Here is a 54,707-nt window from a genome sequence, read left to right on the forward strand (position 1 = left end):
GAGGGCAGTGTGGCCAGCTGCTCACCAAGGGGCAAGAGGTCCTGTGCCCAAAGGCCTGGCCTACCTAGAAAAGGAAGCAGGCCTCTGCTCAGAGCCTGGTCTGTGGAATCAGTGAGTGGAGCAGCAGTCCTAGCTGTCACCCACACCATTTCTTCCTGTTTCACAGAGGGTGACATGCAGACATGAACTGACCCTGTCTGCAGTGAAGGGAGTGGGAAGTCTCGTGGATAGCTTGGAACCCCTGGCTGAAAGGCCCCAATGACCCTCCTCGCCACTCCATAGTTCATCCACTCTGGGGAGGGGGGAGTCCTGTATAGTCTTGGCATTGCCGGGGAGCCGTCTGCAGTCTTGCTGTGGCATGGGCCTGGGCCACTGTGCTGGCTGCCAATGGTGGGAGTGACCTCACAGAGCTGCTGCCACTTGCCAGCCTTGCCAGCTAGTCCTCAACAGTTACTAGATCCTAAGGAAGAGCAGAATGGGGCCTGGATGGTCCTGCCCCCCTCCTGGGGCTTCTGAACCTATCCCCACATCACACCCACTTTGGTAAGGTGGGGATAAGGCTCACACAGGACCCTGGGACCCAGAGGATGACTGCACTAGAGGGTAGTAGCTGGAGATCCCAGGCATGCATTCACAGACCAGGGGTTCAGTGTGGTGGGGTGCCACAAATGGGGCAAAGTAGGAACCTGTTAAAAGGCAAAGTTGGGGGTTTTGCCAGTGCAGGCATCCCGGGCACCAGGCTTGGTGTAAGAACTAGATGGCCTTTGGGGGTTGTGTAGGAGATCTGTGACCTCAGCTGCACTCTCCTCCCCTCCCAGGTGCCCTGTCCACACCCACTGGGTGGGCGGTGCCGCCTTAAACCAGAGATAGGGTTCAGGGATCACTTGCCCATTTGTGGGGCCAGGGAGACCAGTGGGACACAGCGGGAGCCGGCAAGGCTCTTCTCTGCCCCAGAGACAGTATCTCCAACTTTGGGGAGTGAAGGCAGCTCCGGATACCTGTACAGGCCTCTTTCTAGGGCCTTACAGATGGCCTGAGTTCTCATAGTCCAGAGACCACCTCTGCACTCACCCACGACACTGGCGAGGAAGCAGAGGCCAGGGCCCTTAGTCTTACAAGTCTCTCAAAGGAGAGCATGCAAGCAAGGTGCCAAGTGACCAATAACCTCGGCAGGTGGGACATGGGTCAGCAGGGGCCAAGCCCTGGGTGGCCAGGTCTGTCGGCAGTAGCCGTCTGTCCTGATGCATTTAATTGCTGGTGCCCAGTTTAAAGAAACTTACAACAGAATCCTGGCCACAACCACCAGCCTTTCCTAGGTGTTTGCTGTCAGGAAAGGCTAACGGGAGGGGGGGATATTGCTAGCAGGGACCAGGGAGCAAAAGGCTAAGCCCACCAAGGGCTCCCGTGGGACCCTTAGGGTGAGGACAAGAGCCTAGGGCCAGCCTAAGAAGCCTGTGTGAGGGTCTGGTTGGGTTCATCAGAGCAGCCCGTCTGCCCCTCAGACCTTGGTTGAAGGCGGGTGGGTTCCAGGTGTAGAATCCAGCAGGGATCCCTAAAGTTCCCCCACTTTTCTGGAAGTGCAGGTTGGTTCATGTGGCAGCCTTAACCTAGTTGCTTATCTATTCCCTCCCACCTATAAGATTTAAAGACCTGTACTGTATCAGCCCAGGCTAGCTGGAGACACAGCCATGAATAAAACAAAGCTTTGTAGCATATGGGCCACAAACTGGGTGCCCACATGCAGATAAGACAGTGTTGATAAACTGCTCAAGTAGTGGGCCTGGGCACATGGCCAAGGCCAGAGCAGCCGAGATTCAAATCCATACCCAACCTGCAGTCGGCACCTGACCAACACCCAGCTCCTCCGCCCTGCATTCGGCCACCCTCAGCTCCCACTGCCCTGGGGTGGCCCAAGTAAATCTCTGTGAGCATGACCTTGGGCAAGTTGGGTCAGTGGGTCTCTTGTGGGACAACAGAGCCTCTCATAGGTTCCTGAAGTCCCTACATGAGCTGCTCCATGCCCTGCCAGGTCACGGCCCTTCTGGTCCTGTGCCAGCTGCACAGGCCCCATTTTCACCCTCAGCTTGTGGAGACCAGATCCCATTCTGCAGGCTGGGAACCCAGCAGCACATGGTCTGCCCTTCACAGGCTGTTGATGCTGAGGGAACATAGGTAGGGGACCCACTGCAGAGCTGGGTAGCCAGGGACAGTCTAGGATGGGGACCTGCTCACATAGTGGCAGAGAAGGGCCAGGTCCCTGCCCGTCTCCCATAATTCCATCCCCTGCGCTGGGATCAGGGCTAGTTGTAGGCCCAGCTCTGCCTCTCGTTGGACATAGACCTGCTGAGCATTCGGGTGTCCTGAAGGGGCCACCGCAGGAACAGCAGGGTAGGAACCCCTCACTCCCATCGCATCTCTGCCCTTGACATGGGGCAGTCAGGCACCCAGAGACAGGCGTTGCTTCTGAAGTGAGCACTGCAGCTTTGTGTGACAGCTAGTCTGGGCCTGCCTTGCGGTCTGGACCCAGCATTGGAATAACCTCAGTCCAGCCACTTCCCACCACAAAAAGTTGGAGTAGGAACGACAACTCAATCTCCTCCCGCTGTCGGAAGCAGGGCCTCTTCCCCTTCACCAAGGTGAGGCGGTTGCCAACATGCACTCTGAAGGGCTAGAGCTTTATTGGCTCTGAAGTAAACTCAGGTGAAGACCACGTTCCATCTCCCCCTTCCCCTGCAAGGAGGTTCAAGGTGGTGGCATTTGCCACCCTACTGGATCTTCAGGGACAAGGGTGAGCAGGGCAAGGAAGGGGTGCGCTGCCTTAAGCCTAGTGCCCCCACCGGGCCCAGAGGCCCGTTGCTGCATGGTGATAATGGCTCTGCGTGCAGATGCCGAGGTCAGCTCCAGGACCCGAGACTAAGGCATCATCTTCCACCACTTGAAGGCAAAGGGCACCCGGCGGATGTTGGCACAGGCGCAGAAGTCTCCGATGTCAGTCAGGTAGCAGTCGAAGTCATCAATGAAAGTGCACTGCAGGCCCAGGGGCTCCAACAAGTGACAGATCTTTTCTTCTAGGCAGCAAGTACCCTTGATTTGGGGCCCAAAGGGCTTAGGGATCCCCAGATTGTTGCCCATCACAATCATCCGCAGCTGCGAGAAGGATCGGGCGTGAGGGCAGGGATCAGAGCCATGTGGAAAAATCCCCTACCCCTCCAACTGTGGTGTGCCACGGGGCTAAGTACAGGGAAAATCCAGCCGCCTCTACTAAGGCTTGGCTAGGTAACAGCCAGAACCTCTCCCCAGGCCTGTGCTCATGCAAACATCACTGATCTCAGCAAAAAGTAAATCAACTTGTGGATCCCAGTGTTTCTCAAGTAGCAAAACTAGAGTTGTGTGGCCAACATCGGCCCCGCTGACTTCCCCGTTCCTTCTAGTATATTGCAGTTATTCTGGCCTAGTCTTAGCTGTGCACAGTCCTACTGCCTCTGCTAGAATGCTCTCCCCACCTCAGCTGCATTGACTTCTTTCCTGTCTCAACTCTGCCTTGAAGTTTTGCTGCCACTATTCACACCTGTTTCCAAGGGCTCAGTGGGCCATGTGGTACCCACATGGTCATTGGCACGTGCAGGGTCTGTTTTCCTAGAGCCCAGAGGGGAGGTGTACAGTGGTTAAAGCATTGATGCAAATCCTAGGAATGTGTGTTAGACCCCAACATGACAGGTCACGACTGGTGCAGGAGGAAGGTAGATGTCAGTCACTGTTGCCATAGGTTCCGCCTAGAAGGGGTCTGCATTGGTTCCCAGCCTCCTGATTTTCACTTGTCTAGAATAGTGTTACTTTACGTGTGTGAGACTGCTGCTCCGGACCCTAGGGACAGGACTGGGGGACTCCCTTGGGAAACTTTCCCAAGGTCTCTGCCAGCAGCTGGCTCAGTAGTACAGTTCCCTGTCTGAAGGGGCCCCTCCCCATTTGAGGTCTGTACCTTCAGGTTGAGGCCAAGCTAGTTGAAGCCCTGGAAGCACTTTGGCCACTGGGAACTCCTTGAGAGTGCCCCAGCCCTCAGGCCCATCTCCCCTATTCCTGAGACAGTTTCCTGTCCTAGTAAGGAGCAGAGGAGGAACCCATCTCACTTCCTCATAGGCACTACTGCCCACACTGACCCCCACAGTGGAGCACTATGGCCAGCAAGGCACCAGCAGTGTGGGTCGAGCAGACCCCCACCCCAACCAGGGCTGCCAAGTGGCCCTCACCACATCAGGAAAATAAGGCCGTGCGAAGAGTTTTGGGGTCTTCTGGTCGGAGGGGATGTTCGTCAGCTGCTCCAGGCAGAAGAGCTGGGGAAGATCTATGATGTCCTTCTCCACCAGGCCCAGCTCCTTCTTCAGGATGGCACGGTTCAGGCAGATGCACTTCTGTGGGGTAGGCAGGAGGGAACAGGAATGAAGTGAGCACATTAGGAACAGGACACCTGCTTCCTTGCACATCAAGGCTGCACAACAGTCTACAGCACTTGTCATCTCACTCCTCACTGTATCAGAGTCCTGCAGGCCAGGACAGCATTCCCATAAAAGAGGGCCCAGTTTCCTTCTTCCAAGGAAGAGAGTCTGGGCTCTCAAGGCCAGTATCCCATGGCTAGTCAGCTACTGGTCCCGACTCTACTGTACGATGTGGCCCCTTTGTCCTTCAGCACTGTGCAGTGGAGCCAAGCAATGCAGAGGGTAAGTGGGAGCTCCCAGGCCTACTCCTCAGGAAGGAGACCGAAGCTGCTCAGAGCAGCTGAAGCCAACACCTGGTCATACCCCTGATCTTGAAATATGACTCAAACCCATGACCAGGGGCTGAGATGCTAGCTTAGCCCCACACCCTGTTGGGCCAGAAGGCCTTCCCTGCTTCTGCAGAGAGGTCAGGGCCCAGTGCACCTCACCTAGTAGCCACAAGGATCCAGTAAGCAAAACCGGTATGCTGACCATGAAGTGATCAGCAAGAAGTGATCCTTCCCTACACCTCGGCTTCCCTTCCTGGAAGCTGGAAACTCTCCTGGGACCCTGCTTCTTGCAGCTGGTGATTTGCCTTCAAGAGCTCTGGGAGCTAGAGATCCTGAGCCCCCTTTCTCAGGCTGCTGTGACAGGCCACCTCATCCAGGAGCCCTGAGAAGGCCCTGGTTTATTTCCATGTCTGATAAAAGCTCAAAGAAGTGAGTGGCTGGCCTCCGCCAGGGGGATCTGAGCTCTGGTGCTGTCCCCTGGGAGGGAAGCACACACCAGGCAGCTCGAGTAGCACAGTGAGAATGAGAACTTGGCACCTGAATTCAGACCCAGCTACATCTCATCTCAGACCTTTTGTCCAAGCCTCCCTGTCCACACATGCTAGATAGGATCCACCTTGTAGGGCCAACCCCTGGGACCTCAGTGAGGCATCTACGACATTTAGGCCACCATACGCTCTCAGGAACTGGTTCAGATTGCCAGAGCCTTTCTGGCTTAGAAAGAGCCAGGCAGGTAGTCCTGACCCTCATTCTGACATGAGTGAAACCAGCCAAGCAAAGCAGCCTGACATGCCACCTCCTGTCATCCCTGTTGGGCACATCCTATCCCTGGAGCCTGTATCCGCCTGGAGGAGAGGGGCGCTGGCTGTTGCCCCTTACCCCTATCAGGAGGGTCAGGACCCTCCTGCAGAACCCGCACTACCAGCTCCTCCATGGGAAGAGTCCCCACACCCCAGGCCCTACCTCCACATAGTCGTTCTGCTTTCTCAAGCTTTTGTCAGCTAGAAGTTGGTTGATGGTTCCGGCCTCCCGTCCTGTAGGGAGGAGGAGAGAACAGGCAGGCCTGGGGGTCAGAGCCAACACAGCCAACTGGATACGTTTTTGAGCTAGTGACTAAGGTGAGTGGCCTGGCTAGTCTCCAGGGTCTTTCCCCCACCCCAGGTGCAGTGCCATATCTGAGCAGAGTCCACATCAGAAAGCCAAGGGAGGACGTGTAGCCACTAGCACTCTCCCCGGCTTAAGGGAAGCAGCCCCGAATACAGTTGTGGGGGGCCAGTATCCAATGACTAGTCAGCTACTGGTCTCGACTTTACTGTACCCATGTGGCCCCTTTGTCCTGCAGCACTGCCCCGTGGAGCTAAGCAATGCAGAGGGCAAGCGGGAGTCCCCCATTCACCTCGGCTGGCCCCCACAGACACTACCTGATCGTATACCTGGCTACCTTCTTCCTGTAATCAACAGGTTACATTAACCTTGCTCCTCCGTTACCTGTCTTTGGAAAGGGATGCTCAACTCAGGCACAAAGTCTTTGACCTGTGGTGTGTGCTCCATTCTCAGTAAATACCACCCCCTATTGTGCTGTGGCCAGGAGGCCCCTGGGCCCACCCTGGAGGCCATTGTTTAGGATGGGGTGGATATCTACGTTTCTACCCAGCTTCCAGTGACACTGAAGCTGCTGGTCATCAGACCACACTTTGGATATTGAGGGCCTAGAGAACTTCTCAACACCCCCACCCCCTTTCTAGAAAAGTTCCTTTTTGTGTGCCCACCAGATTTAGGTCAGAACATGGCACCAGCCACATGATCTGTCCACTTCTGTGGTTCCTTCGGAGCAAATGGGAGACCCAGGAAGCCACAATGCCAGGTATTAACCCAACATTCCCTGAAAGTCAGACAATAGCATCAGCTCTTCCCCCAACCCATTTAGGGGCCTCTTGCTAATGATGTCCCCTCTGCATCCAGTCTAAGCAGCTCCTGATCCTGTGTTAACCTAGTTCTGGCAGAGCTCCCCCTGGTGCAAGGTGCCCCAACATGGCGATCCCTACTACCAAGGGTGGTCAAGGAAAGGCTGACAATCTAGAAAGGTACCAGGTGGAAGGGCTCCCTTACCATTGGAAAGGAGCTGGTCTGCTCGGACCTCTTCAAACAGAGTTGCGTCCCCATAGCCCTCCTTCTGCTTCTCTTGGAACAACTCATAGCAGGCACTAGGGCTGGCCAGGAGCAGCCGGAAGCCCTGGGAACCGAGAACCAGGGTCAGAGATTAGCACTCCCTTCAAGGAGATTCTGAGGCTCTCTGGCAGAAGATGTGGAGGACAAGGTCAGACATACTTTTTCATTCTCACTCTTGTCATCTACTGGGACGAAGCACATGAACTCGTCCACGTGGCCAGTCATTAACCAGTCCGAAAAGAGCTCCACAGGTGCCTGGACCTGCTGGGCGCAGAGGAAGTCGAGCAGGCTCTTGCTCATGGTCCGACTGTCTGCACTAGAAGGAAGATGGAATAGCTCAAGGCCTGTAATCCTACAGCTACCTGGGAGGCAGAAGTCAGGACTGGTTCAGAGCCAGCATGGATAGCGTTCTCAAGACCCCATCTCAACAGGAAGTTAGGCAGGAAGCATAAATGCAAGACCCTATCTCAAAAACAACCAAGTCAAAGAGGACTAGAAATGTGACTCAAGTGGACAGAACCTATCTAGCAAGTGCTAGGCCCTGAGGTCAAACCCCAGTACCACAAATACACAGAATGAATAGCCCTTGAGCTGGTGTGACCCAAGTGGGCTACCCGCTACCTTCAAGCAGCTCTGGCCCCTGGGTGGAGGTGGCTGGTCCCTAGGAATGGGGAGGCTTTGGAATCCCTTACTTTCATCCAACTCAGAACTAGGCCAAGTGAGCCTGTGTAGACCAAAGTCCAGGACATAGAACCAGCTGGTTTCAGATTAATGGCTACCAAGAAATCTAACCACGTTTTGTGGAAATAACACCCGCTATATCAACAGGTGCCTAGTTACATTTAGCTGTTTCTCTTTAATTCCTAGAGTCACCAAAAAGCAGTCTGCTTTTAGTTTCTCATGTAAACCAGAGATTCAAGTATCCTTAGGTTACAGTTTAAGAACTGGTCCAGAGCAGATGGGCTGAAGTTATAGGAGAGTCAGTAGAGTCCTTTCCTTTGGTTTTAAGGCATCTGCCACCTTCTGGCATCTTGACTCACCTGGGGTAAAAGCTGCTGCCAATGAGGACCCTGCCTAGGGGGTATTCTTTCTCCTGGACCTTGACAGGTGGGGACACCATCAGGTTCCCAATGGAGTCCAAGCTGGCTACCCGATGGTCCTCAGTACGTCGGGTCACATAGCCAACACCAGGGCTCTGGAAGGAGACCCAAGGGGGCAGGGAGCGTTAGGAGGGCTTAGGCCTACATAGGAGCAAGACTGGGGCTTAGCCTATCTGTACTGTCAGGTAGACTCACATCCCCTTCCCAGAGGCCATCTGAACCCCACTCCTCCCCCTTTGGCACCATTTCACTTGTGAAGGCACCGGCCCGAGAGGTTGGACTATATCCAGATCAGGCAAACCAAGCCCCACACCAGTGAGTATTTCATGGGGAAGTCTTCCAGCATGGCAGCCCGAGGGGTGTCGAGAAGCAAGGAAACCGTCTTGTGGGGGGCCTGGCTGTAGCAGAAGGCCATCTCATCCTGGAGGAGACAGCAGGTAGTCATGAGGTCTTGCTCCATCAGCTGCTTTATCTACCTCTGTCCAGCTCACCTCCCTGAACGTGGGCCACCTCCAGAAGTGGTACAAAAAGACCCTGCTTCTTCCTACCAAACTCCTACAGTTCTCAAAACCCATCTCAGGAGGTGGGGCAAGGCTCAAGTGGTAGGAGTGCTTACTGGGTTCAATCCCCAGTACCCCACACACAAAACTCCAGCTCCCTCGAGGCTTTCCCTGACCTGCTTTATTCAGGCTTAAAACCTGAGTTGTCTAGAGCCTTCTTTCTCTTCTGCACCCAACCTATTGACAAGCCTTGTCGGCTTTACCTCGTGATCTGAGTCACCTTTATCTCTGGAAGCCACCATGGTCTCTTCCCACATCATTACAATGCCTTACAGTCAGTCCTTCCCCCACCTTCCCTGTATTTGAGCCACCCATCTTGTTTTGAGTCAGTCTTGCTAGGTAAAAAGACTAGCCTTGAACTTGTAGTCCTTAGTCTGCTGAGTGCTGGGATTACAGGTATACACCACCACACCTGGCCAGGGTGGGTCTTCTAAAAACCCAAGTCAACCTTTTACTCCAGATTCATGCTTTTCAATGTCATCCCACTTTACAGTGGATTTGTTTATTCTTTACTGTGATGTGAACAGCTTCTAACATGTGGGTAGCATAGCTCTTGCTTACCTCTGACCCTTGTTCATCGTAACACAGCCACAGCAGCCCTTCTGCTCCTTAGTCCTCCATACATATCCTACATCACGACCTTCATGGTAGCTACTCCTGCCTGAGGGCTCCCACCTCCATCAGCCACCCCACTCTCAGTCTTTGCAGTCCCATTTTCTTAGGTTGCATTTGAGTACTTCCTGACTGCCTGGACTGCCCAGTTTTGTCTAAACCTTGCTGGCACAGGGGCACCTGTCCTATCCTGCCTTCTCTCTAGCCTTAGTGGCACATCAGCATGTAGCAGTCACTCGAAACTAAGCCAGACATGACCCCAGAGCCTCAACCCAGCTCTGATACCCACAGCTGAAGGCATCAGACCCTCAGAGCACTTAGAGCCTCAGGTGGTCTGTGGTCTTGAACACCTATATTCTAGAATGGGAAGGGGACTGGGCTATAAAATTTCATAATGATTGTGACCACTTCATCTGAGCCTCCAGTGAGGTCCTACATGTAAACCTGCCTCCACAAGGCCCGCCATGAAGGTCTGATGTACATGCTATGTTTCCCTGCCCCTCCCTCACAGGTGGGTTTCCCCAGGAGCAGGGTTACCTGGAGCCACCTGCCCAGGCGGTTGGGGTCCTCGTAGACAGATGCCACCTGAACGTTATTCTTTTCACTCAGCTCCATCACCGTGTTCACAAAACCCTGTAGCTGGAGCTCTCTGCCATGAGATAAAGCTGGCTCTGGCGAGGCGTTCCAGGTTCTCCCGCTACTTATGATGTCCCTGTCCCAGGGGAGTGGGCCTCCTCTGCCCAGTGGTGAGCAAAGTGAGTGTCTTCCCCCGGGGCACTGGCTGCTCGCTCAGGGTCAGTCCTGCCCAGGTCTCACCCTTGGCAGCCTATTCCTGTCGATTCTCTGGTCACCCCCTGCATGTGCCCTCTACCCTTGTCCCAGGCTCTCCTGCCTCGGTGCACCCACAGGTCTGGCTGACTGTTCCCCGAAGGGGCCGTCTTTCCCAAGAAAAGACTGCATGGCCTCTTGAGATGGCTAACAGTCATTTCTGTGGATAGGGCACTGGTAGGTCTTGAACCCTGGAATCTTAGTTCTGTCACACACAATGCCACACTCATGGATCCACAGAGCAAGCTGGGCAATAGTGTTTGAGATTAACGTCAAGACTGTCCAGTTTTACAAACAAATGGGCTCTCAGGAGTCAAACATCAGCAAGGTCACACTAACAGGAAGCGTCACAATTGGGACCCTAGTCTAGTTCCAGGCCCAAAGCTTACATTGCTGTCCTATGCAACTGTTCCAAAGAACTTTCTAGGGTCTCCACCATGGCTAAGCTGGGTCAAGCTGTGTCTGAATACCACCCCTATGGGGCTCGAGTTTCCTTGAAGACCAGAGTTCCCATGGATGTCTGAATGAGCACCCCGTCTTCAGATACAAAAGACGGCAAAAAGGTCTGGTGTCTGGGGTATCTGTTAGTAAAATCCCATGAACTCCAAGATTTTTCCCTTCCTGTCCTGAAACCTGTGGCCCTTGCTCTCCAGCAGCCTTCACACAGAAGAGCTTTTTCTGTTGCACTGGGCCTGGGGGAGGGGTGGAGATCTTCAAGCTTTCAGCCAGGGCATGAGCTGCCCATCCCCCCAACTAGTCATTCTTCTAGTCCGACTCCCATTCAGCTTCCCATACTGCTCTACCATCCTTAGTGACACCATCCAGAAGGGCCGCCCATACCACGACTCCTTATCCCTGACTTGAGGTCATCTTTTCTCCTCTACCTCATTCTCCTCTTCCAATAGCCACACCACCTCCAAAATCTTCATCTGATGTCTCTTCCCCATGACCTCTGTCCTCCCTGCATAGCCCTTCCAGTCCTTCGCCAGCTGCTGGACCTTACTGGCTTTTTATTATTATTTTATTTTAGAGATAGGGTCTTACAATGTAGCCCAGGTTGACTTGGAACTTGTGATCCTCCTGCCTCTGTCTCCCAAGTGCTGGCATTACAGGGCTGTATTACCACCCAGCTTTTCCACTCCTTTTATTCCTATGTCTCTTCACCTTCCTCCTTACCCAGTGCGGGTTCTCTGGTGCCTCATCATGGCTATATCCTTGACCTTCTCGGACTTACTGCCTGACTAGGCTCCAATCCCGGTCAGGTTCAACATTTCAGTATTCCTCCCTAAAACTCAAGCTACTGAACAGTGGGTCTCCCTGAACTACCACCAGAAGTGAGTCCTTGGTACTGAAGTTTTCGGGATGAGCAGGTAGTGTCTCAGGGAAAGGCTGATGGGATTTTGCTAACAGATACCAAAGACAACCCCACCAGCATTTCCATCCGGACAGTGGTGTGCCATCCTTATGCCATGAAGCCAGATGGACTCAGGCACTCATCCATGTATCGGGTTCCTCCACTTGTCTCTCCATTTATCCGTGTCCCTTCTCTGCAGAATCATTCTACAAGCATTGTCCTTTGTCTGCTACCTCAAACAACCTTCATGTATGGAGCTGGAGGAGCTGACGTGGGTGTGGGGCAGAGCAGGACAGGAAGGCCACATTCAGATCACTCCTGCCTCCCATTTCTGTGTTCCCCACCCCTGTCTGAGCAGACCTCCTGCCTTTCATCTGCATCCTGCTTTCCCACTGGCCAGAGACTGCAGACAAAACCCTTGGTGGGTTCCCACTGGTTGTGCCCCCTTCCAGCCTGTCACCCCCCCTTCATGTGGTCACATAGCCAGAGGCACTGGCTGGTCATCCTGCAGCCGAATGTGGCCCCAGGTCTCTGCAGGCCACTGCCACATGAGGTGGAACACTTCTGTATACCCAGCAGTGACAAACAGGCAGGTTTTTTTCCTGGAATTTGGCTCTTTCCCTTCCTAGGGCCTGGCTTCATGAAGGCAGAGATGCTACTCCCACAGCCAGCATTATAAGACTGCAAGCAGCCAAGGCACCTGGGTGATGACTGGGGAGGCAGTTACCCCCTAACCTGCAGGCACTCCCATAAAGCTGGCCTCAGGCCTCTGTATTTGGGGTTGCCTCAGACTTTATCCTCACCCATTAGGCCGTGGATACTTTGCTCCCTACCACCTGACTCTGGGCCACCTCACTGTGCCTGGAACACTTTGTTTTTACCTCTCCTTTCTTCCCGTTTGTAAATCTTGAAACTACCTGAGATCATGTTGTCTGACCCCAAATCTAAGTGGGGGACCACGTGGTTCACTGCTCTACCCCAGCCTTGGGAACACTCAGATACCTATTGCAGGATGCTTTGAAGGCACGTCCAGAGCCTGGGTGGAGGGGTCCAGTCTCCTGGCAAGCCTCTAGTCATCTTTACCCACCCACTCTGCACACATAAGGGGAGTGTCTGCCATGAAAACTGCCGGCCCATGCAGCCCGAGGGTCCCTTACCTGCACAGGTACACCTCTAGAGGCATCTGGGTGCTGGGGGTGAAGATACAAGGAGCTACCCGGAACACCACCGTGTCTTTGTATATCGGGGTCTCTGGTGTTAACTGCAACATAAGGCATTGTCTTTTATCCCCCGAGGCCTGTAGCTGTTTAGCCAGGCCCTCCCCTGGCTCTGCATTCTGCAGAAACCCTGGCTCTACTGCCCAGTTGTGCCTTCCCCAGCCTCCACCCAGCTGCGGGAGATATTTTCATACACCTGCTGCCCAGGGTACCCCGCCTCCTTGGCAACCTACCGGATCTTGAGACTCTTCCACCAGGGAGACAGAGAAAGAAATCAGGCCTGAAAAGCTGGCAGATGGGAACTCTGTAGCCTCCACATAGAAGGTCTCTTTCCTGTGGTTCTCAGCTGGAGCCAGGGTATAGGAGCGCTGGCCAGGCCCCAGCACCAGCTCAAAAGTACAAAAGGTATCTTCTAGAGAGAGAAGGGACAACCAGCTACTCAAGCAGCCTACCTCTGGCCACCACATCTGATGACTGGGATGCTGGTTCATACCTCGTGCCACAAGCTGGGCTGAGTTCCAGGCAGGCAGGAGCGGAACAAGCTTGTCTATTCCTGTGTTTAGGGCTTTGGGCTCAGGGGACAAGCAGTTATTCATAAACAAGGGCCAGTTATGTGTCACCATGCTTTGAAGGCCTGGGATGTGTCAGGAGTCAGGGATTCGAATGCCTGCATTTGAGGGGTCACTTTGGGGCAGAGATTCATAGCAGGTGATCCCATGTTTGACCCACAAATTCAACTTTAGGGAGACAATAATAAAATCCTAAAGGCTCTATGAAAGGAGTTTGGCATCCTCGTCTAGAAAAATCAGACACCAACATGAGGACAGTCATTGAGAAGCAACTAAGAGAGATACCACCTCTGGGGAGGAGTTCTGAAGAAATGCGGGGTTCTCGTGCCCACCCCTGTGAAGTCTATTCTAGTTTCTTAGGTCAGATCCATGCATAGAAAAGACCAGAGGCCACATTCCATGGTTGTCTCTGGGTAACTAGTGACATTTTCTATCTCTGGAGGTCACCTGATCCCAGGCAACCAAGTTTCCCCCACTGGGTCACTCAGACCCCCTGTGTCCTTCTCACCTATTCTTGACTGGGCAGCTGCTGTCTGACAATAGCCATTTCTGCGTAAAGCCTGTGGGTGGATTCTAGCTCTGGGTGGTCCTAGCTGGGTTTACCCCAACCACTAAGACCTGGAGAGATCTGGACACCACATCCTCGTTGGGTCTCCAGTTCCTTCAGTATGAAGATGCCCCTGGCCATCCCCAGGTCAGTCACTAGGCTGGGTTCCCCAGCCTCTTGGCTGTGGCCACAGTGACCTCCAGATTCTGGCCATCGGCTGGGCCTCAGTCCTCCTGCTGCTGGGCCAGCTGGGAAACTCCCGACTCCACACTTCTAGTCTGCCTGGAGTGTTCAATGGCCCTGTGCTAGGCCTCATGGAGGAGGAACAAGTCAGTTTTCCACCAGGTTTCCCCAGCACACTTGGCTCTCTTAACCCATCACAAAGCCAGCTGGCCTGCTGTGGGTTTCCAATGACACAGGCTGGCCACCGCTACAGGCCCAGAGCCTCAGGCTCCCATGGCCATTCCTCTCAAGGGAAATCTACTGCAAGGCAGGGAGGGTGAGGGGTCCTGGTCCACCTACCACAAGATCCTACCTGCCATCTCAGTGCCGTTTTTGACCCTTCAGGGGTCTTCTATCTGGCTTTTTAGACCATACATTAGCCGTACAAGACAATGGGTTTTATTATGAATATATAAAAATGTCATGTCACACACTTTAGCTGTATTAACCCTCCCATTACCTTCTTATTGGTAGTTTTCCCCCTTCTATGGTACTGGGATCAAACCCAGGGCTTCATGCATGCTAGGCAAACACTCAGCCACCGAGTTACATTCCCAGCCCCTTACTGGTTGCATTTAGGTACAGCTCAGTGGCAGAGCCCTTACCTAACGTGAGCCCTGGGATCCATTCCTGGCACCAAGAAAGCCAAACCAAAGGACAGGCATCATGCTGTGGACTGACCATGTACCAAGAATGGCAGAGCTTGCAGCTTACGGGCTCATTTGCATCTTTTGTCTTTTCTAGCTGGGGCTCATCTCCCCATTAGACAGACCAGGATGGGGAGCCCCAAGCCTCATAAACCAGCAGTCACCTGAACTAGACGCTTCCTGCCCTCAGTCCTCAAAGGATGGCCCTGCTGCTGCTCAGAGCTCAGCCTCACCACCCACCCTTAACCTTGACAGGCTTCCTTCTGCCCTTGTCCCACCCTTGGCTGTCTGTTCACCAGCCCGGGCAGGCTTTGAAGGCAGGATTCTCTGAGAACACTCACTGATGATTTGGGCCATTTTTTTCTGCTTGTCACAAGCCATAGGGCATAGACGGGGCAGGCGGAGTCTTCTTTATTGACACTTCCACACTCCTTTCTCAAGAGTCACCATTCCTTTGGAGTGTACACTATCAGGTAATGCCACCTGCCCCCTTCTTTGCTGCACCTGTCTCATCCCCTGTGGACTGTCTTCCTCCTGGCTTGCCTCCATCACTGTGGTCATTAGTGCTAGACACATTAGATCAGAACGTCTGGACATTTTGGTCTTTGACTTATTTCAATGACTGATTTTTGTGTCACCCTCAGCACCTTTGACAATGGTCATAGCCCAGAGGCCTTCTCCAAGACAGAGCCAACTCCTGACCCTTTCAGTTAGGGTTCATACCAGTGCTAGGTTTTTCGATTCTCACCCTCTGTCCTCACTCCCCATCCCTTTCCAGACCCCGACATCCATTGTTATCTCCACTCTTACACACACCACCAACCCCTACTTTTCTGGGAAAAAGATCTCAGCTGTATTTGAGCTAGGTCTTCAAAACTAATCCTACACACCTGAGCTGCTGCAAAAGCCACAATACTGAAAGGCCTCATTTTAGGGCGTTACCAGATCTCAGAGCAGCCCCAGCACTACTCATACAGTACCATTTCAGGCCTGTCCCTTGCCTCTTCCACTTCTGGAATTCGAGTATGACTTATTCCTAGAGTTGCTCCTCCTGTACCCATTTCTCCACCGCTACTGTATCCGCGCCACCTGCACTCAGGTGTTCCACCATCTTTATGGGTTTGTTTTAGTGGCACCGGGGTTTAAACTCGGGGTCTTATTCTTGCTAGGCAAGTGCTCTACCACTTGAACCACTGCACCAGCCCTTCTTTAGATGCCCCCGACTCTGTACTTGTCAGGCAAATCCCCTCCACATTCCTATCCCCTGTACCTGCCTGTTTCAGTTTGGTTCTGGGGATGGAACCCAGGGCCTCATGCCTGCTAGGCAAGTGCTGTACCACTGAGCTCCACCTGAGCCCCCATCATTCACCAGTGGTCCCACCATTGGTAGCACTGTCATCTGGGTCCATCGGTAGTGTTTACCATGGTTGATCATGGCCGTCCTCAAAGGCCCTTTCTTCTAGAACCTTCTGCCCTGGCTCTCTGCCTCTCTGAAAACTTCTCAGAATCTTTTGCTATGTCTTTTAGACTAGTGACTCAAGATTTAGCATGCTTCAGAGTCACCTGGAGGGCTTAACACCCTTCACATGGTTTCCCTACCCTAGACTCTGAAATAGGCATTTGCAATAATAGAAAATTGGTTGCTATGGAACGTGAGGTGAAGTGAGAGGTCTTCAGCAGGCTACACGAATTGGTGGCCTCCTGGGTCATTCCCAAAGACCACTTGTTCTAGCCCAACCTACCGCTGAGTTCTCCGTACTTGGAGACCTCCCAGGGTCATCGTCCTGTGACCTGTGCCAGCCCCCTCGACCCACAGGTCTCTAAGGCCGACTCCTAGCCCATGGGAAATGGAACCGTCCAACCTGGTTCCATGCTAGCTGGTCCCAGGTCATTTTCAAGTTCAGTGTGTGCTCTGGCCTACAAGCAGCACTGGAGGGAAGCCAAGGCTCCCAAGCACAAATGAGGACATGGTGGAAACTGCTTTCCAATGGTGGCTATAGACACGGTCCCCTCAGAGGATTGCATCCTCCCTTGCTTCTCTGAAGCTTGACTGTGGCTTCTAAAAGCAGGCGGCATGCTAATACTGCTGGAAGCAGAATTAAGCCTCAGTTGTAGAAAATCAGGAGGCATTTCACTGAGCCAGGTTAGGCAAGTCAAGACACGTTCACGGTGTCTTGCAGGGATTGGACACATCTATCTTCTAAAGCCAGCAGAGCCCCAGGCCCCGTCTGTAGGCCAGGGCACACTGCCTACCTCTTGGGAAGGTGGACATTGGCCGTGTGCCAGCTGGGATATAAGGTTCCACTCTGGTTTCTTGGCCTCTGAGTTATGCAAGTTTCACAGAATGGGGTCTTAGTCAAGAAGGTAGATGGATCCTCTGTTGGGAGTTACTGGGAGATGTTTTCTACTCAGTAAGGCAATAGCTGTTGTGTCAACTAAAATTTCTTCTCTTCCAGCCGCAAGAATCCTACAGGACAGGTACCATCACCCCAGTTAAGAGGTGGAGGAAGTGGCTTGGAGGTATCAAAGCTCACCTATACTGTGGTGAGGGTGGCAGCAGAGCACCCCAGGGACACATGTCTGGCCGCCATCGCACCTGGCCTACAGTTCTGAGTTCCCTGCAGAGTTCTACCAGGACCTCGCCGAAGAAGTGTGGTCACAGCTCACTCTGGCCTGCAGAGTTGGAACTGGGGCAAGAACACTCACCCCGGGGCCAGTAGACCCTTGCCTTCCTCGCCTCGTCCTCAGAGGTGTGGAGGATCAGCCGGTAGTTTTTCAAGATGCAGCAGGGGCCTTGGACGGTCAGAGTCAGCCGGGACAGATTCTTTATTTCTGAGCAAAAGACAAGGTAAAGGTTGAGGCCGATGCCCCAGGACTGGGAGGAAGAGCAGAAGTAGAGATGGAGACTGACCACTGAGGACCCACTGCCTCAGTGCACGAGGCCACACCCCGACTCTGTTCCCTAGAAAATATGCCTATATCCCTTTTCTGTCGTCTTTTGTCTCTCAGCAGTCTTGTGAGGCCAACTTCTTATCCCCACTTCACAGATGGCCACACAACATGGGGGACATTGGTATACACCAATTCACAGCCAGGAAGTAGCCATTTCTTACCAGACATCAAAGCCCATTCTCTTCCCACAGGACCACATGGCCTCTCCGCTCATTTACATAGCTTTAAGGCATGAAGACATCTTTTGATGTGTTGGAATCAAATCCCAGCTGTCACACATGCTAGGCAACGGCTCTACCACCAAGCTACATGACACAAGACGTGATCAGTCCAAAGGGGATTGTCAGCCAGGATCTGTGTGCTCAGGGATGGGCAGCGCGAACAAGAAAGGGCAGAGACAGCAGACTCACCTTCAGAGAAGAGCACCTTGTTGCTGTCCCCGTCAATGAGCTGGCTTGGCTCAATGGGGCTGCAATTTGCCAGCAGGATGGCTCCCCAGCCGCTGGGGCCCCACACCCATTTTTTCTGCAAACAATAGGAACATTGGCTCAGAAAAAAGCCAGCCCTTTAATTCTCAGATACCCCTGCCCATCAGGTCAGGGCCTAGCCCTCCCCCAATGCCCTGGGGAGCTGGAGGACAGTGAGAGGCACAGGACTACACCAGACAAGCTAGCTAAGAGGCAGGGGGCGGGGCGAAGGGGGGGAGGGGGGGGGAAGCCAACTAAATACAGGTTACAGGCTACCAGTCCTCTGCCTTGCTTCAGTGCCAAGGCAAGTGGGGACAGAGGCAACCGAAGAGATGTCCCACCAGGGTTGGCAGCTAACCCTCCATTTTAGTTGACCATACAACCAGACTAAGTGTGAGCCTAGTGTTGCTGGAGAGCTGTGAATAAGCCAGACATTGAGGGCTGGCAGAGTGACTTAAGTGGTAGAGCATCTGCCTAGCATGTGTGAGGCCCCAAGTTCAAACCCCAGTACCAGGAAAAAAAGATGACTTCATTCATTCTGACTTGTAGCACAATAATTGGACTCAGACACCCTGCAGGTCAGATAAAATGGTTCTGGGGGGTGGGCCTGGCTCTAGGAAACCTTACCTTAGCTTGTTTGTCACTTGGCATCGCGAGTTGACCATCACGGTAGATGTCCGCCTCCAGAGAGACCTCTGAGAGGAAAGGAAGAGGTCTCAGCCACATAGCATAGACTGGATGGAGCCCAGAGGCTGTTGTCCAAGAAGGACACGGTCACCCAGCCTTTCTGGCACACTGTCAGTTTAGACGTAGAAGGCATCCTCAAAGGTGGGCCGTTTCTTGTTAGCCAGTCTAGAGAGGCAAAGTGTTCACGCGTCCATCCTCCCTAGCTAGGAACTCACAGCTTGAGATGCTATCTCATCCCTCTTGGCTTCTACCCAGGTGATTCCTCTTTGGAAGCCTGCCTCCCTGCATTCTAGAAAGATCTTTGTACTTTAAGACCTGCAAAGGAAGGGCTCAATACACCGCAATTCCAAGCCCCATGTGAACATTAGGATCCAGGTTCAAAGGTTTGCCCTCTTCCATGGCACCCGACCTCCTAGCCCTTCCCGTAGTTGACTGCTCTGTGGCTTTACCCTGGTCTTGGTCCTAGACCTTGTCATCTGAAGTGTCATTTCCCTCAGGCATCAGGGTCGTGAGCACAGCCCTTTGCTGCCATACCCTTAACACCCAGCACAGATGCTCAGGGACCCAGTGCCCTCGTGAGCCCGGCTGCTAGGGATGTAGCAAGACACAAGCCCCGTCTTTTTGGAGCTTTGTACACTAGTAAGGGTGAAGCAGAGGCAGGAAGTAGACACACTTTATGGCAATAGCAGTAAGTGCTATGAGAAAGGGGCACTTACTGCTTAGGTAATCAGGGAAGCTTAAGTTGAAGGGTTTTTGTGGTACTGGGGATGGAACCCAGGGCCTCGGGCATACTAGGCAAGCACTCAGACCTCCAGCCTAACTGAAATTTTAGTAGACCTGGAGGCAGCAAGAAAAGGACCTTTGTTAATATCTGAGGTAAGAGGCATTAGTAGCAGCACAAGGGTCGCAGAGGCCAATGGTGCTCAGAACTGGTGAGGGGGAGGAGCGATGAATAAGGTCAGAGGTGGCATGTGCATTGATGACATTGGCTTTGATCTGCCTAACACAGAGCAGTTGGAAGACTTGAAACTGAATAGGTGCTGCCTGATGTCCTCTTACAAAAGTACCACTTTGGGTGCCAGGCCAAGACAAAACTCAGAAGGGCAAGAGAAGCCCAGAGTCTCCCACTGGAGACATGGCCACTGATCCCGGAGAGAGAACAGGGACTTGGACCAGGGCAGGAGTACGGAAGGGGCAAGTTCTTAGATTCCAGTTACACGCTTAAGGTGACACTAAGATTCACAGTTTGGCATGGGGTGAGAGACTGATGACACCACCAAGGTTACCAGCCTGAACAGTAGGAGGATGGGCACCATGTACTGCAGTGGGGGAGGCTGCTGGAGTAGGTTTTGCAGGTAGAGAAAAGTCAGATCAGGGATGTTAGATACCCAAGAAGCTGTGTTTTGCTAGGCAATATCCCATGGGGTTTATTGGGGCTGCCTGGCGGAGGCAGGGTGGTAGTGTAAACGCCATGTTGAACCACACGAGCCTGGAATACTTCTTTGGCCAACTGAGGGTGAAGGGTCCAGCAAAGAACCCTGGGAAGGACAGGTAGGAGGAGAGCAGGACCCCAAAGTTTCAGGTGGAGTGTGTCAAGAAGGGACAGCCAGCTGTATTGAATAGCACTGGCAGGCCAAGGCTGAGAAAGAGGGAGCTGGCCACTGGATTTGAGAGTAGAGTCCTTGCTCAGAGCAGTGGTGGTGGACGTCCGATTAGAATTGGTTTAAAACTCAGGGAGGAGACACTAAGGACATAGCTGGTTCCCAAGGGCAGAGAGGTAGGCGAATGACATTAAAGGTAATGGAATCCGTTTTTAGAGCCGACATTGCAGCATGGTCCTGGCCTGATGAGAACAGCCCAGAAGAGAAAGGCTGAGGGGGCGTGGCTTCTTCCATCAGTAGGAATTGCCAAAGGAAGTTCCTGGACGAGAAGGAAAGGGATCTCCCAAGACAACGTAGATTAACCTTGAACCAGACACCATGGAACGTAAGAGAGGCAAAACTCAGGTTATCAGGGATGAGGAGGGTAGATGACAGTAACTCGCGGAAGTTCTGGTGGCTCCTATTCTCAGAAAGTTAGGTCAGCCCTCAAGGAGGAGGGAGGAGAGGTGACCGAGCTTAGGGATATAAGTGGGTACATACGAATGAATCTTTTTGGGGCCCCAGAAGGCATCTGATTAAGGGGGGCCCCTGTTGGCCCTCTTGCTGAGCTTGCCTCTGGTGGGAGCCAGACTCACCAATGCCGGTGAGGTACAGCACAGCTGAGGCCGTGGGGACCTCCTCCCTGGGGCAGTAGTAAGACACCAGCACCTGTGGAGACAGCACCCAGGACCCGTGAGCGTGGGGACAGATCAGAGCTGCAGGTCAAGGCACCTGACCTTGGTCTCATGGTTCACTATCTAAGCTTCTAGCTTAGGACTAAGTAGATAAGCCCCTTAAGCACTCAGCATGCCACAACCCCTCTGAGCACTTCTACCTCTAGGCTTACAACTGCCACTCCAAGTGGGGTCTCTACCCCACAGACAGGATGGAGCCACCTGCCCTGCAGCATTCAGGAGGGAAGGAGAGGCATGGAGACCAGAGCCAGGTGCTAGGCTGTCAGCACTGGAGCCCAAGCTCTGTCACATCCTGTCCTCCACGTCCCCATCAGAGATAGCGGTCTCTGATGGCTCAACTGCTCACTGAGGGGAGAAGAGACACCTAGGATGGGGATGAGAATTGGTTCAGCATTTCACATGTCACACACTAGCCTTTCCACTTTCGGGACCCGTCCTTTAGCTCTGGCCTTGACCTTCGTCCTGAACCAGAGACCCAACCAGTAACTAGAGGCTCGATATGCTTGTGGGCTACCTCCTGTTTCTGAAAAGAAGCATCAGTCCTCTAAGGTTGGAGGGCCTCACTCTGCTGCCCCGTCCTGGTGGTGCTGGAGGCTGAGCTCTGGGTGCTTTCAGGTGGTGTGGGCCCAGCTGGGACATATCACAGCCTCACTGCTTACCCATGAGATGTTCAGTTCTCAGCAGAGTACACTGCTTGCCTCTTAGAGATTCATCTGCATGGGCACAGAGCGTGGATGGGCATGTGTACTGCCCACCTGCCACCCAGCCATGCCCCCAAGTCCTGAGGTGGCACTCGTAGGCTCCATGCTGGGACCACCTGGAGGAAACTCAAACTACAGAGGCCAGGCTGCTGCCCGTGCCATACTGAATAGGCAGGGGGTGTTACAAAGTACTGGGGGTTCTAACTTTCAGAACAAGTTTGGTGCCATTGAGGCACCAGCTGCGATGGTGGTGCAGAGGGAGCTGCCCCCTACCTCAGCCTAGGCTCACCTTGTCCTCATCCACGGCAGGGCTAGGTGAGACCATCCTCACCAGCGCGTTCATGGGATTGGACAGGGGCCGCCAGACTTCGGTGTCCCTCCCGGTGATGACCGTGCCAGAGACATCCATGCAGACCCTCGGAGAGGCTTGGATGGTGAAGGATTCACAGTTCTTGGGGGCACACCTGGTTTGCCCAACACGTTAGGAGACACGTTAGGATGCAGAACTCACCTTCTCAGCCTGGGAGGTAGCAGGAAAGTAGGGGCTGTCCCCATGTTGTCCTCCTCAGGATGGGGGCTGATTCAAAGGCCTGCTGGTCAGGTTTGGGGTCCTAACAACTTCAGCCTTACTGCTACCACAACCCCATCCAAGGACCCCTATTCTTGCTTTGACATGCTCAGTCCAGACCCTTCCCTCCCACCAAGGCCCAGAAGTCACCAGAGCGCTATCTTATTTATAGGACTCCATCTCCAAAGAGCATTTGCGGATCCATAAAGCTCTCTGAAGGGAAAACGAGCAGGACACAGGATACCCGAGGTCCACGCTGGGACCCTGGGAAAGACGTGACTGTGAGTGAGTCATCTCCACACTGAGGCTCCCTCACCTACACCTCATGGCCACCTCCAGAGCCAGCCTCAGCCTCACCTTACAGCCAAGGGGCCGGGAGAGCCAAGGCCCTCGCCTCCCTAAGGCCGCACAACAAGCACCCGGTAGAGATACTTGAGCCAGTGTCCTCTGGTGGGACCAGAGCCCCAAGCTGGACTCCTTGATACAGGGCAGGACAGGGAGTCACAGAAAAGTAGCCCCTGACTCCCAGGGCAGGTGAGCTGGTGCCACCCTGGCCCTGCCTCGCCCAGCGCAGCCCAGCCTGCCCGTCAGTAGGCCCTCTGCCTCACCCACTGAGGTCCAAGCTGATCTCCACTCCCAGGACACAGACGGCACGGGCAGGAGTGTCCAGGGACAGGCAGACGGTGGTCTGGAAGGACATGGCACGACTGTCTGAGCTCACTACCCTTAGCCCACACCACGGCTCTCACTCAGCACAGTGGCCTTGTAAGACCCTGGCGCTCGTCTGCCCTCCCCTGTTATGGAGTTAGGGCCCCCTTACCCCACCCCCTTGTTAAGGGGTGGGAGGCTTCAGCCCCCACCCAGGTGTGACTGCCTTTCGCCACGGGGCTTCCTGCTGGCTGTGGGCAGCTCAGGGCAGCAGGTGGGGCGATACCCCTTCGGCATGGTTTTATCACAGCTCGTGTCTGCGGACTCGCAAGCTGGGGAGTCTGAGGTTGGCTGCTTTGGTCCCGGCCTTCAGCTGGGAGCAAGAGGGGCTCTGGGAAGCTGGCACGTGGACCAGGCAAGGTGCCGGAGGACTCAGCTGGAAGCTGTCAGGGGCAAATATCTGCAGGAGCAGCTGGGGATCAAAGTCAGGATGGCAGCTGCCTGGGTGCTGGACCGGTGGCCCTCTAGGATGCAGTGGAAAATGACCAGGGGAGCTTGTTAACCTTGCAAATTTCTGGGCCTGGCAGGTCGTGGTGGGGACCAGGAACCTGCATCTTATCCCCAGGTAATCAGGGTGAGCTAGTTGCTCACGGCTGTGTCACCAGCAGGGAAAAGCACACATGGGTGGAATGAATGGGGGTGGGGAGAGCTGCTGTGCCCTATTTACACTGCTGTCCGTCTCGACTGAGCCTGGATTCTTATAATATATTATTTCAAGGCAAGCTTTTGTTTTGTTTTGTTTTGATGGTATTGGAGTTTGAACTCGGGTCCTTGCATTTGCTAGGCAGGCGCTCTACCACTTGAGCCACATCTGCAGCCCTTCTTTTTGTTTTTTCAAGCATAAATAAGAATGTGTATACCTAGTGTTCCTCACCTTGCTTTTTTCTCACTTCGTGGTATGGCTGGAGAAAAGCTCTCCCATCGGTATACACAAGGCACAAGTATTGGCTTTGTTTTGGTGGCGCTGGTGTTTGACTTCAGGGCTTTGGTACTTGCTAGGCAGAAGTTCTCCTTGAGCCTCCATGTTTTTTATTAGGAAATATACATACAGAGGGACGAACCTTATGGACACACATACATTGAAGCAAATAATCAAGTGAACACCCAGGGAACTGATTTCAATTTGGCTGGGATGTAGCTCGAGTAGGTGTGTGCTTTGCCTTGTGCTAAGCACCAAAAAAGAGGGAGGCTCTCTGCTTCCTCAGGGGGGACTGGGTCCTCCGCCTCCTCCTCCCCTTCCCGGATGGGCTTGTTAATTTTTCCAGTGTTGGGGATGGGGTCTCCCTAACTTTGTCCAGGCTGACCTTGAACTGGTGATCCTCCTGCCTCAGCCACCAGCGTAGCCGAAACTACAGGTGTGTACTACCACACCTGGCTCCCTAGAAGGGTTCTAGGAGAGGCTCAGACCACCTGGGGTCGTGTGAGATATTATAGACCAGATGTATGGCAGAGAGCAAAAGATACTCCCAATAACATTGGCTTTCAACACATCCTGATTCCTCTCCTGAGTCTGTACCAGTCAACTCCACCATGACAGGTGAGCAGAGAAGTGAATGACAGGACAGCTCCGTGACCTCATGTAGAAAGTGATAAAAACCTTTATTGCAGCTTCTCTGAGTACAGCTGTTTGTAATGTGAGGACCATCTTGGAATGTGCAAAGGGGCCAGGATGAAGGAAGCCACTGCTGTGAGGGTTGGCCACCCCCAGGGAGTCCAACCACCCCCAGAACTCTTGCTGTGGCCACCCGCAGGGGCCACCTCTGGCCAGTAGGGAGCCTAAGAGAGGCTGCCAGGGGAGGCAGCTCAGGGCACCATGTGCCACCACTTGAAGGTGAAGGGCTTCCTGCGCACATTGGTGCCACAGTGGACCTCCCCGTGCAGGACGTGGTAGGCATAGAAATCGTCAATGAAGGTGCAGTGCAGGCCGAGCGGCTCCAGCAGGGAACGCACCTTCTCTTCCAGGCAGCAGCGGCCATTGATGAGGGGCCCAAAGGGCTTGGGGATGCCCAGGTGCTTCCCCAGCACCAGCATGTTCACCTGCAGAGAAGGGGGGCCTGGGTCAGAGGCGCAGTGTGCAGCCCTTGTGGTCATCCAAGTGTCCCCTCCCTCCTCTGACCTTCAGACACAAGAGCCCCACTTTACAGGTGAGGCTGAGGTCTGGCAGATCAAGTGAGTCCTCCGAGGCATCCAGGGAGTGTGGAGCTTACACACTCTGCTGGACTTTAGGGTCCAAGCTCTTAACACAGAGCTGTCCTTCCCACTGGCCACCTTCTGCAAAACTCCATCACTGGCGGCCCAGCTCTGCAAATCTGACCGTGAGCCCCTGAACTCTGACACAGTCACTCCTTCTCCAGGCTCCCATAACTCCCAGAATGGTGGCCAGCACACAGTAGGCACCTGCTAGTTGTCCACTGCTGTAGCCTCCACGTGAATGACAGTGACAACTGTCTCCTCTGTTCCACCAGGAAGTGGAAGGTTAAGAATATTGACTGGGCCAGTGTGGATTTGAATACCAGCTCTGCTCCTGATAGCTGTGTGACCTTAGGTCACCTCCCCTCTCTGAGCCTCATCAGCAAAATGAACCCAAATGTCTGTGACTATGACAGGTAGAGAAGAACAGGTATGCACGGCACGGTGCTGGCACACAGTAGGTGCACAGCCACCATCTGTAGGTCGTGAGTCCTCTAAGGGGCATCTCATTCTTTGTCACAGATGTCCTCTACCTGCTCTGCATAGGCTCCTGAGAACCGGTCCTGTCTTACGCTCAGGTTCCCTTGAGGGGCCTCCAACAAGGCAGGCGAACAGCCAGGCTTCCTCAGGCGGGTCGCTCCCCTGAGCTGCCTTATCCCCAGGCATCGGCGACCACTGTATATCGTGCAAGAAGCCCTTGAGGCCAAACAGTGTTATCCAAAGTACCAGGGTGGGGTGACGCCAGCTTCCTTTAGGCCAAGGCAGGCTTCATTTAAAATAGAATTTTCTGTGGCAGCACAATGCACACAAGAGATGTTCCGAGGCACCAGATCTGAGGCACTGCCTTGGAACCTCTGGGTCCAGGGGAACCCAGTTTGAAAGCTGCTGTATAGGGCTTGCTGACACCTTCCTGGGCTGCGAACTCCAGCCCGAAGAACTGGGTGCAGTCTGCAGCTGGCCCGAGGGTGCTCTTTGAGGAGAAGGAAGCCCAGGCCAGGCCTGGTCCAGGTATAGTAGGTCACATCAGGATCGTGCTGGGGTCACAGTTGAGTCCTGGACAAAGTGAATCCAGCCCCAGCCAGTCTAAGGCATCTTCTCTTCATGGCGCCTGGTGTGACCTGAGGACACCTTGTCTGTGGCATGACCCCTGCCTGTCCCTGATCCCTGCAGGGAAGGTGGGGAACCTCAGAGCCAGTGGGGTCAGCGCTTGGGCCTGAAGCCCTGCTCTGCTCCCATCTCTCGCAGCTGTGTGTTCTGTGCACAGACCTCACCTCTGCACCTTATCTGGGACGCAGAGATGACCACAGTGACCCTGGCCTTGTTGTGGAATCTGTGCGAGGCCCAGCAAACCCTGAGGTAACAGAGCCAAGCCTCGTGCCACCTCCAGGTTGCTCCCTGGGGATCAAAGCCATTTGCAAAGGACCGGGGGCTGCCACCTCCTCACCATATTTGGGAAGAAGGCTTCGGCCTTGAGGGTCCCTTTGGAGTTCCCCATGAGCTTGAAGAGCTGCGGAATGTCCACGATGTCACCCTCAGCCAGGCCCAGCTCCCGCTTCAGCACGGCACGGTTCCAGTCGATGCAGCGCTGGGGTCAGGGGAATGGGACAGTATGGGGCCAGGGTGCAGGAAGGACTGGGGCTGGGGACAGGTAACGGTGACGGGCACAGAGGGCCACCAGCCAGCTCTCCTGGAGACCTCGTGATCCCCTCCTGCTCTCAGCCTGTGCCAAGCTAGCACACAGCTGTGAAGCTCCTGTCCTGTGGCAGGTGACAGGGCAGGTGACAGGTCTGCCCAGGATTTGACACCTACCTCCACGTAGGAGTTCTCTTCTCTCAGATTCTTGTTTGACAGAATGTCCTTTATTTTTTTCTGTTTTTTTTCTGTCATGGAGAGAAAAGAGAAAAGCATGCAAATGAATTCAGAGGTGGAGTTTGCCTTTTGCCAGGTGCAGTGAGGACTCAGTGTTCCCATCTGTAAAATGGGTGCAGTGAGGGCTCCCAACACACAGGGGTGTGCAAGCAGTGAAAATTCTCACTCAAAATGTTACCCTCATTCCCTGGAATTCTCTTATCTGCAAAGAGAGCCCATTTATAGAGGAGGAAGAAGCGGGGGCTGGGGCACAGCTCAGTGGCAGAGCACTTGTCTAGCGTGTGTGAGACCCCAGGTTCATCCCCAGCAGTGCAAAAAATGAAAAGAAAAAGGAGACAGGTTAGCAGCCGGTTCCGCACACCCTGCTACGTACCAGGTAAAAACAGCCTCTTAACCCAGCCCGCGCCTGTGGAATTTACTGAGAAAAGCATTGCACCCTGGGTCCCTGTCGCACTGAACTGGTGTTTTGGTTTGTTTAGGTTTTGATTGTTTGACGGTACTGGGTTTGAACTTAGAGCCATGCCCCAGCCTTTTTTTTTCCTCTTTTGTGTGGACTGGGGCTTGAACTCATTGCCTACACCTTGAACTATCTCACCAGCCCTTTTTTGTGTAGGGCTTTTTCAAGATAGGGTCTCCCAAACTATCATGCCTGGGCTGGCTTTGAACTGTGATCCTCCTGATTGCTGCCTCCTGAGTAGCTGGGATTACAGGTGTGAGCCACCTGCACCCAGAGTTTTAGGTTATTTTTTTAGATAAAGTCTCACTATTTTTCTGAGCCAACCTGAGACTGAGGTCCTCCAACCTGGGATTATAGCCTGCACCACTACACCTGACCTATTTGTTAAGATTGGGGTCTTGCTAAGTTTTTGCCTGAGCTGGCCTCAAACCTCAATCCTCCTGATCTCTGTCTCCTGACCGCCTGAGATTACAGGCATGAATCACAGTACCTGATCCTCCTCAGGTCCTCAATCACTCTCACTTTCTGCTGCCTCTAAGCCTTTGCATTTGTTGTTCCTTCTGTCTGCAATTTCCTTCTGTCTTTCTCCTTCCTCTTGACTCACTGCCCCATCAGCCTGACCAACTCCTGTTCATCCCTCATGGCCTCTGCCTCCTCCAGGAAGCCCCCCATCGCTCCTGTTGTAGTGGTCTTATTGCCTTTCTGGGAGCTTCTCTGCCCTGTTGGCACAGCATCCCCAGCATCTGGCACAGTGCCTGGTGCCCAATAGGTGGATACTAAACCCGGCAGTAGGAGACCACATGACCCCCATGCAGAAGGACAAGGCAGGGCACACTTACTCTTAACCCCTTCGAAGAGCACAGCCTCGCCGTGGCCCTGCTTCTGCTGCTCCTGAAACAGCCTGTAGCAGGCCCTGGGGCTGGCTAGGAGCAGCCGGAAGCCCTGGGGACAGAGAGCTGGGGTCAGAGGGCTCTGGAGGAGGCTCTGCTGGGAGTGGGGAGTGGGGACAGGATGGGCCAGACACCTTCTCCATCCCCCCCCAGGCACGTGAGGTCGGTACCCCACGCTAGAGGCTGGCCTGGGAGCCCAGGCCGCAGGCACGAGGCAACCCCGGACCATACCTTCCTGTCTGGTGCTGGCGTGAAGCTCAGGAACTCGTCTATGTGGCCCACGAACAGCCAGTCAGAGTAGAGCTTCACGGGGGCCTGCACCTGCTGGGCGTCCAGGAAATCCTGCAGAGCCTGGTGCATATCCCGACTCTCGGTGCTGCAGGGTAAGGACTGTCACCAGGGAGGGCAGGTGGCAGGCGGTGCCCAGGGGCTGGGCTTGGAGAGCAGTGGGAGTCTGCTAGGGAAGGGAGTCAGGACCCTGGACAGCTCTCAGTGCAACCCCCCCCCCCAATCTGAGGTGCTTCAGAATTATTATTCCACTGGGGGAAACCGAGGCACGGTCAGTAAAGACCAGAACCTAGCCTCAGAAAGCACTGCCTGTTGAATCAGCCTAGGTAGGTGTCGTTGTGATGGCTAAACATGCCTTGGGGACATTCTACCCCCAATCTGAGCCTCTCTTTTCTCCCGGGAGGCCCTACGTGATTCAGCCCCTCGCTCTTTTTCTCACTTAGTCTGTTCCGCCCACCCTGGCTTTCTTGATCACACCAATCTCGTTCCTGCCCCAGGGCCTTCGTATGTGCTCTTTCATATGTCAGGACACTCCATCCCAGATCTCCACGTGGCCGTGTTCTCCTTGTCATCAGGCCTCAGCTCGAAAGCCCCTTCCCTAGACAGGCCCTCTCTGGGCTCCCTAATACAGGTCCCATTCCTCTACCCTTCCTTTTTTTTGTCACTATTTGAATTATTTGTTTACCTTTCATGATGAGTCTCTACCAGAGTCAGGGACTTGTCTGTCAAATTCACAGCTGCAACCTTGCTACACAGTAGAGCCTCAGTAAATAATTCACCCCCAGGCAGAACGTAAGTGACAGTGCAGGACTTGAACTCGGGCCCGCTGGGCTCCAGAGCGGTGTTCCTCACCGTGCGCTGGACTCCTCTCCCTCTCCCACTCCCTGACTCCTGGGCTGGCGTGGGTAGGCAAGGCTTCCTCCTTGGTTTCCGCTTTCTGGGGCAGCCTGGGTCCTGTCCCCCACCCCCCCCCCCCGTGCCCTTCCCTCCTTACCTGGGGTAACCACTGTTCCCGATAAGAATCCTGCCCAGTGGGTACTTCTTCTTCCCGACGGTGACTGGGGGGCTCACCTCTAGGTTCCCAAAGGCGTCCAGCCCAGTGACTTCCTCTGTGCAGAGCTCCCGGGTCACATAGCCAAAATTTGGACCCTGAGGTAGGTGAGCAGGCGTGAGAATTAGACACGGGTCCCTGGGTGGAGACAGGGAGGGTGCAAGCTTAAAGATGAACTTGATCACGGGAAGGAATTCCGTGGTGGCGGTGGCAGGTTTGGAGCAGGTGCCGCTGTGATTTCTGGAGTACAGAAGGGACATCAAATCGAGTCACTGGGCAAGGAAAGGGACTCACGTTGGCTGGGTCTCTGGTGCATGCCAGCAGCTTCTTAAAGCTTTGCTTGAGCCACTAACAAAATTTGCAAACTATCACTTCAGTCTTCATTTTGCTGAGGAGAAACTGAGCTCTGGGTGGTGATGGTGACGGGCCAGTTTGTGGAGGGATGGGGATTTGAGCTGCCCCAGTGGCCAGTGCCCCTGGTCCCCATCTTAGAATGGCTGCACCCTCTCCCCACAGGTCTTCATAGGAGGAGCGGGAGACACACCTCACCCCATGCTTGTTTGTGCCTGCTGGAACAAACTGCCAGCAAGACAGAAGCCTAAAATAACACAGGTCTAAAATCAGCTCATGGGCCAAAGTCAAGAGTGGCAGGGCGGCCCCTCCCCATGGCTCTGGAGGACGAACCCCTTTCCTGGCACTTTTCAGTGCCTCGTGGCCACCAGTGCTGTGGCTCCTTCTCCAACCTCTCACAACCTCCCTCTCTCTGCTTCTGTCACCCCATGTCTCTCCCACCAACCCTCTCCTCCTTCCTATCTGGGTCTTAGGGTCACACAGAACCCACCAGGACCCCACCTTCACACCCTTGCAAAGTCTCTCCTGCCAACCAGGGGCATCAGGCCCTGCGATTAGGGCCAGGACATCCTGGAGAGGACCCTGTCAGTGCATCACCCCTGGAAGCTGCACCCCCATACCAGCCACCTACAGATCAGTGCTCTGTACTGGGGCTTCATGGGGCTGTGGACACCCCAAGAGTCGATTCCCGTTGTGTAACCAATGAGAACAGAAGTAGGTGTTGTTCCTGGGAAGACGAGACATCCCCAGGAGGTCTGGGGTTATGTGAATTTAAAATGCACCATTGCCTGTTCCTCTCGCCCCTTCCTCCTACAAGTCTGCTTTCCGCACCTCCACCAGGCCAGTTGCTGTGGCATGGTCTTCGTCACCACGAAGCTGGACTCAAGGGTCGTGCCAGGCCTCGTGTTCTTGCCACCAGTGGTACAAGTCAGCTGGTTGCACCTGTGTTTTTGGCACGCTTTCTGTACTTGGCTTTCAGGACACTGGGCTCTTGGTTACATCCTACCTGGGGTTTAAACCCAGGGCTTAGTGCAGTCAAGTGCTCTACCATGTAAGCTGTGCCCTAGTCCTTTCATTTGTATTTTGTTTTTGAATCAAGGTCTGGATAACTTAGCCCAGGCTGGCCTTGAATTGCTGTCTTCCCGCCTCTGTCTCCCAAATAGCTGGGATTATAGGTATGAACCACCATGTTCGGCTCACTTCCTACCTTGCCATGCTACCTTGGCATGGGGCAGGGACAGGCCCAGTCTGTGGTGTCTTTTGTTCCCTAGTTCTGCTGGCTCCTTGGGTGGTCTCAACTCACCCGTGAAATTCCATCCACAGGCTGTCAGCCTGCATTACACCTCCAGTTTCTCCTTCTCTCCTACCACCGGGCATCTCTGCCAGCTGCCCACCTGCCCCCCACACAGTGCACAGCGACCGATTCTTCATCCCCACCACCAGCCCACTCCCCTGATGGTCATCCCCTCTCAGGGGACAGTGCCTGCCTCTTACTGGTCACAGCCAGCTGCCACCTTTGGCTCATCTCTTTGACACCGGTCAGAAAACTCTGGGGCCCTGACCCACCTCCTCCTGCACCTGCCCTTCCCTGCTGTGCTCCCCACTGCTGCCCCGCCACCATCTACTCTCAGCTCACAGCACCTTATCTCATTACACAATGCTCCTCCCTTTAAGACCCGAGAAGATTCCCAGTATCTCAGATGCTACACTAATCTTTTGTTTGTTTGTTTGTTTTGGCAGTACTGGGGTTTGAACTCAGGGCCTGCCTCACACTTGCTAGGCAGGCGCTCTACCACTTGAGCCACTCTGTCAGCTGTTTTGTGCTGGTTATTTTTGCGATAGTCTTGAGAACTGTTTTCAGTGAAAACAGGGCTGGCTTCAAACCTCAATCTTCCTGATCTCAGCCTCCCAAGGAGTTAGGATTACAGGCTTGAGCTGCCGGTGCCCAGTGGCCAACGAGCTCAGTCTTTTCAGTCGTTTGTGTCGGGCTGATAATAGCAGCATTTTGTTTGAATTCTGTTTAACCTAACAGTGGCATCCTTTATGCCAAGTGTCACCCGTTTCTCACAACAGCGAAATGAAATTTACTAATGTCTCCCAGAAACAATACCACTGTATGTCAGGTTGAGAACCAGCTACCCGCTAGTGACGTGCTAGTGACAGCACGTCAGCCCCAAGCCCAGCCCCTGCCTAGCAGGGCAGGCAGGTGACACAAAGAAAATGAGCAATGCAGAGATTTGTAAGAAAATACTCCAGAAGAAAGGAACAGGGTGCCGGAGTCCACAGTGCTGGGCTGGGTGGGTTTCCTTCGGCATGAGGGAAGGCCCCGACATGGAGACCTGAAAGCCAAGAATAGCCAGCCCCAGAATGGGGAAGAACAGAGGGAATGGCATATGCAAAAGCCCTGTGGTCAGGGAAAGCCAGACACACTTGGAGCATAGGAAGGAGCACAGCAGGGCTGCAGCCAGGTGAGGGACAGGGAGAGTGGCCCATAAGGATGTTGGAGAGACAGGTGATGGTTTGGTTTTTATTCTAATTCTTTCCACTGGGAATGATTTGGGTCAGAATACTGCAGATGTGCCTAGAAGGAACCATGCAGCCTCCCTTCACTCGATGTCATGTGCAGGAAAGAGAGCAACATCTGTGCTGAGGGTCTGTTTTCCGTCCTGCAGGACACTTGAGTTTTTGCTTGTTACATCAGAGAATCCAGCTTTTGTCACACTGAGAAAGTGTAGGAGACGTGGCCACAGAAGGCTGCAGCTGACTGATAGAACCCTGTGCCAAGAAACGGCATGAACTTGACTTCCTGGCCAAGCAACATGGGGAGTTCACAGCGTCTCTCTCCACTGCTCAGCGTAGGGTGTGACCAGGAGGAAGTGTGACCGGTAGCTGACTGCACTGAGTCTCATTCCAAGTCTCCTGAGTGGGCAGGGCTGCCTCCCCTTCCCTGGGGTGCAGAATGCTCCCTGGAAAACCCCATGTCACAACCAGCCCTGTACCCCACACTCCTTCCTCTGCTTTTGCTGGGTGGCAGGGCTCAGTGTGCAGGCTGGAGGTTTCCTGGGAAGGCAGGGAGGCAGGTGGCCCCCTGGAGCTGAGCTGCCCAGGTTTGAATTCTGACTTTTCCACTCCCAGCCTCAGTTTCTTAATCTGCAAAATGGATCCATTGATAACATCTCCAGAGATGGTTGTCAAATTAAATGAGTCAGAGCAGGTAAGAAAGTCAGCACGGGGACTGACAGAGTGCATACTGAATAAATACAACTGTTTATTATTATTATTAATTCTCATTATTATCCTCTGTGCTGAGTTTGCATCAATCTACCAAGCTAGTCAAGCATGACTCACCAATATGTCACCTCCCACCCCCACACATGGAGTCTTTGGCTGATAAAGTCAGACCTAGGAAATCACCACTGATTCTAAAGTCCCCACATCCCCAGTGCAGCCCTTGAAGGCCAAGTCCCACCTAGAAGACCAGGGCCTGCAGCTGGCCATGCCCCCTCAGATAGACCAAGGATGACCACACTGGGCTGGCCATGCAGGGTCATCTCAAGGACAAGCTGAGCTCACCGGTAGCATGTGCTTTGGGAAGTGAAGAGCCAGACCTTGCCAGGCTAATGAGAAAAAAATGACAGGTGCCGCCCACCTGATCCCACTGGAGCAGGAATTTGGCTTTGGGGAGCCGGCTTGGGTTGTGGGTTAGGGGAGATGAGCGGGACCTCAATGTGAGGTTTCTGGTGGCCGAGCCCCTGCCATCATGCAGGTACCTACCATGACACGCTTGATGGGGAAGTCCTTCAGGCCTCTGTCCCTCGGGGAGTCAAAGACCACGGGCAGTGTTTTGTGCGGGGCCTGGATGTACCCGATCTCCATCTCATCCTGGGGGAGGAAGTGGAAGGAGGCTTCGGCCCGCGCTACCCACGTGTTGCACCCAGTAACAGGATGGGGTACGGCTGCCCCCGTTCACCCCTGTGATTGGAGCAAATCCCTGTGTGACACTGTGCACAGCTGGGAAACCACAGATGGCCCTATCCTTCCCGAAGCTGGAGTGGAGGCGACTGAGACTTGTCCCCAGGGACCCCCGTCCTCAAGTGAGAGAGCCAGATTGGCCGGCAGTGAGCACCTGGTGCTGGGGGTGCTGAGGGGGCTGAGATGGCGCAGAAGATGTCCAGGTGGGAGGACTGCTGAGCTGAGCCCAGGTGAGTGACAGCAGCCCTCCCCAAGGCCAGGCAGCAAGGCAGGGGCCAGCCCTGTGGGACTGGGGTTCAGAGGTGAATCTTCTGCATATCCTGCCTCCAGGGCTGGTTCCCCAGCAGGCAGGTGACTAGGGGACCCGTCACTGTCACAAGTCACCAGCAGGTGGAGCTCTCTGCCACCTCCTTGCTTTCAGGTGAAAGACGGTGGGTGGCCATCAGCAGTTTCTCACAGACCAACTAGCATCGCAAAGCTGTAGTGACACAGGAAGGCAGGGTGGCACTTGGGGATTAGAAGGAAGAGGGATGGGAAGTTATGGAGGGGTGGCCTTCAGGCTGGCGTTCGATGATTATGCCTGGGACATGGGCGGTGGGAGTGGGGGGCCCCAGAAAGAAGGCAGGACAGGCAAAGGTTTGGGGATGGGAGCACAGTGAGGGACACAGAGAACAGCTGAAGGGACCCAGTCTGTCTCTGGGGCATTTGGGAGGACACTGGCACAGAAGAAGAATGGCAATGAGGTGTTGCCCACAAGGTGGCAGGCTGGCACCACCAGGCAAGGGAGGCTGTGAGGTTGGGAGGGCCTGAAAGCAAGCTGAGCAGGAGATGGGAGCCATAGAAAGTGCTAGAGGAGAGGAGTGGCCTGCCGAGGATACTCAGGGGCTCCTGCCTCCCTGTCCACCTGAGGAAGCATGGCCAGCGAGGCGCTAAGCTGAGCCCCAGGAGCACAGGGCCCCGAGGTGTCCCTCGACCTTCAGTGCCATCTACCTGCATCCACTGGTCGTCCAAGTTCTCCTCCTCGGGGCACACGGTCAGCTTGCACTTGGCTTTCTTGGCCAGGGCAGTCACCGACTTCAGGAAGTCTTCATTTTCAGAAATCCTAGGAAGAGCAGGAAGGTGGCACCTCACAGCTCTGGGATCTGGCACTCAGGCCTGGGTGGGGGAGGTGACCCAGGGCCCCAGAGCTGCCTGAGGCCTGAACAGAGATTCCTAGTTCATCCTGTCTCTGCTTTTGGGAAACGTCAGCTTCACTGAGTCCTCAGAATAATTGGGGAAGGAGGATGATAGGAGTGTGGGGGGACAGGGGAGCCAAGGTCACTGCTAAGTCCACACCACCTGCAGGCAGCCTGGTTTGAGCCCAGCCATGCTGGCTTCTGGCCTATGTCCTGACCCCAGTGTTACACTCTCCCCACTTCTGCCCCTGAAGCAAATGGAGGAGAGGGTTCCGAGACCCAGAGGGCACCAGAGGCTGTCTGACTGCAGGGGGTGTGCCTGGGCCTTCCCAGAATGGACCCTGTCCCCAGAGACGAGACCTGGCTCAGTGGTCAGCCAGGAAGGTGTATTTAAACACGTCCCCAAGAACTTCTGGCTGGTTTGGGAGGTGACAGGCCATGCTCTGAGGAGATCTAGAAGCCTGGATTGGGGATGAGGGATGGTGGTGTCTGATCCTCCAGGTCTAACAACCTCTGTGGGCCCCCAGGAGCTAGCAGAGGTCTCGTCAGGCCAGGATAGTGACAATAACAGTAGTGACAATTTTTATGGTCCTGAACAAGGCAAAAATTCTCAGTAGGGCAGGAAGTAAGCTTGTCCCATTCATACAGCAAGTGCTGCACCCAGATCTCAGAGCCCTCAACTGGGAGGGGATACATCTTACATCTAAGCCCCAACCCACCAGCACCTCACCTGCACATGTACACCTCCTGGGGGGGCTGGGTGTTGGGTGTCATGATCCAGGGGGCCACCCGGAAGGCCACGCTGTCTTGGAAAAGCAGAGCATCAGGGAGCTCCTGCAGAGGAGGGGAGAGAAGGGGCGTGAGGCAGCCGGGGGCCCACACCTGCCACTTCCCAGCCGGCCTCAGCTCCCCCTTCCCTGTTCCTCCTGGCTTGGCCTACCGGGTCGGATGTGTCCAGCAGGGAGACACCCAGGGAAATGAGCCCCGAGAAGCCAGCATCCGGGAAGGCGAGGCCCTCCACGTAGAAATCCATGCTGTGCTGGCCCCCTGGGAGCTTCAGGCGGTGAGAGGGCTGCTGGGGCCCCAGGACCACCTTGAACCTGGGGGGCAGCTTGCTCCCTAAACAAGATCAGAGCAGGGTCAGGTCTGGGCCCCACTGTGAGAGCCTGATCTCCTTCCTGGTACCAGTCCCTTCCCCTTCCCCCCACATATCACCAGCCAGATTTGTAGGAGAAAGGGATCAAAGGCCCAACTGGGACATTGCTCCCCTGGCTGGGGGTCCAGGAAGGGGATGACTGGCAGTAGAGCCATTCCTGATTTTACATCATTCATTCAGTCATTCATCATTCCTTCCTGAGCAACGACTCTAGCCAGGTCTCAGCTGAATAGGGGATGGGAGCAGGAGGCTACTAATGACACAGTCACTGTCTTCCCGCTCATGCGTGATAGGGAGGAGCAAAGACTTCTATTAAACTACCAGACATGATTAGCATGCTGTGGTGGAGAGAAGCCCCTAGGGCTTCCTGGAGGAGGGGATGTCTAGGTGGAGGCAAGAAGTCAGCGGTAATTACTAGTTGAGACTAGAAGGGAGTCGGTCAAACTGGCCTCACCCATATCCTGGCCACAGAAGCAAAGTCAACATGAGCCCCTGATCTGCCTCTTTGCTCTGCCCTTTCTTCTCTGTCCTCATCTACCCCATGTAGCCTGGGCTAACCCTCAAGCTCTCAATCCTCCTGCCTCAGCCTCTAGAGCGCTGGGATTATAGGCATTTACCACCATACCAGCCTCCATCTACCTCTTTAACCCTTGCAGACTCTGTTCCAGACACGCTGGTCTCTCGGCCTTCCTCAAGCCCACAGCAGGCAAGACCCCACCTCGGGGCCTCTGCCTCTGCCATTCCCTCTGCCTGGGACACCCTTCCCCAAGGTGTCTGCTGGGCTGTGGCTTCTGCTCTAAGGACACCTGAGGGGTGGGAAGAAACCTTTCCTGAGCACCCTCTCTCCACACCCCCGTCTCCATGCTCCACCCCCAACCCCCCAACCCCTCCCTGCCGTGTTCTACACAGCACTAGAAACCATTTGACACACTGCGTGTTCTACTGTCATCCTCCCAGCCCAAGGTGAAAGTGACACGGGGACAGGGACTTTGTCACATTCATAGCTCTGTGTCAGGTGTTTAAAACTGAGCTCACAGCCGGTGCTGTGGGCACTGATTGTCTTTGATTAGCAGAGTGCTTTAGAATAAACGATGGTGTGACACACACGGTCAGCTTGCATTCCCAATCTGTACAGATGAGAGAGAGAGAGAGAGAAAAGGAGAGAGAGAGAGGGTTCCTCAGGAGAAAGCTGAGGTTGCTTCCTTCTCTGAGCTCCCAGCCTGGGACATGACGTTGGTGTGCTTTTCGTCCAGAAAGTAGAGGACAGAGACGTGTGCCTGGCGCACAGCTGTGTCCCTGCTTCTCAGAACCTAGTGCGCACGAGGTGTGTCCCCGCTGCTCAGGGATCCTTGTGACCGGTGCTTCCCTGGCTGGGGCAGGAAAGGCAGGAGGATGGGGACAGTGCTGGGGATGGCAGGTGAAGGCCAGGATGGGACTCACGTGTGACCTGGAACACCCGCACTTTGGACATCTCAGCCTTGCCCACGTGCAGCACCAGCTGATGCTTGCCAAAGAAGTCCTTGGGGGTCTTGGTGCTCAGGATCAGCAGGGACATGTCCTGAAGGTCTGGAAGGAGAAGAGCGTGGCCTGAGATTAGTACCAGGTGCCAGGCACTGCCGGGCTGCCCCTGGCACCAGGCCTGGCCAGCTGCACACAACTGTGTTGTCCAGATGCTCCCTCGGGAGTCCCAGCCACTGCCTTGGCCCCCGGCCTGGGGCGGGTGGGCGATGCGTCTTCCCTAGCCAGCAGAGCGGCTCCCCTAGCATTGAGAGGAGTCCTGCAGAGAGAGACCCTGTACCCCCACCATCCCTGTGCCCCCAAACCTGCCCTCAAATCGGTACGCCTGAAATCAAGTCCCAAGCCTGCTACTGATCAGCTGCAGGGCCTTGGGTGAGTTGCTTAGCTTCTCCTTGTCCCAGTTTCCCCATCTGTTAAGCTTTGTAATGAAGGATTGAATGAGTTGATCATTCTGAAGTGCTCAGAGAACTTCCGGCCTGTGGCAGGGTTTCAGGGGCCACTCTGGTAAGATTTGGGGGTGGCTTTCTTTTTTATTTCAAGTCATAGGTCGAAGGCAAGTGCAGATGTTGGGGGTGAACAGGGACCCAGCATGGAGGCTCCATGTTGGCCCCAGCATTTCTCTAACAGCTGTGTGACCTTGGGCAAGTCACTTGCCCTCTCAGAACACTGTCCATTTCTTCTTCTGTAAAGTGAACGCTAACAAGCGCACGCTTTCAATAGCCCCAATTTCAGATGGCTGAAACAAGGCCATGTGAACAAATGGGCTTCATGAACGGGTGACATCCTCGTCCCCTTCGTTGGCGAAGGGTCTCACCTTTGCTGTTCATCACCTCATCATCTTCAAAGTCCATGGTAGAACATTGGGGGTTGTCCTTGTCACAGTTCACCAGCAGGATGGCGCCTTGTCCACAGGGGCCCCAGGTCCAGGTCCTCTGTGGACACCAGGAGAAAAAGGGTGCGATCAGGAGCCTGAGTGGACACCCTTGGGGGAGGCAGAGCCAGATTCCCTCCCATCTCCCAGCCTTGTGCACCTTGTCTCATTCCCACAAAAAGCAATTCCTGGGTCCCAAGAGTGGATTTTTGCCTGTTCTAAAAGTCATAAACTAGTTCACCCCAAATGCAGATCAGCCATTAAAAAAAAAAAAAAGGAGCCCAAGAAAGTCAAGTAGATTTTCACAGCTTTTTAAAAACTGTTGGCATGACAAACCAAAGGGAGCCAAATATCTGTAAGTCAAGATTTTAATCTGAGTAGTTACTGTGTGTGAACTCTAACTACTGGTTCCCCCAAAGCCTGGGCGCTATTCTTAGCAGCCAGTTACCATTGAGCAACATGAAGGCAAATTGTGCGGCCCTGCCCTGGGGGGGAGAGCCATGACTGTGTTCACAGGAGTGATGACTGTGTTCAAAGAGAGTGCTTGCCCCAGGAGGGTGGGACGGGAGGGATGACACCCTTACAGTGGCCATTCTTTCTCACACTTAATTTTTTTTCAGTGTTGGGGAGGGAACCCAGGGCCTCGATCATGCTAGACAAAGACTCTACCATGAGCTACACCCCCAGACCCTTCCCCACATTTTTAACTGACCCCACAAGGGACCTCAGTCCTTTTACAAGTTGAAACCTAAGTTACGCCCAGGCCACCAGCAAAAAAAAAAAAAGTATGAACCCCAGGTTGTCTTAAGGACCCTTCTGCACCCCTCACCACCCTATCCTTCAACACCTCCCACTGCCTGCCTTCCTTTCTCTGCTCCTCATCCCTGCAGGTGGCACAGTGGTAATCTGTCCCAACTGTCATTAAAGTCTGGGGTGGGCAGTTCTGAGCCAGAGCCTCACCTGTCTACTGATTTTTTTTCTCTGCTGTGTGTTAACCGAGTGACTTATATTTCAGCTTATAGGCCCACACATTCCATGGATCCACAATCGGTCTTTAAAAATGATGAGAAATACAGAAATCAAAATGTCACCAGTGACTGTTGCTATTGTTGCTGCTGTGTTGTTTTTATGAGAAAGGGCCTCACTATTCAGTCTACGCTGGCTTTGAACTCGCAATCCTCCTGCCTCACCCTCCCATGTACTGGTAATACAGGCGTGTGCCACCAGGCCTTGTTCATTTTCTTCTTTGTCTTCTTAAATTGTGTCTCTTACAGTTAGCATGGGACACGGGACACGTTGCTGTTCACATCACCACCACAAGGGGCACCACAGGGGAAGAGCATTCGGGTGCAGGTTACCTGATTTTTCACGGCTCTGGTCAGCTTCACGCTGCCGGTGCGGGTGATGTCTGCGCACAGGGAGATTTCTGAAATCCCGCGAGTAAGAGGAGAGGGTTGGTGAGGTGTCCAGCAGGGCTTGCAGCCTGGCCCCGATGGACAGATCCTTTCCCTGAGCCTGCATTTAAGGATGGAGCCCTCCTCCTTCAGAGGGGACAGGGGCCCAAGATACCCCTGCCCTGTCCCCACAAAGTGTGGCAACCACTCAGAGACAGAGCTGGGGCTTCAGCCATTCTGCCCTGCTTCAGGGGGGCCATGGATGTGATGCCAACGGGACCCTGCGCTCGAGTCACCCCCAGGGGCCTCAGAAAGAATTCCTAGTCACCCCAGTGAAGGGTCCTCGTGGAGCTCCTGCAAGGACACCTTGCCAGGCTCTCCACCTCGGGGTGGGGGACCCAGTGGTTACATCGACTCCACCTGCTCTTTGTGTGACATGTGTCTCTGCACCAGGGGACAAATCGCAGCCCTAATACCCGATTGCATCCAAAAGGCATGGCTGAGAAAGCATGTTTGTTTAGGAATCCTTTCTCCCCATCAGAATGTGTGACCAAGCTGTCATTCCAACAGTAGACCTGAACACCTGTCAGCATGTCCCCAGGGACCTTTGTCCCATGTGAAACTACACAAATGACAGTTTATATTACGCTGCGTGTTAGTGTAAGGAAAAGGCAGCATGGGTCTTGGTGGCTGGGACCTTCACTAACTAGCTGCGACCTCAGACAAACCTGTCTACTTCTTGTGCCTCAGTTTCCCTGCCTGTAAAATGGGTAATAGCGCCAAGCTTACTGGAATGTCATAAGAATTAAGCACCTGGCAGAGAGTAAGTGTGATCTCATTATTTAAATTGTAATCAAGAACAAAATTCATTAATGAAATGAAACCTGAAGGTTTCACCTATTTATGCATTTAACACACACTTAAATAAAAATAAGATATTTTTCAGGAAGAGATCAAATTAAAAATGGATTTTATTTGTATTATTTATTTAGCATTATTTTTTTTTCTTAGATATAGGGTGTTACTACGTTGTCCAGGCTGGCCACATTGAGCTCTTGGATTCAAGCAATCCTAAAAATAGATTTTATTTAAAGAAGAACATTAAATAGGTCTCAGAACATGAATATAGATGGATTAAATAATGGAATTAGGGGAACATGGTCTGTATTATTATATAGAACAGAATCATCATTTACTTTGGTTATAAATATTGGAGGTGTCAAAAAGGTATGGGGGAGGGGAGTGAAGGAGAAGGACGGAGGAGGTGAATTTCACTAAGATATGCTGTAAGCACTTTCGTAAATGTCACAATGTACCCCAACAATAACAAAAATAAAAGTAAATTAAAACAAACAAGCAAAACACAAAACAAACAAAGGTATGGGGCATGTGTACTGAAAAGCCACACCCACTTCCTAACCTGAGAAGTAAGTTCTTAGGATGCAATTAGAGCTCCTGCACCCCCTTTCTTGGTGGCTCACACACTGGGAATGGGACATTCATGACCTACCAGATGTACCACTATCTAGAATTGTCTTTTTTCTTTGCTCACTCTAAAATTAACTCTAGGTGTAGTTTATCCAGGGGAACCATGCTGCAGGGGTGTGTGAAGGGGAGAGAGGCAACACTCAGAACCCTGGTCATCACTTACCCACCCCAGTGAGGTAGAGCAGGGCTTGGACCTGGGAGGTCTTGGGTCCATAGTATAAAATTTGAACCTATAAGACATCAAAGGACCATTACAAGACACAGGAGGACTTCTCTTAGTCATTCAACAAACAGGGACTGGACCCCTGCTAGGTGCCAGTTCAGCTCAGCTTAACTCAGCTCAGACAACTGTGACGCTGTAGAAGAACATACTATGGGAACTCAGAAATGGAGGGACTCACGCTGCCTGAGAAGGGGATTGGGGTTCCAGGAAGAGGTGTACCTTGACAGGAAGGGGAGTAGAGGCTCAGCAGCTGGAGGTAGGGTGGGAGAGGCATGAGAGAGAGAAGGAGAGAGAGAGAGGGAGGGAGGGAGCAAGAAAGAGAGGGGGGGAGAGAGAGAGAGAGAGAGAGAGCCATAGGGCACAGAAACAGACTCCTTCGAGCAGAAGGGTCAGCCCTCAGGCCCCCTCCTGTGGGGATCTGGGGAGCAGGAGCTGCATGGGTGCCGGATGAAGAAACAACAACCCCCTTTGTACCTTAAAAGCAACTGAGGCCAATAGGAGAAGGGGACCAGGAACTAAAGAAAAGGTGAGATCAAAAAGAATTAACCTAGAAGGTAACACCCATGCACAGGAAATCAATGTGAGTCAATGCCCTGTATAGCTATCCTTATCTCAACCAGCAAAAACCCTTGTTCCTTCCTGTTATTGCTTATACTCTCTCTACAACAAAATTAGAGATAAGGGCAAAATAGTTTCTGCCGGGTATGGAGGGGGTGGGGGGAGAGGGAGGGGGTGGGGGCAGGGGGGAGAAATGACCCAAGCATTGTATGCACATGTGAATAATAAAACAATAAAAAAAAAAAAACCCTTAGTCTTAGGTGCAAAATCCAGGGGGGACTGCAAGGGTAGCTCAGTGGTACCCTTGGGGAGGGCGGGGCACACCCAAGCAAGATGGCTTGCTTAAAACCCAAGTTCTCTGCCAACAGAAAAGTTGCTCCTGGGGGGTCAGTGTCCTTAGACACTGGGGACCCAGGGAAATGCCACAGTGCCATCACCTGTCGTCTGGAGAATGGCTTTGGCCTTCTGTGCTGGTTCTCTGCCTTTAGTCTGCACAGCAGCCAAGGGGCCTTTCATTGGTGGAACTGGAGTTTGAACTCAGAGCTTCCTGCTTGCAAAGCAGGTGCTCAACCACTTGAGTCATGCCTCCAGTCCATTTTGCTCTGCTTATTTTGGAGATGGGGTCCATCTCCAGCCCAGGTTGGCCTCGAACCTGGATCCTCCCGAACTCAGCCTCCCAGTAGCTAGGATTACAGGTGTGAGCCACTGGTGCCTGGTTCACTGGAACTTTTCTAAATTACAAATGCCTACCTGTGACTCGCTGGCTGAAAACTTTTCTGTGGCTTCCTGATGCCCTCAGAAAATGACATCCCTGATGCCAAACCCTTTATATGGGCTCCTTTCCCCCTCACCTCCCTTTCTGCCCCCTCCTTGTCATACAGAACTTCCTCAGTTTTCCCAACATGTGTCTCTTCCTATTCTAGAGCAGTGTGTCCACAGCCATCTGACTCCTGTAATTCTCACCCTCTTTCCCTCGTTCAGGGCAGTCTTTTGTACCATCCTGCAGTTTGCCACTTCTTCCAGGAAATTTTTCCCTGACCACACATGCCTGGATACTCAAGCTCACTTGTGTTCCTATGGCAGGGGAACCATGTTTCATTCCCAGGGAAGAGTCTGCTTGGCTTGTTCCTCCAGGAACAGTGGCTTTTGGCTTTGATCCCAGTGGGAACCCTAGAGGGTCTCATGGGGATCATCTATAGTCAGAGCAAGGTATAGTAAGCTCAATGGTGGTCCCCAAAGAGTAAGGGTCATGTCCTCATTCCTGAAATCTGTGAATGTGATCTTGTTTGAGGGTAAAAAAGGGGGTTGCAGATGTAAATTAAGGATCACCTTGGATTATTCAGGTGGGCTCTAAATTCAATGACAAGTGTCCTTATAAGAGAGGCAGAGGGAGAAGACAGAGAAAGGGAGGAGGCAGTGTGACCATGGAGACAGTGTAGTGGTGCCACCACGCATATGGGATGCTGACTGCCACCAGAAGGAAGCCAGAAGAGGTCAAAAGTTGACCCCCCCACCCCCACCCTAGAGCAATGTTACCTGATATCCCATGACGGCTGCAGCCTGTCTTTCTTATTTCTATGTTCCCAGGGCCTGGCAGCACCTGACATGAGCTACGGGCTTATTAACACATGCCAAATGGATGAATTTAATTAAGACCTTGACCTCCACAAACCCCTGGCACTAGGACACTAGGGTGAAGGAGCCATCGTGAGCTTTTCCAGAGGGGAAGAGGCTCTTCTGGGGTTGATGTAGCTGCTGCCTGACTGACATCTTTCCACACTTCCACCCCACAGTTGTCACTCTCACCTTCTGGTCATCTGTGCTACTACTGGCAGCTTTCATCTGCACGGTCACCTGCAGCTCAGGGTCCAGGGGCCATTTGGAGGAACCTGTGGAATTCTTCTTGGCTGGAGGGCTGTAGGCCACCTCCACAACCACTCCTGAGGAGGCAGTGATGCTGAAGGACGTGCAGTCTTCAGGGGCAGAGCTGTGGGAGGACAGGGGAGGCAGAGGCGCCAGTGAGGAAGAGCCAGGCCCACCCAGACTCTCCCTGCCTTCCCTCCTTTTCCCAGTAGCTGTAAACACCAGGCCATGCTTACTCTCACTGTGGAGTGAGTACAGTTAGGTTGCTGGAGGTAATGAGAGTTCAAGAAAATCCCTTGACCTGGAGACCTTGCACTTGAACTAGAAAGACAGTAGAGGATGTGCACATCAAAGACACAGACACACACACGTGTGAGCACACACACACATACGTGTGAGCACACACACACGTGTGAGCACACACACACACATGTGAGCAGACACACAGAGCAGTGTTGTCACGCATCTCTAAAGCATCACACAGACTTCTGCTTCTGGAACTGTGGCAGACCAGATATTCTTTCTCTTACAGAACAATTAGGTCTTGTATAAAACATACTTTTTAAAGCACATGAGAAGTGATAGGACTCTCCAGAGACTAGCCTTCTCTGTGCACCCACTCATCACATGCATGAGAGCCCATGATCACATGCTGTAGTCTTTGGAGAAGACCACCAGAGACCATCCAAAGGAGAGTTGTGGTGGATATATTAGTACTGGACAAAATAAATTAATAGACAAAACCACATTATTATCAGTAGAGAAGATCACAACCTAATGGGGTAAAAGTCAACTCACCTATAAGATATCCTCAACTTGTATGCACCTAATAACAACATCAATACATAAAGCAAAGGAAGAAGTATGTGACTACCCAGAAAGGAATGATAATGAAACCAAAAGCAGACTCGTCAGTAGGAACAATAAAATATCAGAGACAGTTGAGTAATATAGTGTCATAGTATTTTGAGAAAATAGCCATTAACCTAGAATTGTGCAATCCCCCAAAATAATTTAATCAAGATTTTCAGATGAACAAAAACTGATATTTTAAAATCAACAGACTCGGAGACCCTGGCTCCCACCCTCTGCATGTCAGAGGGTGTTACTTTTCCCTTTTTATTTCTCCTTATTTCACTCTGCTTTGTTAATAAATCTTTGCCAGACCTAACCTCATGAGCCTTTTCCATGAATCTCTTCAAAATTCTTTCCATTGTTAGATTTAAGAGCCTTAACAGATTTCTCTAAGATGGTGAAACAAGGGAAGATGATACCATCATGTGTCAGGTGTCCAGCAAAGTGAACAATGTTCCAATGCAGGGGAGGAGGAAGAGACAGGAAGTATGATGGGCACAGCCTCTAGGTGAGCCCCAGAAGACCATGGCTGTGACCGTCTCCACAGCATTTGCTTCCAGGACTCGTATGGAAACAAAGAGAAATTCTGATATCTGCCCATGAAGAATTTGGAAGAATGGCTAATATGCTACGTCGTTCTGAAATTCTGTTTTAGCAAGTTTTCTCTAAATATCCATTCTACATTGTATTTCATGATGAAATATTTGTTTTCTATTAGTTAGGATGTATTTGTCTTTAAACACACTTGGACTTACAATTAAAAAAAATCAATCAACAGACTTTCACCGAAGCAACTTCTGAGGGCATAGTTTAGAAAGAAGGTGACTAGTGGCAGAAGCATGGTCTGAGAGGAGGGAGAGAATGGTGAACAAACAGAAGAGTAAACATTTTGGTAAATCTAAACAAACAGCATCCATACACACAAAGTCATTAACATTTCAAAAAGGAGAGATACAAAAGGGTGGAGGGTGATGAGAGTTGAAGTGTTAAGAAGTTCTTAAATTCTCATCAAATAGTGCCAGGGTTTCTCATTGGACTTGACGTGTTGATTTTAAAATCTACATGGAAAACCAAAGGGCCAAGATATCAAGGAATCCTTTCAGGGAAATAGGGACTTACTCTAGCAGGTGTGTGACTTAATATAACACCATAGAATTTGGATAGTACTGTCACAACTGAGGCCAAGGCAAAGGGAGAATGGGACTCGAGAGGGGTGAGACTTGATCTGTGATAGAGTGGCCTGGCAGGGACCTGGGGAGAGTAAAAACTATCTCATAAATAATGCTGAGACGATTGCTCATCCAGGTGAAAAATAATTAAATTAGAAAAACAATGAAAAAATCAAATCAATCCCAGCCTCACGCCATACACAAAACTTCAGCTCCAGGAAGACAAAGACTTCAATGTATATGGCAGAATTTTGAATCCCCTAAAAGAAGACGCAGGAGCTCATCTATTTGCTCTTTCTGAAACAAGACATAAAACCAGAAAACATGGGCTGGTGGAGTGGCTCAAATGGTAGAGAACCTGCCCAGCAAGCATGAGGCCCTGAGTCCAAGCCCCAGGACCACACGCAACACACAAAAGCCAATAAACAATGGAAAAGATGATAAAGCCAACTGGAGGAAAATAAGTAACTTCTGTTTACCAAAATACACTCTAAGGTGGAAAGACAATGGGAATATAATCACAACTTAGAACAACAACAGCTTAGCATCTAGAATATTTAAATAAGCTAGGTTGATCAGTAAGAAAAAGCAACCCGACAGGAAAAGTAGGCAAAAGACATCCACAGGTCTCCAGAGAAGCTGGGATGCAAACGGATGACAGCCACATGAAGACACTCTCCCTTTCACTTGTAAATGAGGAAATGACGATGTTAGGGACACAAAGATGCAGGGCTGTACACCCGCTCGATTGGTGACACATAATTTATAGCCTCTGTGGCTCAATGCAGATTAGAACACGCTGCTCGTGGGAGTGTGAAGTTAGCCAGCTGTGAACCAGCTTGGTGTGATCCTCCCAACCCAACAAGCATCACACCCTGGAGAGTCTTCTCCACGTGTATGTGAGTTGACACACCCGAGAAGGTTCCGAGCGGCCCTTTCTGTCCCTGGGAGCAACACTGCATAGTCCAAATACCCATGGACAGAGAAGGACTACAGATTATAGCCAAGTCACACAGTGCCTAGGAGACTCCCCAGAGAGGCAGAATGAACTCTATAAGGTCACAAAGATACTCCAGATTCTATTTTCTATTTTTATTACAAAGTTCTTTTATCTCTATGTTAAAAGCTATATGTGGTCGTGATTGAGAAATATACAGGCAAAGTGTGTGATAGGCAGATTTCTAGGAAGGCACCTATGCTAGTCAGCTTTGCATTACCGGAATAAAATACCCAAGACAGTCAACTCAAGAGCAGGAAAGGTTTGAGCCAGGTGTGGTGATGCCTGCCTGCAATCATTGACCTGGGAAGTGTAGGTAGTAGGATTGAAATTTGAGACTGGCTGGGCAAAAATGGAAGACCCTATTGCAAAATACATGGTTCAAGTGGTAGAGCACCTGCCTAGCAAACATGGGGCCCTAGTTCAAGCCCAAGTACTGCTAAAAAGAAAAAAAAAAGAAAGAAAGAAAAAGAGGAAAGTCTCATTATCCCCACATTTCAGAGTCTTTGGTCCATGATCACATGGCCCTGTTGCTTTGAGCCTGTGGCAGCACAGGACATCATGAAGCACAGGACATGCATGATGGGAGAGGCCTATTTACCTCATGACAGCCCAGAAGTAGAGAACGATAGAGATAGGAAGGGGTCAGCTCCCAACATTTCCCTTCAAGGGCACCCCCCCAGTGACCTAACTTCTTGCCACTAGGCCCCACCTCTTAAAGGTTCCATCATCTCCCGACAGTACCATGTTCTGGGGACCAAGCCTTCAATAGCTGAGCCTTTGGGGAACACTCTAGATCCAAACTATAGCCACCCCAACAGTTCCCATGCGGGGTGTCCATGCCCTTGTGCAGTGCCCCCCTTAGAGTGGGCCAGACCTACCCACAGGAAAAGGCAACTGTGACAGGTGGCACTTTCATGATGAGGTCGCAAAAGACTTGTGCTCTCCTTCTTTTTCATCGTTGCTCTCATTCTCCCTGTCTCTCTTTCCCTCTTGGTTCACCCAGATGAAACCAACTGCTGCCTGTGAGCAAGGGAGAAGCCCAGGACAGAGGGGGGCTTCCAACCAACAGCCTGAGATCCCAAGAGACTCTGCAAGGATCTGAGTCCTCTAACAGCCAGTGGGTGCGTGTGGCAGTGTCACCTTCCCGTGTAAAGTCCCATGTGACTGCAGTGCCACAGATCCTTGGTTGCAGCCTGTTGGAATCCCACCACACCTCACTGGACCCCGACCTGCAGAAACTGAGCTGGTCAACAAAACTATTCCAACACTCTAAGGGTTGTTTGTTTACTTGGTTTTCTGTTTGTTTGGTTTTTGTGGCGGTGCTGGGGTTTGAACTCAGGGCTTCACGCTCGCTAGACAGGCACTCTAGGTGCTCTACCTCTTGTGACACTCCTTGTCCTTCTTTAGGTATTTTTTGAATAGGGTGTTGAGTTTATGGCCGGGCTGGCCTGGCCTGCAATCCTCCTACTTACACCTTCCTGGAGTACAGGAGAGTAAACTTTCTGCTCAGGCTGACCTCGAACTGCAATCCTCCTGATCTCTGGCTCCTGAGTGGCTAGGATTTCATGCATGAGCCACCGGCACCCAGCAGGACACTATTTTGAGGCGGTTTATTGCACAGCAGTAGAAGTGTCTGCTGCCTGGAGGCAATGGAGTCTCAGCCCTCTAGCAGGTCGCTGACATCTTGCCATTTTTCCCTTAGGGAATGAAACTGAGGTAAGTGTCGAAGAAATCTGAAATGGTCAAAAGGGAGAAAACTTCCCGACATTCCAGTCCCTCTGTCTCATTTCTTCTCCTTTCCCCACCCCTGGGCTTCGGCCTTCACTCCACCCACCCTGAGTCAGTCATGAGTTCTTCAAGACGCAGCTCACGCACAGAGTGTCCACTCTATACCAGGCTGGGTTCAAGTTCTCTTCACATTCAGCTCTGGCCACCATGGTAGATACCCTTACCATTTCCATTTTACAGATGAGGAAACTGAGGCAAGGGTTGGTGAAGTCACTTTCCCAAACTCAGCCTTGGCTGCATTGCTTCTCCGCCCCCCTAGGGCCCTGGCCCTGCCAGGCTGTCCCAAGTTCTCCCCCTACCTGGGGACAAAGTGCACACAGCTGACAGCTGGCCACACCTGCCCTGCCACCCCCTGCTCCCCCAGCTCCAGGCTTTGCTTACGTCTTTCCTCCTCAGTGTTCTCCCTTCTCCCCACTCCCCCCAGTGCAGTCCAGCCCCAAGGCCAGACTCACACAATGTGACCTTGGCCAGCACATCCTCCCTTTGCTGGAGAGGGGCTTCCTGCTCACACCAGATTCCCTCTGCAGCGGAAGAATACTGGTCACAAAAGTGCCAGAATCCAATCCCCAGAACTGTGATATGACACCCTACATGAAAAGACTTGCTGGGTGGGCCCAGTGTAGCCACCAGGGTCTTTATAAGAGGAAGAAGAATTTGATATCAGAGAAAATGTGATGACAGAAGCAGAGGCCAGACAGAGAACATTCTGGAAGGAACCAGGAGCCGAGAGCACAGGTGATCCCTAGAAGGCTCAAAAGTCTGGCATTGGACCCCCTCCCTCCCCAGCCTCCAGAGGTGACACAACACCTGACTTTAGCCCTGTGGGGGCCATTGCTGGATTTCTGACCTCCAGAACTGTGAGATGCTACGTGGGTGCTGCTTGAAGTTGCGAGTTTTGCGGTGCTTTGTCACAGCAGCGATGGGAAATTAATGCAGCCACTGTGTCTACGTCTCTCACTTGATCTTACATGAAATGCTGCTCCTTGAGTGGTGCGATGGCTGCATTCTGGAAGGTGGCAGAAAGCCCAAACCCCTGGAAGCCAAGCCCATGTCCTCATAAGGAGGAGGAGGGGGAGGAGGACATGCAGGCGACATGTTCTAGCCAATTGAATGTCCCCCTGCCAGCGTTTGCCTGGTCATGTGCGCAAAAGACGCAAACCTGGAAGTGTGGCACCCTCTCCTGTCCTGACGGCGTGGCCCAAGTTGACTTTCACCAGGGTGAAGCTCTCCTCCAAGTGGCTCTAGCCTGTTTTCACAGTCACCCTGGGAGGCTGGCGCTGTTATCTTCATCCCACAGATAAGGAAACAGGTTCAGAGATGCCAGGTGACTCGTCCAGGTCCTGGCCAACCATGGCAGGTCCGGGTCCATTTACGGCCCTGCCTGATGCCACTGCCACCACACCGTGGCCACTTCTTTCTCTGTTTCTGCCCCACCTGCCTGGAGACCTGGCTATTCTCAAAGTGTGGTCCCCGGAACAGCAGTGGCAGCCACAGCCTCACCTGGGAACTTGGAAAAGCGGATTCTTGGGCTCCTGAGGCCTGCTGGGTCCGGTGGTCTCTGCTTTGACAGGACCCCGTCCTCAGGGTGCCCTGGGCTCCCTCAGGTGCTGGGGTAGACGCGAGGCTGCTGAATTACCCTTGACTGAGTGGAACCCGAGGAGGACCAGATAACTAGGCATGGCCCAGTGTAAATCGAGGGTTCTGGCTTACGGGGTGGGAGGAATCGTGTCAAAGTTAACAGACTTGTCGGACTGGACGGGAGGAACGCCCCCATTTCTCACTCAAGAGACTGCAAGGTGATGAAGCTGGAAGGAGCGGGGCTCAGAGTGCTTGGGTTGATGGGACTCAGTACACGGGTAATGGGGAGCCAGGATAGGTTCTGGAGGAAGGGAGTAGCACAATCGAATGATATCAGTGGAGGAGGAAACCCAGAACTGCCTCCTTTGGAAGGATCTCAAGTGGGAGAGACGGGAGGTGAGAAAGCAGTCTTGAAAGTCCCTTGAGTAATCCAGGGGTAGGAGGGAAAAGGGAATGTTGGGGTCCTGGGTAGAGGGCCGAGAAGACAGAGACACAAGGAACTGAACTGAAGTCAACCTCCTTCCCTCCACGGAGAACGCCATGCGGAGATCCCGTGTCCAACATGGGACGCGATAGAAATGAAGGAGGCGATCACGCTCAGGTGGACGGGGCATCGACAGAGCTGGGGTCAGGCTGAGCTGTGGGCCAGGGAGTCACTGGGGGCCCAGGTGACAGGTACAGCCCTGTGCTGTGACGTCACCAAGGATGGGGACTGAGTTGTCAGGGTTGGGAACGCAGCTCACAGCCCCTGGATTCTCATCTAAAATGAAACGAAGAATTCCTCTTTCACACGGCAAAAAGGGTGGCACTGCCCAGTGGGAGAGGTTTTGGGTCAGACACTCACCTCCCCCACCCTCCCCGCCATGGCTCAGCTGCCCACCGGAAACCTCTCCCAGGCCAGCCTGAGAGCAGCAGGCAGCCTTGAACGGATGGAGAGTGGTAATGACCTTGGGCTGCTTCCCCCAGGCTGTGTGACCTTGGGCTAGCCACCGACCCACCCTGGGCCTCTGAACAATGTGAATAACATCCCATGCTTCCCAGGTCGTTGTGAGGCTTAGTGGGCCGGACTGACAGCTGTTCAGTGTGGGGAGATAATGAGAAGGAATGAAGTGGGGTGGGGGGGTCGGGGGGGGGCTTGGAGGGGGAATTCCCGCCTTGGGGAGCCTCTCTGCTTGAGCTGCTTCACACACTACCCACCTCTCGGCCAAGCTGAAACTGAACAGCCCTTGTTTCTCTGCCAGGAGCTCGTTTTCCTGGCTCCACACGGCTGTTTCCCCATCCTCACCACACTGTGTAAGGGACCCAGGCCTCCCCAGCTGCCCTGGGCTGTGGCCTGGGGATGGGGACGGCAGAGGGAGGGAGGGGGACATTTTCGGTGCCTGGCGCAATGCTCTTACACACAGAAGCTCATGTGGTCCTTACAGGAAAGGGGACTCCTGCCGGACGGGCACAGCGTACACAGTGGATGATACATGATTTAATCCTACCCAACGCCCAGCAGGGGGTGCTAATGTTCCCATTTTACAGCTAGGTAAACTGAGCCTAGAGGCGTTCACAAACTTGCCCACCCTCCTCACTGTCACTCTGAGTCTCTTTTGAGACCATGAAAAAAGAGGAGAGCCATCCATTGATGGTACCTAAAGAGTGACCCCTTCTGTCGTCTGCTACCATCCATTCCAGGCCTCTCCCCAGCTCTTTGGAAGGTGACGGAGTAGACCACAGCGCTCGGAGGTGGTGGTGTGTGCTAGGGAAGCAGGTGAGCAAGCGTGTGCATGCTTTGAGTCCATCTTTGCGTGACCTTGGGCAGGTGTTTTCATTTCTCGAAGCCTCCATTTACTCATCTCTAAAAGGGGCCAATGATCACATTTATCTCTTGAGTTGTTGCAAAGATCAGAGGTCGGTCGAGAAGGAGCTGGCACAGTACCCCATGGTAACACCTCCCTGACTGAGCCACAGCACAGAAAAGCAGGGATGGCATTGATATTCAGCCCAGTGGGAGTTGGTTTGAATGTAATCGATGTGTTCCCATGGGAGGGAATGTGCTTTCTAAACCAGAATAGAAGGCAAAGCAGAGCTTCTGGGAGCAGCCAGGGCACAGGCGTCCACGCCCGCCTCCCATCTCTGCCCCCATGACTTCATCTTCTAGCCCTGGGTCTCTTAGCACACAGTGGGCTCAGCGCTGGTGAGCAGGGATGCCCCCTCTGCATTTTAGGAACAGGGCAGTGGCTGCTGAGAGGCTGGTAGGACAGATAAGAATGACAGGGACAATGAGGGAGAAGAGGGTCCTGTGCCAGGCTGCTGGGTTTGTGTCCTGACTCCCCCACTTAGCAGCTGGGCTATTTAACTTCTCAGAGCCTCAGTTTCCCTTTCTGCAAAATGGGAAGGCAGTGCTTTCCTCGGGAGGCTGGGGCCAGAGCTATACGTGTGCTATGACTTGAGAGTCACTTAGGGGACACAATGACCAGGCTCAGTGTCCAACTGAAGGAGAAGGCTTTTAAAACACTGGCGACCCCACCCTTCTGGGAGGTGTGGCAGTGCCCTCCTCTTGGCCTGGCTCCTGCCAGCTTCCCACCCTGAAGCACTCAGGACCCCGACCCACCACTCCTCAGAGCTGGGTGGAGGGTGAGCCTGGGCACGTTGTTGGTAGAGCCCTGACCTAGCTCCCTTCTACCCCCACCAAGCAGCCCATTGTCAGAGGAGTCGGGCTGATGTCTTCATGGACATCAGGCCTCTTTTGCTCTTTATCCCCTAACTTCCCACTTTCCACTCCTCTGTGGCCTGGGAAGCCACCAGGCCTTTACCACTGCCCAGCTCTTGGGGTTGGGTACTGGATGACACTCCCAAGGAAATGTCCCAGACACACCTGTGGGCACCATTCTAGGATCACGGATGCCCAGCCAGATTGGGAAAGCCAGGGCTGTCACTATGATTACTGATAACAACAGTAACGACGACATCGCACACACTCCCACCATCTTGTGTAACTCAGAGCCTGGCACAGGGCCCGGAACACAAGAGGGTCCTCAACCGGTATTTGTTGAATGAATAAACAAACACAAACACATGAGTGAATGACTGACTGCTGGGTATTGGCCTGGCTCTGTGCTGGCACAAAACCAACATTCCCACTGAATCCCCAGGGGCACTGTCCCATTGCACAGATGGGGACACAGGCTCAGCTGCCCAGGCTGCCCACTAGCTCACAGCAGGGGGAGGTTCCCCCTTGGCCTGTCTGGCTCTAAAGAGAGCCACTGCCATGCTGTCACAGACAGTGAGAAAGGCTTGGCTGGAGCATCCTGGGTCAGGAAGCATGGTTCTAGCCTTGCTTCCAGCCCACACTTGCTATGCAGCCTTAGGCAAAGCACAGACCCTGTCTGACAGCTCTGTTTGCCCCATAATTCATTTGTGCTGAAGTCCTGGGGACCCGCACTTGGTCATGGCGCCTGGCACCTTCTAGGAGCTTGGCTTATCTCTCCAGTCTCGGGCTGTGTCTACTGAGCCTGGAGCCCTGGAGCCTGAGCCTGTGCCACCCTGTACGTAAGCAGAACCGGCTGCTAGCATCCCGCGCCCTGCTCCCACACACCCTAAGGTGCCCCTCTCACCGGCAGACGTCCAGCTGAGCCGCTGTGCCCAGCACACACACGGCATGGGTGGGCTGGTCTGGGGCCACATGGATTACTGTACCCTGGGCCATCGTGGGGCCAGCTGCAGGAAGCCCTGGGCTGCTTCCTTTATACAGCCCAGCCGGCTGTGAGTCAGCACCTGCGGCCTGTGGCCCAGTGGCCCAGCCCTCCCCACTCAGGTCCCGGGTGTGGGTTGTCAGCCCGTCGGCCCTTCTCTGCCCTGGGGCTGCCCCTGGGATCCCCAGATGGGCGTCTATACCAGAATCGGTGGCAGGAAGAGGGAATGCCACTTTCCTGGACAGGGCTGAGGGCTCAGAAGCCTGGGAGTGAGGAGTTCGGGACCCAGTCCTTATGTCCTCAGTCTGAACTCGCCTG

At 53.2% G+C, this 54,707-nt stretch overlaps 2 protein-coding genes across 5 annotated transcripts; both read right to left on the reverse strand.

Annotated features, from left to right (window-relative positions):
* Positions 1-2,661: 2,661 nt before the first annotated feature.
* Padi6 (peptidyl arginine deiminase 6) lies at positions 2,662-23,086 on the reverse strand. The gene is made up of 16 exons (XM_020170464.2): positions 22,906-23,086; positions 22,019-22,193; positions 20,930-21,002; positions 18,634-18,701; positions 17,950-18,064; positions 17,294-17,419; positions 12,836-13,014; positions 12,543-12,646; positions 9,741-9,852; positions 8,345-8,452; positions 7,972-8,126; positions 7,091-7,247; positions 6,872-6,995; positions 5,726-5,796; positions 4,248-4,409; positions 2,662-3,147 (listed from the first exon to the last, which is right to left on the reverse strand). The coding sequence occupies exons 1-16, from the start codon at positions 22,995-22,997 to the stop codon at positions 2,914-2,916; spliced, it is 2,055 nt and encodes a 684-aa protein (XP_020026053.2). The 5' UTR covers positions 22,998-23,086; the 3' UTR covers positions 2,662-2,913.
* A 913-nt stretch (positions 23,087-23,999) lies between these two features.
* Positions 24,000-54,442, reverse strand: Padi4 (peptidyl arginine deiminase 4). 4 transcript variants are annotated; one of them, XM_074081212.1, is made up of 17 exons: positions 54,312-54,407; positions 48,816-49,076; positions 44,263-44,443; positions 41,839-41,905; positions 40,152-40,219; positions 38,737-38,854; positions 37,845-37,970; positions 36,189-36,367; positions 35,979-36,082; positions 35,064-35,175; positions 33,876-33,983; positions 29,694-29,848; positions 28,643-28,787; positions 28,361-28,463; positions 27,005-27,075; positions 26,640-26,780; positions 24,000-25,042 (listed from the first exon to the last, which is right to left on the reverse strand). In XM_074081212.1, exons 3-17 carry the CDS (start codon positions 44,296-44,298, stop codon positions 24,809-24,811), a joined length of 1,767 nt encoding a protein of 588 aa, XP_073937313.1. In that variant the 5' UTR covers positions 44,299-44,443; positions 48,816-49,076; positions 54,312-54,407; the 3' UTR covers positions 24,000-24,808. The 4 variants fall into 4 exon arrangements, with proteins under 4 accessions (XP_073937313.1, XP_073937311.1, XP_073937312.1 ...); XM_074081210.1 differs by lacking the exon at positions 48,816-49,076 and having other exon boundaries at positions 24,003-25,042; positions 26,640-26,702; positions 54,312-54,442; XM_020170471.2 differs by lacking the exon at positions 48,816-49,076 and having other exon boundaries at positions 24,009-25,042; positions 54,312-54,442.
* Between the last annotated feature and the right edge of the window lie 265 nt (positions 54,443-54,707).

The sequence above is a fragment of the Castor canadensis genome, chromosome 7 (genome assembly GCF_047511655.1).
Source record: "Castor canadensis chromosome 7, mCasCan1.hap1v2, whole genome shotgun sequence".
In the NCBI taxonomy this organism is placed as follows: Eukaryota; Metazoa; Chordata; class Mammalia; order Rodentia; family Castoridae; genus Castor; species Castor canadensis.

Bases quoted from the DNA above. Each gene is read 5' to 3' on its own strand.
- Padi6 (XM_020170464.2), bottom strand. From the start codon at position 22,997: ATGTCCTTCCAGACCACCGTCTGCCTGTCCCTGGACACTCCTGCCCGT. The intron at 18,065-18,633 runs GTAAGGTTTCCT...TATTGTTTGCAG, and splicing joins CAAGTGACAAACAAGCTAAG to AAAAAATGGGTGTGGGGCCC. The intron at 17,420-17,949 runs GTGAGTCTGCTG...TCTTTTGCTCAG, and splicing joins CAAGGTGCTCTTCTCTGAAG to AAATAAAGAATCTGTCCCGG.
- Padi4 (XM_020170471.2), bottom strand. From the start codon at position 54,403: ATGGCCCAGGGTACAGTAATCCATGTGGCCCCAGACCAGCCCACCCAT. The intron at 37,971-38,736 runs GTGAGACCCTTC...TTCTCCTTCCAG, and splicing joins TGAGGTGATGAACAGCAAAG to ACCTTCAGGACATGTCCCTG. The intron at 25,043-26,639 runs GTGAGGAGGTGG...CCTTCTCTGCAG, and splicing joins AAGCCTTCTTCCCAAATATG to GTGAACATGCTGGTGCTGGG.